Source organism: Coptis chinensis, chromosome 5 (genome assembly GCF_015680905.1).
Source record: "Coptis chinensis isolate HL-2020 chromosome 5, ASM1568090v1, whole genome shotgun sequence".
NCBI lineage: Eukaryota > Viridiplantae > Streptophyta > Magnoliopsida > Ranunculales > Ranunculaceae > Coptis > Coptis chinensis.
In genome coordinates this window covers 37,162,425-37,234,513 of record NC_141460.1, presented here as the reverse complement: position 1 = coordinate 37,234,513, position 72,089 = coordinate 37,162,425, and the positions used below count along the sequence as shown (strand labels likewise).

Here is a 72,089-nt window from a genome sequence, read left to right as displayed (position 1 = left end):
TATATAAAGGAATCTACTAATCATAAGAAACCTATAAGTATACCTAGTATTTTAAGATCAACCACTCTTGATATGAGATAATTAATCAGAGCACCGTCTTCAAATTTAGCAATATGGTAACCTCTGAAAATGCTTTTTACAGTGACTGCATCTTTTTATTGAGTTCGGCCAACTCCTTCTCCTTGCCACTCAATTTAATAGTCAAGGTAATGCCAAATTTCTTCAACACCAAAGCATTTTTTTAGTAAAAACTCGAGAAACTTAAATTCGTTTTCAGACCCTTCAAAATTTTGCATCTCAATACACTTTAGTTGATGAAGCTTGCAAGTAAATGATACTCTGCATCCCAATCTCCTCTCTCATCTTCAGGCTCGATAATTCTCTGATATAAAACAATTGGTAAAGCAGTAGTACAATTTGTGTTTCTACAATTTGTTTATTTTATTTTTCTACGGTTATTACTTTTTCCCCTTGTTCTAATAATTAGCAACATATACAAAAGAGGCAAACAGAACAGATGTAATAGGCATCCCTAGTGAGACTTATTTATTTGTTTATATTTTAAGTAGCAATGTTGGCCTGTATAATAAAACCCCAGTTAGAGTGGTTTGGAGTTATAGTTATTAAGGGGTAGTATTATTATATATAGATTTTGTAGCCTTCTTTGTCAATGGGTTATTAGAAAAAAAAATTATTATTTTTGAAAGATCATAATAGTGAATATTAAATTAAGTTGAAACCCTAGTTGTTAATTTGTTATATACTATTCCGCTGCGTTTGATGAACTTAGTAGTTGGTAACTTTAAGCTGTAACTGTATAACTACAAGATAAGAGTTGAAAAAACCTGAAATATGATATAGTAATCGATCAATACCTCGGTTCTTTCCAAGACAAGAGTTTCTAAAAGTGGGAAAACCTCTAATAGTTTTGCCAATGAATAGATGTAAGATTTGTCACACCATTCTGTAAGCTTCAGATAATTCAAACTTTGGACTGAAACTGGCACCCCTTCGAACATATTCGGCAATTCTTCTAAAGCCTGACAATGAAAAAGAGAGCAATCTAGAAACAACTACTTCACCGGTAAAATTTTGACAGTGAGGAAGTGCTTCATAAAAGGTGTTTTTCCCATATACTACAACTGAATTGTTCGAGGAGAGCATCTATATATCAACCATTTACAACCTAGCAAAGTTACAAACCATTGGAATTTGACACCATAACTTTAATCAGTAGAGGGGTATTCCTCGAATAAAGGTACCTCAGAGTATAAAGATTGTCTAAATTGGCATTTAAGTTTGTAGTCAACAAATCTGTTATGTCACCCGACATACTTATTTAAAACAGTGTTAGTTCAAATTATTGTGTTCCAAACTTCTTGACCAAAAATAAAAAATAAAAGAAACCGTAATGCACATTTGTTTTCCCAATGTTTTTTTTTACATGCAAGTAAGGAGTATATTAAAGTATAAAGATTTGTTGTAGAGAGAGTATCAAGAGATTACATTAAAACTAGCTCAACAAAACCTGTAATATGTCCTAACTGGTGATTCCAATCTAGAAATAAAATCAGGTTTTGTACTACTCCAAAGCACTTGATCCCTATCCAAAGTGGAAGCCTTCCTTGCTGCTGCATCCGCTCCAAAGTTGGCTTCTCGACTTGTGTTAGTTAGCTTCCACCGCATAAGCTTAGATGTTACTTGTTTCCATCTGGACCTTAAATTCCAAGGTGTATTGTTCCCATTAAGACTATGCACAACTGCATTTGAGTCACATTCTATCCAAATGCAGAGCCAATTGTTCTCTACTACCTTCTCCATTGTTAGTAGAACTGCCAAGTATTCCGCATCATAGTTAGTTGCAACACCAAGCCCTTGTGCCAATACTCTAACCACCTGATTTGTACTATCCCTGAATATTATTACAGCACCACTGTTGCCTGGGTTTCCAATTGATGAGCTGTCAGTGTTCGCCTTGGTCTCTTCTGCTTTAGGTAGCATCTAGTGTACCTCTTTAATGATAGGTGCTGGCCTTGGTCTACAAGTAACTCCAAGTCTATGAAGCACTAGCAAGTCCAAGACATTGTTGTGTATAATGGCTTTGCTCAACATACCAGCAACTATAATACCTTGAAGAACATATTTCTGGACGTGTACCTTGTTGTATGCTAGTCCTTCAAAGAATCTTTTATTCCTAGTTTTCCATACTTGTACCAAGACATGTATGACGACAGCATTCCAAAGATCCTTGATAATATAACTTCTAGACTTTGTTGCGATGATCAGTGCTTTGAAATTATAGCACCTAATGGTAACTTCAAAAACTGATGCAATCCAGTCCCATATCTCTTGCAATCTTGGGCATTTCCAAAGCAAGTGGTTGGTAAGTGCTCAAAAATTGCAATTTTACCCTCGATTATGCCTCTTGTTTAGCCATCTTAGTGGACTAATAGTGTTTGTAAGTTATGCTTTATGATTCTACAGGTGAAAAAGAGAGTTTTGTTGAATATTAGAGAAAAAAGGGTAAAACGGAGCAATTCGGAGCATTAAAGATCACATGGGAAGCCCGTGGACAATCATGGAGAAGGCTAAGGAATTGAAGCTATTAAAGATACGACTTGGACCTATTTTAAAGCCTATTTGGAAACCCAAGGCCAAAGAATTCGTCACTTGGACCAAAGCCCGCAAAAGAGGATAGAAGGATATAGCAAAACAGGCAAAATAGACTTCCGCGTCTGGGACGCATGGATCGTTCATCCAGACGAAATGCTCGCGTTTGAGACGCAAGGATCATTTGTCCAGACGTATGAAATGACACTTTAGCCACTTCTTTCTCAGTTTTGGAGACGAAGTTGGACTTTGAAAGAAGTTGATTTGTATTAGGAAATAAATGGCAGCTTGGAATGCTTCTAGAACTCATTGTAACCCCTATAAATAAAGGTCCTAAGTGCTTCATGTAATTTGCCAATTCACTTATACTCTTGTCTCCAAAACTTGAGGCAGAGAGAGATTAATAATAAAAGATTCGGTTTTAACTAGTCCAGTCTTAATAAATTAGTCTTTCTAGCCTTATGTTCTTCGACTCTTCTTCTTCTCGTTCTTCGTGTTCTTCCTTCTATATGGAAGGCTAATCTTCTCCTTCAAGGGAGGAGATAAAGGTGATGCCTAAGGTTTAATGATTCTTCTGGTTCATGGTGTTCTTCAATTTGGTTAGTTCTTTATGTTTTTAGTTATTAGTTCCATTGCCCACACCAGGGGATGGAAGTATAGAATAGGGTTTATGTTTTGCAATATTAATATCATGCTAGTGTTCTTTACTTTTCTTCTACTAGTATAATTCTTTAGAGTTAGGGAAGTATTCTTTGTGTTGTCTTAGAAGGGGTAGCTCAGGAGTAATCTCCTTTAAGGGAAGTATTCTTTGTGTTTGCCTTAAGTGGTGATTCATTGAATGGCCGACCTATTAGGAAGTACTCCTTGATGTTGCTCTCGGTAATACATTGAATGGATGCCCGAGCTTACATAAAAGGAAAGAAGATATTAATAGCATAAACATAGGCACAACATTAAGTAGAGTTAATTGTTAACGATGTTTCGTCCAAGAGGGCATCGGCACTCACTCGATTGCCTAATTGTAGACTACTTGTAAGAACAACCATGAAGCAGAAGGTCATATATCAAAAGTATTGGTGGATTCTAATCTCTTGAATTCCCTCTCTTATAAATTCTCAATAGTTTAATTAGTTTAGTATTAGAATCTAAAATCTCTACAATCATAGTTTTTAATCCCTCAAACCCCCTTTCCAGTCCTGTCCTTCATATAACATACACTTAAAAGTGGAATGATACCCTACTCATCCTTTACTTATTGAGGGATAATTAGGTTTTGATACGCTTCTATTTGTTCAACGACCATCATTTATCTACATCATCCACATACCATCTCATAAACATCAAAAGGAGCGAGTGTCAAATGGCGCTGCTGCCGGGGTATAATTAATTGTAGCCCTAGAAATGTGTCCAATGGCGTCGTTGCCGTTTTAAGTTGTTTATGTTTAACGTTTTCTATCAAGATTAGAAGTTTGGATCTTGAGGTAATTTTAGCCGCATCATCCATCCTTTTGAGAAAGAGAGAAGCTTGAAGGACATCTCGAAGACAAGATCTACCATCCAGGTTAGTCGAATCTTCATTCTTTTTATTTCATTCTTAGTATAGTTGCATCATAGTTTAGTTTTATTGTTTTCTAGTATAATTGCATTTAGGACCTTTTCAAGAATTGAAGTTGTAAGCCAACACAGCGAAACATCAAACTCTAGTGTTTCTTGTCTGAATCTTGACAAACGGACTATCGTCTGTGGGCCGTGATACTTAAGCAATCCAAGTGATTCACCATAACCCTAGAAGAGACAGCTTTAGACAACAGGCGAGATACTAGCTGCAAAGCCCAACCCAGTTGAAGGAAAGTAGTTTTACATTTTAGTATAATTTAGAATATTTGCATATTATTCAAGCATTATAGGATAGTTTTTCGTCATTTTCGTATAACATTTTCTAGTGTATGCCCCATCGTCCATATCATCGTCCGATAAGAACACAACAGTGGACAAGGTTTAATAACCAACTCACAAGAATATTAGATGAGATTGACACAATGGTGACACGCAATGAAGGAGGTGTTTTGGATACCAATAATCCCGAAGCTATCCCACCCATGCAAGCACAACAGAGGAAGAAGCTGAGTGATTTCTATTCACCAATTATTGGAGACCCACCAAGCAGTATTGTTTTTCCAGAGACAGAAGCTAACCCGTTTGAACTTAGAGCATCAGTAATCTCTATGCTTCCAAAGTTCAATGGTTCAGACAATATTCATCCTTATGTTCACATGAACAAATTTTTATTAGTCCTCAGAACTTTCAAGAACCAAAATATCAGGGATGAGAGTATCAAGTTAATTCTTTTTCCACTCTCACTTAAAGGTAAAGCATCTGAATGGTTAAGTGCACAGCCAATCAATTCAATCAATAACTGGGAGAAGTTGAGAACAAAGTTTATGAACAAGTTCTACCCACCCCAGAAGATAGATGCCATGCAGCAAGCCATCAGCAATTTCAAAGGGAAGGTGACTCAAGAATATCATCAAAGCTGGGAGAAATTTAATAATCTATTAGTCTCATGTCCACATCATGGTTATGATAAGAGCACACTGGCTCATTTTTTCTTTCGAGGACTTTCTACTATGAACAAGCAGATGATACAGTCAATGCATCATGGTAAGTTTACATCATTGGATGGAGAGGAAGCCTACAACTTTCTCGAGAATTTAGCTGAAGACACTCAACAATAGAGTACTAGCAACGAGGATGTAGCTAGAGTGGAAGGGGTGCCGAAGCAATTTAACAACCAAATTCAAGAAGACCCAAATCAAGCGATGTTATCAATTATGGCAAGCCTATCAACAGGACTTGAAACTCTGAACAAGAAGTATGATCAGTTCTGTATGAATCATCCAAAAGCAAACAATTTCCGAGCTAAACCTCAGCCATCCAAGCCTTGTTATGCCATTTGTGAGCTATGTTCTGATGAAGGCCACACCACTGAAGAGTGTTCGTACTATCTAGATACTAATGCAGAGGCATGTAGTATCAACTCTTTAGGAAGAAATAACCAGTTCAATCAGGGACATAATTATTGGAAGCCACAAAATACAAATTAGAGGAATTTTCCTCCAGGATTCCAAAATCAGTCAAATCATTTCCAGAATAACCAGTATCAGTCCCAAAACTGCCAGCAACCATACAAAAATCAACAGTCATACCAGAACTAGCAATACCAAGCCAACACAAATAGAAAGTTAGTACCAGATCTTATGAGTGGATATATTGCCCCTACGCCTCACTCGAGCAAAATAGTTATCCCACATCTGGAGGAAGCTATCACCACCATTGTCAATGAGCTGAAACAGACAAATCAAAGAACCTAAAAGTTGGAGAATAACTTTAGTGTCATTCAAGGCCAGATAGGGCAAATCGCTGCTGCCTTGACGAAAATATCAAAAGGAGCATTACCAAGCCAGCCGAAGCCAAATCCGGAAGGAAGAGGTGTCCTGTAGGTGGATAACCTGGAGATTACTCAGTCGAATGACTAAATTAATGATGTCACCACTCTGAGGTTAGGCAAGAAAGTTGATAATAAGATTGTCTATGAACCAGGAAAAGATTTTGTTGAACCTAAGGAAACTTATGTCCCCACCATCCCACCCAGTTCTAACATTCCAGATATATCTAGGGTTGTGCAACCTGCTGAAAAAACTGTTGCAAAAGAAGTTGAAGGAACTATTGTGGAAGTAAGTAAGAAGAAGCCATCACGAGTGACTCCACCTGTCACTCCACTATCTGTTACCAAGCCAACCGAAATCGAAAGAAGAGAATTGATATTAAAGAATCCGCCAGCACCATTTCCTTCGAAACTAGTGAATACCAGAAAGGATGACCAGTACAAGGAAATTTTCGATGTATTTTAGAATTTGCATATTAATATCCCATTTTTGACCACCATCAAGCAAGTTCCCTCGTGTGCCAAGTTCGTCGTACCTATAGAATCTAATGGTTGTGAAACTGAAAAATCATGGAAGTCCAACTGTTACATGCAGAATTGGAAATTCTTTGGAGGAGCAAGCTTTATTAGATTTGGGTGCCAGTGTGAATCTTCTACCATATTTGGTCTACGAGAAGTTAGGCTTGAAGGATCTAAAACCGCCTGATGTTAATTTATAGTTGGTAGATAGATAAGTGAAGATACCTAGAGAAATCATTGAAGACGTCATAGTCAAGATCGAAGATTTCTATTATCCGGTTGATTTCAGAGTACTCGACACATAACCTACATCTAATAGGAACCAATCATTCTAGGCAGACCATTCTTGGCCACTGCAATTGCACTCATCAATTGTTGAAATGGTAATATGATGTTATCCTTTGGTAATATGAGAGTCCAGACCAATGTTTTCCATATGTTATAGAAACCACAGGAGGTGTTGATAAGTGCTCAAAAAGTGCTGTTTAACCCTCGATTATGCCTCTTGTTTAGCCATCTTAGTGGAATAATAGTGTTTATAAGTTGTGTTTTAAGATTCTACAGGTGAAAAAGAGAGTTTTGTAGAATATTAGAGAAAATGGGGTAAAACGAAGCAATTCGGAGCATTAAGGATCACATGGGAGGCCCGTGGACAATCATGGAGAAGGCCAAGGAATTGGAGTTGTTAAAGATGGGACTTGGACCTATTTTAAAGTCTATTTGGAAGCCAAAGGCCAAAGGATTCGTTGTTTGGACCAAAGCCATAAAAAGGATAGAAGGATAGAAGCGAGAAGAGAAAAAATCGACTTATCGTGCAGGGGCGATGTATCGAAAGGCCCAGACGCATTGATTGCGTCTGGGACGCATAAATCGAGCGTCCAGACACATTGATTAAGTCTGGGACGCATGAATAATGCGTCCAGACGCATGAATCGACACTGTAGCCAATTCCTTCTCAGTTTTGAAGATGAAGTCGGACTCTGGAAGAAGTCTATTTGTATTAGGAAACAAATGACGGTTTGGAATGCTTCTAGAGCTCATTGTAACCCCTATAAATAGAGGACATAAGTGCCTCATGTAATTGGCCAATTCAATTATATTCTTGTCTCCAGAACTTGAGGCAGAGAGAGATTAATAATAAAAGATCGGTTTTAACTAGCTGAGTCTTAATAAATTAGTCTTTCTAGTCTTATGTTCTTCAACTCTTCTTCTTCTTGTTTTTCCTTCTTTATGGAAGGCTAATCTTCTCCTTCAAGGGAGAAGATGAAGCCAGTGCTTAAGGTTTAATGATTCTTCTGGTTCGTGGTGTTCTTTAATCAGGTTAGTTCTTTATGTTTTTAGTTATTAGTTCCATTGCCCACACCAGGGGATGGAAGTATAGAATAGGGTTTATGTTTTGCAATATTAATATCATGCTAGTGTTCTTTACTTTTCTTCTAGTAGTATAGTTCTTTAGAGTTAGGGAAGTATTTTTTGTGTTGCCTTAGAAGGGGTAGCTCAGGGAGTGGCTGCCTAGGGTAAGTATTCTTTGTGTTTGCCTTAAGTGGTGATTCATTGAATGGCCGCCCTATTAGGAAGTACTCCTTGATGTTGCTCTTGGTAATACATTGAATGGCTGCCCGAGCTTACATAAAAGGAAAGAAGATATTAATAGCATAAACAAAGGAACAACCTTAAGTAGAGTTAATTGTTAACGATGTTTCGTCCAAGAGGGCATCGGCACTCGCCCGATTGCCTAATTGTAGTCTACTTGTGAGAACAACCATGAAGCAGAAGGTCATAAATTAAAAGTATTGGTGGATTCTAATCTCTTGAATTCTCTCTCTTATAAATTCTCAATAGTTTAGTTAGTTTAGCTTAGTTTAGCATTAGAATCTACAATCTCTACAATATTAGTTTTTAATCCCTCAAACCCCCTTTCCAGTCCTGTCCTTCATATAAACATACACTTAAAAGTGGAAAGATACCCTACTCATCCTTTACTTATTGAGGGATAATTAAGTTTTGATACGCTTCTATTTGTTCAACGATCATCATACATCTACGTCATCCATACACATCTGCACACACAAAAAGAGGCTGGTCAATGGCGCCGCTGCTGTTTTAAGTTGTCTATGTTTAATGTTTTCTTTCAAGATTAGAATTTTGGATCTTGAGGTAATTTTAGCAGCATCATCCATCCTTTTAAGAAAGAAAGAAGCTTGAAGGACATCTCGAAGACAAGATCTACCATCCAGGTTAGTCGAATCTTCATTCTTTTTATTGCTTTCTTAGTATAGTTGCATCATAGTTTAGTTTTATTGCTTTCTAGTATAATTGCATTTAGGACCTTTTCAACAATTGAAGTTGTAAGCCAACACAGCGAAAAAATCAAACTCTAGTGTTTCTTGTCTGAATCTTGACAAACGGACTATCGTCTGCGTAGGCGGGTACTTAAGCAATCCAAGCGATTCACCATAACCCTAGAAGAGAGACGACTTTTACAACAACTTCAGGCGAGATACTAGCTGCAAAGCCCAACCCAGTTGAAGAAAAGTAGTTTTACATTCTAGTATAATTTAGAATAGTTGCATAGTTGCATAGTAGGATAGTTTATTGTTATTTTCGCATAGAATTTTCTAGTGTGTGCCCCGTCGTCCATATCATCGTCTAGTAAGAACACAACAGTGGACAAGGTTTAACAACCGACTCACAAGAATACTAGACGAGATTGATACAATGGCCGCACACAATAATAGAGGTGTTTTGGACACCAATAATCCTGAAGCTATCCCACCCATGCAAGCACAACAGAGGAAGAAGTGAGCGATTTCTATTCACCAATCATTGGAGACCCACCCAGCAGTATTGTTTTTCCAGAGACAGAAGCTAATCATTTTGAACTTAGAGCATCAGTAATCTCTATGCTTCCAAAGTTCAATGGTTCAGACAATGTTCAGCCTTATGTTCACATGAACAAATTTCTATCAGTCCTCAGAACTTTCAAGAACCAGAATATCAGGGATGAGAGTATCAAGTTAATTCTTTTTCCACTCTCACTCAAAGGTAAAGCATCCGAATGGTTAACTGCACCGACGATTAATTCAATCAACAAGCTGGGAGAAGTTAAGAAAAAGTTTATGAACAAGTTCTACCCACCCCAATATGAAGACGGATCTGTCGCAGCAAGCCATCAACAAAGGGAAAGTGGTGAAGAATATCATCAAAGTTTCGGGAAATTCAATAATCTGCTAGTCTCATGTCCACATCATTATTATAAAGAGCACACTGGCTCATTTTTCTTTTTCGAGGACTTTCTACTATGAACAAGCGATGATACTGATCAATGCATCAAGGTAAGTTTACATCATTGGATGGAGAGGAAGCCTACAACTTCCTTGAGAATTTAGCTGAAGATACTCAACAATGGAGTACTAGCAACGAGGACGTAGCTAGAGTGGAGGGGGTGCCGAAGAAATTTGGCAACCAAATTCAAGAAGACCCAAATCAAGCAATGCTATCAATTATGGCAAACCTATCAACGGGACTTGAAAATCAGAACAAGAAGTTTGATCGGGTTCTCCATGAATCCTCCAAAACAAACAATTTCCAAGCTAAACCTCACCCATCCAAGCCTTGTTATACCACTTGTGAGCTATGTTACGATGAAGGCCATACCAATCAAGAGTGTTCAGATTATCGGGATACTAATGCAGAGGCATGTAGTATCAACTCTTTAGGAAGAAATAACCAGTTCAATCGGGGACGAAAATTATTGGAAGCCACAAAATACAAATCGGAGGAATTTTCCTCCGATTTCGAGAATCGATCAAATCGGTTCGAAATAACCCGATGCTCGGTTCCAAAACCGCCCGGCAACCATACGTAAATCAACGATCATACAAGAACCAGAATACCAAGCCAACACAAACGAGAGTTAGTACCAGATCTTATGAGTGGATATATTGCCCTACGCCTCCGGTCGAAAGCAAAGCGGTTATCCCACATCCGGAAGAAGCTATCACCACCATTGTCAATTAGGGTGAAACAGACAAATCAAAGAACTTCGAAGTTGGAGAATAACTTTAGTGTCATTCAAGGACGATAGGGCAAATCGCCGCCTTAATGAGAGAGATCAAAAGGAACATTACCAAGCCCGCCGAGCCAAATCCGAAAGGAAGAGGTGTCCGCAAGTAGATAACACGGAGATTACTCATGAACAAGTTAATCTTCACCACTGGAGGTCGCAAGAAAGTTGATAACAAGATTGTCTATGAACCAGGGAAAGATTCTCGTGGAGCCTAAGGTAACTTATGTCCCCACCATCCCACCAAGTTCTAACATTCCAGATATATCTAGTGTTGTGCCACCCAGAAATGCTTGTTGAGAGAAAGGCAAGGAACTACTGTAAAAGTAAGTAAGAAGAAGCTATCACGAGTGTGACTCCACCCAATCACTCCACTATTTGTCACCAAACAACCGCCGAAAGAAAGAGAACCGATATTGAAGAATCCGCCCAAAGACCGTTTCCTTGAAACTAGTGAATACCGAAAAGGATGACCCGTCTACAAAGGAGATTTGCGATGTATTTCAGAATTTATAAATTAATATCCCATTTCGATTGCCATCAAACAAGTTCCCTCATATGCCAAGTTCCCCGAAGATCTAGTAAAGAAGAAGACCAACATTCGAAAAGAAGCTTTTATCGCCAAAGATGTTCATCGCACCTACATAATCTATCGGTTGTGAAACCGAAGATCCCGGAAGTCCAACTGTTACATGCAAATGGAGATTCTTTGGAGGAACAAGCTTTATTAGATTTGGGTGCCGGTGTGAATCTTCTACCATATTTTGTCTCACGAAGTTGGGCTTGAAGGATCTAAAACCGACTGATGTTACTTTACAGTTGGCAGATAGATCAATGAAGATACCTAGAGGACTCATTGAAGACGTCATAGTCAAGATCGAAGACTTCTATTATCTGGTTGATTTCATAGTACTAGACACAGAACCTACATCTAGTAGGCAGATACCAATCATTCTAGGCAGACCATTCTTGGCCACTGCAAATGCACTCATCAACTGTCGAAATAGTAATATGACGTTATCCTTTGGTAATATGAGAGTCGAAACCAATATTTTCCATACGTTACAGCAACCACAGGAGGTGTGTGCTGTGAACGAGGTTTGTATGATTGAAACGTTAGCACAGGATTATAAGACTCATTCATATCCTGCTGATGAAGTGTTGAAAGCTCGGACAGACTCAGATTGTGAGGAACTTAGTGTTGAGGCAATGCCTAATGGATCATATATAGAGTTTAAGAAGGAGCCGCCTAAGCTAGAATTGAAGCCTTTGCCGTCTACACTCAAGTATGTTTTCTTGGGAAATTTGGGAACCTAACCAGTAGTCATTGCATCAGATTTGGAGGAGGCGAGGAATCCGGGGTTTGTAGCACTTTTAAAGGAACACAAGTCGGCTATAGGTTGGACAATTGATGATATCAAAGGGGATCGACCCTATGATAGTTCAACATAGGATTCATTTGGAAGAGGATTCCAATACTTCTAAGAAACCACAGGAGGAGGCTTAATCCGAAGATGAAGGAAGTAATTTGAGAAGAGGGCGTCAAACTCCTTGATGCGGCATTATCTACCCTATTTCGATAGTCAATGGGTTAGTCCAATTCAAGATGTGCGAAGAAGTCCGAACCATAGTAATCGAGAATGAGAACAATGAGTTGATTCCAACCGATTCGAATTTGGATGGAGAGTTTGCATCGATTACAGGAAGTTGAATAGCGCATCGAGGAAAGATCATTTTCCATTGCCTTTCATCGATCAGATATTTGAAAGATTAGCTGGACAAGCTTCCTACCACTTTCTTGATGGTTACTCAGGATACTTTCAGATCCATATTCACCCTGAGGACCAAGAAAAGACATTCACATGTCCTTTTGAGGATTTATGCATCATCTCTCCTTAGTCCTTAAACGTTGTTCGCGATACCAACTTAGTTACGAACCGGGAAAAGTGTCACTTCATGGTAAAGGAAGGGATACTTTGGAAGGAATTCTAGTAGATCGAGCAAAAATGTCTACAGGAAGTAAGCATGTTGTCGAAAAGATCGGTTTTGAGATGGAAACCTAAGTATTCCCCACTGTTAGTTTATGGGATTTACTCCTGTTGACCTTCAAAGGAAGATTATTTGTATGGCTCGTGTAGGGTTCGGTAAAAGTCCATTTGAACATAAGAGGAGAGTCGTAAGCTAGGTTCTTTGTAAAATTGCCATTCTGAAACTTGTCCCGGTTCTGACCATTAAGAAAAAATTGTTGGTACAAGGTATACTTTTGTCAATCACATCTTTGAGAGATCGAGAAGAATTCCTACAAAGTGGAACCGAGTGGGTGGGAGTACTAGTCTTGAGGATCTGACTATAAAGGACTCAAAAGTCTTGAGGATCTGACTTTAAAAGACTCACATTATGTCTTGAGGATATGACTTTAAAAGACTCACATTACGTCTTGGGGATCTGACGTAAAAAGACCTAAAAATTTGTTTCTTGAACTAATTCTGATATTCGGCATCAATGGTAATATCCTACCTTTTTCTCATCCATTTCATTTACTTCTTTATACATTGAGGTCAATGCATGCATAAGTAGGGGGAGGGTGTACTTGAGAAATGAATTTCGAAAATTAGTTTTCAAAAACAAAAATATTTTTGTTTCTATATCGATAGCATGAGAAAAATGAATTTTAATGATGAGTCACCGATATAGATTCTATCTTTGCTTAGTGTTGAGTTTGATAAATAGTTGATATTATTGATTTCATTACCGCTTAGACTATTTATTATGCTCGGACATAGTTCTTATTGATAGAATTCTTTATCAAGGCATCACCATAATACTTGGTCAGTTTTGTGTACTTTTGGTAGAAAAGAGATTTAAACCCCTAGTAAACTAGAAGTAGATTTTTTAGACTTAGCCCGTGAGACTTGAGCTTTATACCCATTCTTTGGAGAGTTCTTACAAAAAATCCGAGTCTTAGTGACTCAACATCTTTCAATTCTTTATGTCGTTGTAATATAGTCTCATTATTCGTTGATTTGGTTAATCACGAAGTGACATCAACTGGGGAGATAGCCATTAGGTCTTGTAGTCTATTCGAAACAGAGTATCATACTGATAAGTCAAGTAGTAAACCCATTCAGCCTTTATCCCACCTAGTAGGACCATCATGTTAAACCCTTTTCGCGCCTTTACAATAAGCCATTTTTCTTTCATAAAACCCCCTACCCTTTACCCAACTCCAGACAAGGGGTATAGCCAAAATCTTTATCAGCCATACCCATATGTTTCTGAGAATACGAGGGACACAAAGAGGAAGAAAGAGCACAAAAGGAAGATTACAAGGAAATACCAGAGAGATACAATAAAGACCATCATTCTGTTCTAAGTGAAAGAAGCTATTGGAAAACAAGCATATCCAGTACTAATCAAGGATATACCACTGAGTAAAAAAAAAATAAATAAATAAAAAAAAAAAAAAGTTGAACAGAATGGATGGAAAAGTTAAGACAAAGGAAAAATTTTCTCTGCAATACAGAATTTAAAGAAATCTTCCAAAGAAAGAAGCAAAACCCTTAGTGTTTTTCAGAAACAACCTTAGAATCCTTTTTACCTTTTCTTCATAAACCAATACCCAAGCCAAGTTACAACCCATGACTTATCACTACAGTATGGTACGAAGTCTAGAATAGGTGAGAGGATGCTAAAGTGAAGGACCCGACACTTCATATGTGATTGACATTCTTTCCATGAGACTACTTTTATTCAGAAGTCTGTTTTTCAAGGTAGTATGTGGGATGTTCGAATGCATTATTCTTTTCCCCACATACATGAGGTAAAATAGTAGACCATCTTCTGAGAGATTCTTTGTTGAGAGTATGACTAGTGAGGATTGAAAGTCGAGATTATCTACCTATAGTAAACTAGGGATTCCGTTTCTTGGATAGGAGAGTATAAGAGATTGACTAAGTACACACATAAGCCTTGATTAAGAATTTTGTCAATTTTTACTATCTCCCATCATAATCTATGAGTCTTTGCAGCAATGTAGTTAGCAATGGAGACCGTTTGTTGGAGTAAGCACTAAGTGGGTAAGGAATTTCTCTCTCTGAAAAATACTATCATTCTTGAACATGCTATTGATTGATTTTGTGGGTATATCACCTGAAAACCCTCACGAGACTATAACTTCGTCCTTTTGGGGAACATAAAGGTTTAAAGCCTTGTTGCATATGGTAAATGCAATCGCTTGATGCCTGCAAAAAATGAGTTAGGATTTTATTTTTGTTATTAGGATGTGATTTTGATCACTTATCTATTTTTATCTTATTTGCTAAGAGACTAGCAAAAGGCTAGTTGGGAGTTGTGATAAATGCTCAAAAAGTTCTATTTAACCCTCGATTATGCCTCTTGTTTAGCCATCTTAGTGGACTAATAGTGTTTATAAGTTGTGTTTTAAGATTCTACAGGAAAAAAGAGTTTTGTAGAATATTAGAGAAAATGGGTAAAAGCGAAGCAATTCGAGCATTAAGGATCACATGGGAGGCCCGTGGACAATCATGGAGAAGGCCAAGGAATTGGAGCTATTAAAGATGCGACTTGGACCTATTTTAAAGTCTATTTGGAAGCCCAAGGCCAAAGGATTCGTTGTTTGGACCAAAGCCCATAAAAATAGAAGGATAGAGCGAAGAAAGAAAATCGGCTTATGCGTGCGGGGACGATGTATCGGCGATCGAAGCGATTGATTGCGTCACGGGGACGCATAAATCGAAAGCGCCCGAGACGCATTGATTGCGTCTGGGGGGCGATAAATCGATCGGCCCGTCGACGCATTGATTAAGTCTGGGACGCATGAATAATGCGTCTAGACGCATGAATCGACACTGTAGCCAATTCCTTCTAAGTTTTGAAGACGAAGTCGGACTCTGGAAGAAGTCTATTTGTATTAGGAAACAAATGACGGTTTGGAATGCTTCTAGAGCTCATTGTAACCCCTATAAATAGAGGACATAAGTGCCTCATGTAATTGGCCAATTCACTTATATTCTTGTCTCCAGAACTTGAGGCAGAGAGAGATTAATAAGAAAAGATCGGTTTTAACTAGTTGAGTCTTAATAAATTAGTCTTTCTAGTCTTATGTTCTTCAACTCTTCTTCTTCTTGTTCTTCCTTCTTTATGGAAGGCTAATTTTTCTCCTTCAAGGGAGAAGATGAAGCCGATGCTTAAGGTTTAATGATTCTTCCGGTTCATGGTGTTCTTCAATCGGGTTAGTTCTTTATGTTTTTAGTTATTAGTTCCATTGCCCACACCAGGGATGGAAGTATAGAATAGGGTTTATGTTTTGCAATATTAATATCATGCTAGTGTTCTTTACTTTTCTTCTAGTAGTATAGTTCTTTAGAGTTAGGGAAGTATTCTTTATGTTGCCTTAGAAGGGGTAGGTAGCTCGAGTGGCTGCCTTTGGGAAGTATTCTTTGTGTTTTCCTTAAGTGGTGATTCATTGAATGGCCGCCCTATTAGGAAGTACTCCTTGATGTTGCTCTTGGTAATACATTGAATGGCTGCCCGAGCTTACATAAAAGGAAAGAAGATATTAATAGCATAAACATAGGAACAACCTTAAGTAGAGTTAATTGTTAACGATGTTTTGTCCAAGAGGGCATCGGCACTCGCCCGATTGCCTAATTGTAGTCTACTTGTAAGAACAACCATGAAGCAGAAGGTCATAAATTAAAAGTATTGGTGGATTCTAATCTCTTGAATTCTCTCTCTTATAAATTCTCAATAGTTTAGTTAGTTTAGCTTAGTTTAGCATTAGAATCTACAATCTCTACAATATTAGTTTTTAATCCCTCAAAGCCCCTTTCCAGTCATGTCCTTCATATAAACATACACTTAAAAGTGGAACGATACCCTACTCATTCTTTACTTATTAAGGGATAATTAGGTTTTGATATGCTTCTATTTGTTCAATGATCATCATACATCTACATCATCCATACACATCTGCACACACAAAAAGAGGAAGTGTCAGGTGTCTACTGTGAACGAGGTATGCATGATTGAAGCGTTAGCACAGGATTATCTGACTTATTCATATCCTGCTGACGAGTTATTGAAAGCTTTAACAGACTTATACTGTGAGGAAGTTAGTGTTGAGGCAATCAATGCAATTTTGGATTCATCACCTGTCATAGATGACATCAAGTTCAAAGAAAAGTTTGAATCGCCTATGCCTGATAGACCATTTAAAGAGCTTAAGAAGGAGCCACCTAAGCTAGAATTGAAACCTTTGCCATCTACACTCAAGTATGTTTTCTTGGGAGATTTGGGAACCTACCCAAGAGTCAATGATCGATTTGGTGAGGAGCCAGAATCCAGGTTAGTAGCACTTTTAAAGGAACACAAGTCAGCTATAGGTTAGAGAATTGATGATATCAAGGGGATCAGCCCTATGATAGTTCAACATAGGATTCATTTGGAAGAGGATTCCAAGACTTCTAAGCAACCATAGAGGAGGCTTAATCTGAAGATGAAGGAAGTAGCTCGAGAAGAGGTCGTCAAACTCCTTGATGCCGACATTATCTACCCTATTTCTGATAGTCAATGGGTTAGTCCAGTTCAAGTTGTGCCGAAGAAGTCTGGAACCACAGTGATCGAGAACGAGAACAATGAGTTGATTCCAACCAGGATTCAGACTGGATGGAGAGTTTGCATCGATTACAGGAAGCTGATTAGCGCATCAAGGAAAGATCATTTTCCATTGCCATTCATCGATCAGATGTTAGAAAGATTAGCTGGACAAGTTTACTACTACTTTCTTGATGGTTACTCAGGATATTTTCAAATCCATATTCACCCTGAAGACCAAGAGAAGACCACATTCACATGTCCGTTTCGAACATTAAGCCACCGTCAGATGCCTTTTTGATTCTATACAATGCACCGACCAGTTTTCAGCGATGCATGATGAGTATTTTTTACAACATGGTGGAGAAATACATGGAAGTTTTTATGGATGATTTTTTAGTTTTTGGATCATCTTTTGAGGATTTCCTACACCATCTCTCCTTAGTCCTTAAACGTTGTTGTGATACCAACTTAGTTCTGAACTGGGAATAGTGTCACTTCATGGTAAAGGAAGGGATAGTGCTGGGTTACCAAGTTTCAAAGGAAGGAATTCTAGTAGATCGAGTGAAGATTGATATTATAAAGGATCTACCCAAAATAAGAACTGTAAAAGATATCCGTGCCTTCCTAGGTCACGTGGGATTCTACCGTCGATTCATCAAGGATTTCAACAGAATTGCAAGACCGCTGTCACATCTGTTAGGGAAAGATATTGTCTTTGATTATGATACGTCATGTGTCAAAGCTTTTATGAAGTTAAAGGAAGCACTCACTTCAGCACCAATCATTCGTGCGCCCGATTGGAGCCAGCCATTTGAGATCATGTGTGATGCATCTGATTATGCTATAGGAGCCGTTCTAGGACAAAGAGAGAAGAAAGTGCCATACACAATCTATTATGCTAGCAAGACTCTAAATGGAGTTCAGATTAATTATTCTACCACTGAGAAGGAACTCTTAGCCGTCATCTATTCTCTTGACAAATTTCGACAATATCTGATAGGTTCAAAGGTGATTGTTTATACTGACCATGCTGCCTTGCGTCATTTACTCGCTAAGCAGGATGCCAAGCCTAAGTTGATCCAATGGATACTACTTTTATAAGAATTTGATTTGGAGATACGTGATAAGAAAGGAACAGAGAATGTCATTGTTGATCACCTTTCTAGATTGCTAGTGGAGAATGTGGAAGACAACTTACCAATCTGTGAGACTTTTCTTGATGAACAATTGTTCAGTATATCAGAAGTACCATGGTATGGCCACATCACAAATTATCTTGTGACCGACAAGGTACCATCGCATTGGAGCAAGCAAGAAAAAGATGTATTCTACTCAAAGGCCAGATATTATTTTTGGGATGATCCATACTTATTCAAGAAGTGTTCGGATCAGATTATTCGAAGATGCATCCAAGAATCGAAACATGAATCCATTCTATCATTTTATCATGATCAGCCTTGCGGATGACACTTTGGCCCGTAACGTACTACAGACAAGGTATTACAAGCTGGATTCTATTGGCCTACTCTTTTTAAAGATGAAAATGTTTATTGCAAAGCATGTCCAAGATGCCAATTCTTGGGTAACACCTTGAAAAGGTTCGAGAGGCCTCAACAACCTATCCTTATCTCAGAATTCTTTAATGTATGGGGTATAGATTTCATGGGACCATTTCTGCCTTCTTTTGGTTATGCCTACATTCTACTGGCTGTGGACTATGTTTCAAAGTGGATTGAAGCAGTTCCTACAAAGACCGCCAATCATAAAGTCATCTTGGACTTTCTGAAGAAGAACATTCTACCAAGATTTGGAACACCGAGAGCCATCATCAGTGATAACGGTTCTCACTTCTGTAACCGTGTATTTGGGAATCTTATGGCAAAGTATGGAGTAATTCACAAGCTAGCTTTACCATATCATCCTCAGACTAATAGTCAAGCAGAAGTTTCAAATAGGGAAATCAAGAGTATTCTGGATAAGATAGTTAATCCTTCTAGGAATGACTGGTCTCTTAGACTCCAAGATGCACTATGGGCATACAGAACAACATTCAAAACACCCATCGCTTAGTATATGGAAAGGCGTGTCATCTACTTGTTGAGTTGGAACATAAAGCCTATTGGGTAAAATGGGGACCAAGTTTGGAGAAAACGGATGTGATATAACTTAAGTTACAATAGTGATCCTGTGTCTGCTTTTTTACCGCTTTTAGTTTAAAAAAATAGCTTGTCTTCCTAGGCTTATCTGCTAAACCCTTGTTTTCTTGCTTTTCTGGGTAAAATCCTCCACTGCATAACAGTGAGAGTTCCGGCAAGGCCAAAAGCACGATGACTTCTTCAAGTAACCCTCCCCCTCAGTCGTCAGCTACAACCACCAATGGGGAAAATAGAAACAACTCTTGGAGGGCGCTGTTTGGACGAAATGGCTCACTTGAGTCAACAGTTGCATTCAAAGAATTCACTCCTGTCATGGTGAATGGCGTAGCTCAGTTCCCCACTGAGTTATTAGAACAAGGTATCAAAGAGTGGGATGACTACCTTATAGGATACTTTCTGGACAAAAGACTCTCCTTTTTGTCTATGAAGGAACACCTACAAAAGAAATGGAAGTTAAAAGGTGCTTTTGATATCACTACTGACAAAGAATTGTTCTATATGAGTTTTACAAGCTCGGAAGATAGACAAATGGTTCTTGATGAAGGACCTATTTTCATCGCGGGTAGAGTATTTGTTCTAAAGCCGTGGACAGTGGAGGTTGATAGCTATAAGAATAAGGTAGCCTCGGTGCCTCTATGGGTAAAACTTATGGATGTACCCAAAGAGATATGGACTTTTGAAGGGTTGTCATATCTTGCAAGTTTGGTGGGAGGAAGTCCAATGTTTATGGATGATGCCACTGCAAGAAGGAAAAGGTTGTCCTTTGCCCGGTTTTGTATTGAGTTTCCCGTAAACTATGAATACAAGGAAGCCATAAATGTGAAAGTAGGAAACCGTGAGGTTACTATCCCACTAGAATATCCATGGAAGCCACTATGGGTGTACTACTACTTGTAATAAATTTGGGCATGAAGCTGGAAAGTGTGCTAGCAGAACCACTAGAGTTTGGGTGCAAAGGAGGCCAGTGCAAGGCAGAAGGGCAGAATCATCGAGAGAAACAAATGAAGGTATAGAAACAAAGTGAGAGAAGTCAACACGAAATCCTCAGGGCAGCCGGTTGGTGCAGGAAATCTTGAAACAAAGAACAACAATTACTGAGCAGCCACCGGAAATCGGGTAGTAGTAGCAACAGAAAAATGAGGTAAATGGATGGCGAAGTGGGTCTAGTATGCAGATAGTGGTATGGCAAAGAAGCCCAAGCAAGCACTAGTGAAGGGGCAAAGACAAGGAAACATAAACTTGATTGCTCCGGAAGGGTGGAATGCAGTTTTGAAATAAACAATGAGGACGAAAGGCCGATGGAAGTGTTCCAAACCCCTAACCAACGAGTAGACATAGAAATTCTGGCGTAATGTTTTTGTCTTTGAAAGGAATATCTTTGAAGAGCTTGCTGGTCTCGAAGATGATGATTTGTCGGATGCAGAACCAGAACTCTTTGGAGATTCAAACATTTCTCCGAGGAATCTACAAGTGATTACAGAGGGAACAACTGTTCAAACTAGAGCCCGGAGGAAGAAAAAACTATTGAAAGCGACAAGTAAAAAATGGGAAGAGAGGAAAGGGTCGACAAAAAGGGAGTGGTAAGCGGAAGAACCGTAAACCGACTCTCCAATGATGAAAATTTGCAATTTGGAATGTAAGGGGAATGAATGAAGGGTTAAAAAGCCAAACAGATGTGTAAGTTTATTTTGGATAACGAGATTAGGTGTATGGGGTTTTGGAAACAAAAGTGAAGATGGACAAGTACTTGAAAATTGTTGATATAGCCCTGCCTAAATTGGGAGACCGTCCCACAATTACTCGAAAGTGATGAACGAGGTAGAATTTGGCTTACTTGGGATAGTAGTTTTGTAGCTGTCCAAAAGGAAGTGGAAGGCTCCCAATTTATTCAATCGCAAAGTTACGCGTTTCTCGCAATATGGACTTTCTTTTTGCTTAACTATGGTTTATGGAAGTAATAATAGTCGGGATAGACTAATTTTGTGGGAGGAGTTAAAGACAATCAGCATAGGAACTCATGGCCCATGGTGTGTAATGGGGACTTCAACAATGTTTTGTTCAAGCATGAGAGAATAGGAGACAGAGTCGTTCATCCGAGAGAAACGCCGCCTTTGCAACATGCCTAAATGTAGCCGGACTTTTTGATCATGCAAAGAATGGGATGCTTTTATACTTGGAATGATGGAGGCGACCACATGAGGAAATGGTCAAAAATCGACAGTGTCTAGTAAACGCAGCTTGGTCCTCGTTAAGATTGGCGACAAAGGTGGAATGCTTACCTCGAGGACCATCCGATCACGCCTCTATGGTAATATCTTTCCTCAACTCTATCCGGGCCACCCACCTTTTAGATTCTGCAACTTCTGGATGCTCCATCAAGAGTTTGAGAGTTCGCTAAAAGTGTGCTGGGAAATAATAGACCATGGAAACCCTGATTACATGTTAACAAGAAAGCTAAAGAGCTTGAAGGCGCCTCGAAAGTCAAGGCAAAGAAGTACTGCAGTGACACACATAGACTGGTGGAAGAGACAAGAAAGGCACTGAAGGTAGTTCAAGAGAACTTACATAAAAATCCGCTTGATTGTGCTCTGAGTGCCCAAGAGTATGAAATAAGAGAAAAACTCTGCTTTCTGATCAGACTTGAGGAAGCTGATATGTTTCACAAAACTGGCATTGAGTGGTTATGCTTTGGTGATAAATGTAGTGGATACTTCTTCAATGCTCTAAAGGAGAGGATGACCAAAAAACTTTTTTGGGATATTACTGATGCGCAGGGGGTAAAAAGAGAAGGAAAAGAACAGGTAGCGGAGGCGTTTGTGGAATATTACTCGGAGCTTCTTGGGGTTCCTCCTCCGCTACATGTGATGCCGGATATCTTAATAGTCCGAATATGGAGGAGGTCCGATAAGAGCCCAAAAACTGTAGTTTTAACCCCTTAATAATCATATTGTTAGACCAATTATGTGAATAATAAGTAAGAGTTAATACCGATTACGTGTTTTATACATTTCAGGCTTCAAAGTCCATTATGTGCGCAGAAATGTGCCACTTTAGCGAGATAAAGGAGCAAAAAGTCAGCAGAACTTCCGAAAGTGCCATATCTTTGGACTCGGACCTCGAATTGGGCCTACCTTACGTCAACACGACCGGCTCGGAAAGAGCTTTGCAATGGTCCAAGCCTTGACCCAATCAGAGGAGCAGAAGTGGACAAAACATCTGTCGAAGCCAACTGCAGCTGAAGAGCCCATTTTGGACTAAAGAAATTGGGTTTTGGGCCCGATTTTCCGGCCCAAAACATGGCTCCAAGCCCATGCACGATTTTTGGATCTGGAAGTATAAAAACAAAAGCTTGACTCTTTGTTAATGGCAGTTAGGTTAGGAAGCTAATGTTAATGGAGTTTAGGGTTAGAAAAAGATAGATCTAGATTAGTTTTTAGATCTAGATCTAGTTTTGAATCTCCATTTTTATTAGTTTTCATTTCCCTTGTTTTAATTTAAAGTATTAAAATATTGTTATTGCTTCATTAGATAAATCAAGTAGTTTATTATTGATAAAATTCGATTTTGTCATTTATCTATTGCTTAGATCTAATTTCATTTATTGGTTGTTAGTCATTTCGTAGTTATTGATGTTAGATTTTAATTATTGTTTGTTAAATTTCATAAAGTTAGAATCTTTAGATTTAGTTGTCTTAAATTTATAATTAGTTTTAGTTTAAACACCAAACACATCACTCTCACTGTTCCTTGTGTTTGAATAATTGAATTCTATTTAAGTCTTGAGGGTTTAAGAGTGGAACGAAATCCTTACTCGTTGTATTGCATGAATATGTTTTGAGAGTAAGAAGAATTGATTTAAACGTAAGAACGGTAGGATTACGTATTAGTGTTGTTAACATGATATTAGGATTCTACTAAAATCATTGTTATCAAATGGCGCCGCTGCCATCTTAATCTCGTTCAAGACAAGAATTCAATTGTTTGAATCCAAGGGGCAATCCCCCATTCTTTACCCACCCACCCTTTTAATTTTTCATTCTTATTTCTTGAATTTTCGGAACTGTTCACTGTTTCAGGCATAGGGGCTGCGGATTCACAGAGAAAAACACTGCGGTGAAGGTATTTCTAAATTTTCGAAAATTCTGAAAATATTCATACATAATATTTAATGTGTTGTTGATTTACTAGAATATTTTCAGATTTTTCAGAGTTGGTTTACCTTGTAAAACAAATACGATCTTTACAGTACTGCATTTCAGTTTTCACACCGTATGTTCTTGAAAAACAGACAAGTAAGGTTACTTAAGGAGTTCTAAAAATTCTATAATTTTTACAGGAGTATCTATCCTAATCCAGGAGTTTGTAGTAAAAATTTGATGAGTTTTTGATTTGTTTTGACCTCCTAAATAGTAGAGTGTTTCCAGTGTGTTTCTGCAGTGTTGCAAACACTTAATATCTGGAACACCATCCAATAAAGAGAGGTTTTAGAACTCCAATTGCTCTAAAATTTTTACAGGAACAACTAGAATCTCTCAGGAGTCTCCAGTAAAAATTTGGAAATTTTTGGATTTGTTTTGATGGGTTAACCATTCGGTTGTTTGTATTGTGTCCGACAACCGTTTTGCAAACTTTGGAGGGCTGTAGAGGGACTTTCACAGCTCCGATCGATCTGAAATTTTACAGAATACTTGATAGACGTCTTAGCAAATTACTGTAAAAATTTCAGATTTTTTGGAGTACGATAAAAGGCCTAAAACTTGAAAAACTGGAGCGCGACCCGCGCCCATGTTGAGCGCGACCCGCCCTTAAACACTGTAATTTCAACTTACTTTGAGCGCGCCCGCGCCCAACCCGCGCCCTACCCGCGCCCTACAAGGAAAATTCATCCGAACAGCCCAATTTTCATAGGAAAATGCAAATTTTTATTCCTTAAAGTTATTTAGTGTTTCTAACTTGTTAAATACACTGAAATCGCGTATACAAGAAACGCTATTCAAACGCGTAGCAAGGAGGCATTCAGGTACTCCTTCTTCCACTCCTCGCCTTTTCTGTCAGAGGAGTTTTAATTCTAGTATAATCAGGCTTGTTTTTCGTAGAAATAAATATAACACGCCTATCTAGAATTTCACACACTACACCTGCATCAATGGCTAAAGAACAAGAGACTCCTCTCTCTGATTTTTATAAAGCCCTAAACGATGGCCCTAAGTCGTGCATCGTTCTTGCAGACCTAGTGGGGGATTTTCGAATCCCCCCTAATATATTTAACTTGTTACCGGTTTTCATGGTTTAGACCACGAGAAGCCTTACCAAAGACATCGTAGGATAGACCAAGTTCTCACTACATTCCATCATCCTAGCGTAAGTCCAGATCAAGTTAAACTTAGGGTGTTTCCTTTCACCCTAGCCGATAAGGCGGCGTCTTGGTTAACTGCCCAAACGCCAAACTCTATGGACTCATGGGCTCAACTTGTTCAATTGTTCATGGAACAATTTTACCCACCACTAAAGACAGATGAAATGCTTCACAAGATTCATTTCTTCAGCCAGAATCCTCATGAATCCTTTTCGAGGGCACGAATCGCTTTCACCGATCTTCTCATTGAATGCCCAAGATCATAATCTTGCGAAAGACACGCTTGTTCGTTCTTTCTTCAAGGGGCTTTCACATTATCATAAGGAGGTTCTAGATATCATGTCTGGGGGTAGTTTTCTTAGTAAAAGAGCCTTGGAGGCTTATACATTCTTAGAAGATCAATCTAAGAGGAACAACAATTGGGGAGGTAACGATTCCTCCCGCTCCTCTCCTTCTTCTCTTAAGGTTAAACATGATCCCGAGCTTAAAACTCTTATCGATGCCCTCACTAAAAAGGTAGATGCCATCTCTGTTCAACAACAACCCACTCCAGTCATGAACATTAACTCTACTCGTTGTAATGTCTGTTGTAGTCTTGAGCATTCCGACTTCTATTGTCCTCTTGTCTATGCACAAACACCACCACAACCATCACACTTCAACCAGTTAACTCAACATCAAGGACAAGGGAACTTAGGTGACCGGAATAGAGGTTTAGTACCCATAACCCAACTATCAACATCAAGACATGAACGCCAACAAGCTTTAATTCCAATACAACCATCTACAGACAAAGTAGTAGTGACCTTGTTGGAGAAACAAAATCAAATTATGCAACAAAACTCCAACTTGATGAAAGATCGGATGATCAAAACTCTAATATGATGAAACAAACGATGCAAATGATGCGGTCTTTGTGCCAAAAGGTTATTGACATGTCTTCTAACCAAAATAATAACCAAACCGGGCGTGTTTCCAAGTCAAGCAAAGGCCTAATCCTAAGTCAACAAACACCGCCTTTGAAATAAAAAGATTTACGGTAATGGTAATATAAACCAAGGGGACCTAGGTGAGCAATACTACCCTTCGCTTCGTATGCAGTAGTTGATAACCAAGTGACTATGCCTAAAGATTACACGCAAACTAAAAATGATACCATACCAAATACAATAATAGAAAGTGAAGACCCTACACCTGTAGAGGTTCCAATATGGACACCTAGTTGGAAAACGGCTAGAGATAAAGCAAAGACTAATAAAACTTTTATCCCTTCTGCTAAAAATAGCGATAAAGCACCATATCCCCAAAGACTAGTTGTGTTTAAAAAGGACGAGAATTTTGATGAGATTAGGGAAGTGTTTAAAAATTTGACTATAAACCTACCTTTTCTAGAACCTATAAAAGTCTACCCGACACGCTTAAGTTTCTAAAAGAGTTGTGCACCAAGAAGAGGAAAACCAACATACCCCATGAAGCATTCTTAACTGAACAATATCCCTCTTTATCCTGAACATAACGGAATTGTTAAGTACAAGGACCCCGGTCGCCCTATCAGTCTAATGCACCTTAGGTGATACCTTCATAACAACTCGCTTTTATTAGACACGGGGCGTGTTAACTTACTCCCTTTTTATTTATATAAACAACTGGTCTAACAATACTTCAACCAACCAAAATGACTTTGCAGTTAGCCGATCGTTCTATTAAGTATCCCAAGGGTGTAGTTGAAAATATTCTTGTTAAAGTTAAGGATTTTTACTATCCCTCGACTTTGTTATTCTCGACACGAAGTTGCTCATGATTCCATTCCCATCATCTTAGGCGTCCTTTCTTGGCAACCGCCAATGCCCAAATCAATTGTCGGGATGGCTCAATGACTCTTTCTTTTGGAAATCTTTCTGTAGAAGTTAACATGTTTAGACAAAAAACAGGGACAACTAGGTTTGCCTATAGAAGGAGAAGTGAAGTCCATTGAGAGTTTTGTACCTCACATTAGTCGCGGATGACACTTTTTAGTCCCCACACTAGTAGATACCCTCTTATGGAAGAAGACAAGGATCACAATTTCTACTCCCTAGACGTAGATAACATCGAGGAAGATTTCCTTCGATCCTTGAGTTCTCTCCTATTGACATCCATTCATCTCTTTGACGCCATGACGGAAGAAGAATTTTTAAGCCCTCTATCCCAAAGGATTCTTCTTACCCACCTATTGAGGAATGTCTTGCATATCTCAAAGCCTCTGATGATATAGACCTAAGAACACTAGTTGAACACCATTCACCCACCTCACATCCTCATGTCACTCATTCACCTTCCATCACGAATGTTCCTCGCCCTCTACCTTTTCAAAGAACCATTGAGTTTGTACTTGACCTTGGTGTTTCTCCTATGCTTCATAACTATCTAAAACCAACTAGTGAAGAAGTAACACCCAAGGACAAGCCACCGGACACTTTTTCATTTTTTCCATTTTTCCCTTCTCAAAATTATCCACATCCTACGTATCTTCCACAACCATCAATTTTCTCATGTTCATTTACTTGGCATTCCCTTCGTAGGAGGACAAAGAAGAAACTGTATGCTCGATTAGGTTTTAGATCTATAAGGCTTTACTCTCATTCCACTAAGCTACATCATAGGAAATCTTGGTGCTTAATTCTGTTTGATGGTGCATTCCATGTTAATTATTTGTGGAAAGACCCACAACTTTTTAGATTATTGATATATGGGAAACTGCATGTAAATACATATATATCACTTTAAGTCTAGGGAATCGACTTTAAAAGACCCGTTTTTAAAACAAATTTTTACAAACCTGTTTTCAAAAATTTGTTTGGGGGGTGTGTTTAGTTTTTCCATTCTTGATCACTCAAATTCCTATTCTTACCCCCACCTCACTCCCTTGAAGAGTAGTTAGATTTCTTCTTGTTTGTCGTTTTGATGTTGTTTTTTTATTATTTTTAGTAGATAGGATGTTACGTTGTTAAATTCCGTGAGTTAACTTTGAATTTGGTAGTTAAATGTTGTTTGAATTTCAATTTTAATATAATGTGGTTCTTTTCAAATTGTGCATAGATTTTATTGTTAATCCCACCTTCCCGAATTGTTTGGGGTGGTATTATTTATTCTATCATGATTTGTAGAAGATCCTCCATTTTAGAGTTTGTTTTGGAGTGAAGGTTGAGAATATTGTCGTAATTGGCATACCTATAATTAGATGTGGTGGTAGGATGAAATATAAGAGAGTTTAGAAGTTACTAGTCTAAATCCAGTATAAAAGATACTAGGGTTGTTTTAGAATCAAGAATATGAGTTGTTTCCGTTTTCGGGTTTGGAAATTTTATTGTTTCCGGAAATTGCCTTAAAACTTTTTGGCAACTTACCGATTCGTTTTAACAATTAAAAACCTATAAAACTCCTTTCTTTCTACACTAACAAACCACAATACATTCCACCATCATCCCGCACCATCCACTCCAAGTTTTACTTTCTTTTTCATCTAAACTCCGGTTTCAGCCCTATCAGAGCGCCAGCGCCCATCCGATCGCACTTCGCCCTTCACATTTTGGAAAATTTATTCAGAGCGCCGACCCCTCATAATGAAAGCGACGCCTCATCATCTCATCGACCTAGAGCGCCCTACGCTTCAAGCTGAGCTTTACTTCGCCAAACACCGGAATTTAAATACCGCAGGAGCGGACTGGCCTCGCCCTAGTTGGCCAGCGCGCCATACCGACTTCCGTCGACCAAAAATTTCAGTTTTCTACGGGTAGTTTCCAGATCATTCACAGCTATTCCAGAGCGTAGCTTTGAGATGACATCTCCTACAATAATACCAGAACAGTCTTTCAAAGATTTGTTTCAAAGCACTACTTATGGTGCTTGGTTTCGCGAGGTGATCACACACGTAGGCTGGGAACCGCTTATGGTTCTTGCTAGCATTTGTTCTTGGACTTGCCATGCCCACTGAAATACAAGACCCATGATGCTATTGGGTAGATAATATGCATGTCTACACTTATGACTTTTTGCATGAGGCTTATGGGTCCGGCATTTTCCGTGTAGAGGACCAAGGGACATATAACGTAGCCCTTGGTAGCTTGTCCCTTAATGTGATACGGTAATGTTCTTTATCATGCTAAACATATTAGGGAGTGGCATTTTTCTTCTGAATGATGCCACTTACGGTAATGTTTTCCTTTGCTTTAGCTGAGGAACGCTGCTATATGACCTTCCTAAGACCTTAATGTCTAGTTTAGCACGAGCCCATAGCATGAGGCATAAGTATCTTCTTATTCCTATATTAGTTTGCCGTATTATACTATGTTTCTTCCCTTTTTTTGTGCCCGTTTCACGGACTAGGTTGGGGTCGACATTGTGAGACCCACCAATTCTATTATTCGATCTTTCCGTGCAATGACTTGGCAAGGGTGGAGGATACAACCTCATCAGGTTGCACCTTACACCCCATCCGACCAAGTGGCGCTTAACAGGTTAGGATCCGTAGATGATAAATGGCGGCAAGCTTGGCAAATTATAATGGCATGGCAGGATGCAAAGGAACCTCACTTCTTTATAGAAGAGGAGGATGACGAGTAAACGCTGGAGTGGAGGTAATTTTTTAGTTTCAGTTAGTGTCTGCTTATGTCCCAAGCAATTTAATTCTGTTAACCCCATAATGGGTGGAACTCTTATAGAGTTGCGTCAGTTTTTTTTTATTTCCTATATTAGTATATTCTAACCTTGTTTTGCAGATGTTCCAAAATTTCACGCATTTCCATGGTATTTTTCTACCCTCTTTATTTAAATGCTTTGAGGACAAAGCATGTTTCTTGTTTGGGGGGCATAGAAACACGTGTAATTAAGGCATCTGTTAGGATATAGATATGTATAATATGCATTTGTTTTCAAGTTAAAAATTTCAAAAATATAAATAAATAAGTTTATGCTATACACTTAGGAATATTGGTATTGTTTTCTTTCTCTATGCTCTTAACAATCTAGAAGTCTCAATGTAGCTTTTGCATCGTAATAATTGTTAGAAACTTAGGTTAATATGTAGGTAATAATCTTTGCATCTATCTATAAATATATTACATGAGTATCTATGATTGTTAGTAGTAAGTTTCTGAAATCTAGGCTAGAGTACTTATTCTACAAATCCTGTGAGAATATAGCCTAAAGCCTTATATGAAATGAAATATTTGAGAAATGACACAAGGGAGAAGTAAAATCCGGATAGAGAAATCACACGTCCACTTGCTTGATCACTATGCCATATCATAAGCGAGAATTTAGGCCCTCTTTGGATCGATATAGCCAAAAATTCAAACCTATGAATTATTTTCCGCCCCTCTCCGAGCCTTTCTTTAGCCTTCCATAAACCACAATTCCTTTATCCCCGTTACAAAAACAAAACAAAATAAAAAAAATCAACTTACCTAATCTAGAATAAGTCCGAGAATAGAATGAGTGAAAGAAAAGAAGAAGAAAAAACCTGTGTAAACAAAAATTAGTTAGTTGCTTGAAAAAAGAAAAGAAGTTTCCATCCAAAGAAAAGAAAAAAAATAGAAAAATAGAAATAAATAAAAACTCCAAAAATAGAATAAAAGGGAGTCAAAAGCCAAAGAAAAGAAAAAGAAAAATATGGCTAAGGATGGAAACAAAGTATAGAAGCAAAAGAAAATAACAAGGTTTTCTCTAAGTTACATAATATGAAGACTCTATTATCTCGGACTTGTCCTTTTGTATATCCATTTCCTTCCTTCCTTAAAACCATCTCCTAATCCCCGACACCTAATAAAGACCTCTAGCTCAATTAGGAATAGGTTAGTGTGATAGTAAGTGGCAGATGTGTTTGATCGACTCCGGCTTCCTTGTGTGTCATTGAGATTGTAAGGTAAAGTGTGCCCACTGCACAATGGAGTAGCGAAACTTGAGCGAAAAAATCAGAGTGATTTTTGTCTTGACTTTTATGTGAGGACCTACTTAAGGACGCTATTCCGAAGTTTTCGAAACGACCGCTAAGCATTTCATAACATTACTCATTGTATATATGTTTATTAAGTAGATGATTGATTATTATGCATATATTAGCTTAGGTTTCGACATGATTATTCTGTATTCAATTGCTAGTGAGATGTATAGATAGTTGAGACATGAATGAGGAAACAATAGTTTTATTTCTTAGTCGTTGTAGTATAGATGAAGTTTGTGAGTACCTTCACTAGAAAACTCTCACGAGGCTATAACTCGTCCACTAGGGAATTCCTAGTGGTTTAAGGCCTTGTTGCATATGGTCAATGCAATCGCACTCAAAGTGACGAGAGTAGTTAGAACTCCATTTTTGGTCACTTATTCTAATTTCTCATCTTTGCTTGAGGACAAGCAAAATGCTGTTTGGGGGTGGTTTGATAAGAGCCCAAAACTGTAGTTTTAACCCCTTAATAATCATACTGTTAGACCAATTATGTGAATAATAAGTAAGAGTTAATACTGATTACGTGTTTTTATACATTTCAGGCTTCAAAGTCCATTATGTGCAGAAATGTGCCACTTTAGCGAGATAAAGGAGCAAAAGTCAGCAGAACTTCCGAGTGCCATATCTTTGGACTCAGACCTCGGAATTGGGCCTACCTTACGTCAAAACGACCGGCTCGGAAAGAGCTTTGCAATGGTCCAAGCCTTGACCCAATCAGAGGAGCAGAAGTGGACGAAACATCTGTCGAAGCCAACTGCAGCTGAAGAGCCCATTTTGGACTAAAGAAATTGGGTTTTGGGCCCGATTTTCCGGCCCAAAACATGGCTCCAAGCCCATGCACGATTTTTGGATCTGGAAGTATAAAAACAAAAGCTTGACTCTTTGTTAATGGCAGTTAGGTTAGGAAGCTAATGTTAATGGAGTTTAGGGTTAGAAAAAGATAGATCTAGATTAGTTTTTAGATCTAGATCTAGTTTTGAATCTCCATTTTTATTAGTTTTCATTTCCCTTGTTTTAATTTAAAGTATTAAAATATTGTTATTGCTTCATTAGATAAATCAAGTAGTTTATTATTGATTAAATTCGATTTTGTCATTTATCTATTGCTTAGATCTAATTTCATTTCTTGGTTGTTAGTCATTTCGTAGTTATTGATGTTAGATTTTAATTATTGTTTGTTAAATTTCATAAAGTTAGAATCTTTAGATTTAGTTGTCTTAAATTTATAATTAGTTTTAGTTTAAACACCAAACACATCACTCTCACTGTTCCTTGTGTTTGAATAATTGAATTCTATTTAAGTCTTGAGGGTTTAAGAGTGGAACGAAATCCTTACTCGTTGTATTGCATGAATATGTTTTGAGAGTAAGAAGAATTGATTTAAACGTAAGAACGGTAGGATTACGTATTAGTGTTCTTGTAGCATTAATATTTAGGATTCTATTGTTTTTACGGTTATCAAGGTCTCTCTTGATATGAGGCAGTTCTTGGCATCACCTATTACTGATATTGAGATCAAAGAACCCTTGTTTGGTTTGGAGGATAACAAAGCACCAGGGCCGGATGGGTTTAATGCTTATTTCTTCAAGGAAAGCTGGGCTACTGTTGGAGAAGACTTCAAAAGAGCTATCAAACACATTTTTCTCCATAAAAGGATGACAGGAGGTATAAACTCCACTTTCCTCTGTCTTATTCCTAAAGTGAAAAATGCATCGAGTGTTGCCTCTTTTAGACCCATTACATGCTGTAATACTATATACAAGTGTGTGTCTAAAGTGCTAACCAACAGAATGAAGACTTGTATCTCCTCATTGGTTTCTTGCTCTCAATCTGCATTTATTCCGGGAAGAACTATCCAAGATAATCTTCTGATAGCTCATGAGCTACTAAGGGGCTATGCGAGAAAGCAAGGCCAGAAGAGGTGTGCTATCAAGCTGGACATAAAAAAAGCCTATGATTCTATGTCGTGGCATGCTCTTGAGGCTATCTTACAAAAGTTTCAGTTCCCCCCTGTTTTCATTGAATGGCTGCTTATGTGCTCTGGATCTCGCGGGTACTCTGTTATGGTAAATGGGAACGGGAAGGGTATTTTGAAGGTAAGAGAGGGCTGCGACAGGGGGACCCAATTTCGCCTTACCTCTTTGTGCTTGTCATGGAGGTCTTAAGTGCTTCTCTAAATCTAGGGCTCCAGTCGAAAAGAATAAAAGCCCATTCAAAGTGCAAGAAGCTGGCCATTTCCCATCTCTGTTTTGCAGACGACGTCCTTCTTTTCTGCAAAGGTAACATGGAGTCTGTCATGGCTATCAATGATATCCTGAACAAGTTCTCTCAAGCAACAGGATTACATCTTAGTAATGAAAAGACTACAATTCTCACTGGAAGTATGTCTGTGGAGGAAGGACTAGAGCTAGCTAGAGCAATGCACATCTCTCTAGTAACTCCACCTGTTACCTACCTAGGGCTACCTCTTACAGCCTCGAGACTAGGTATACGGGAATGCTTGCCCCTCATAGAGAACATCACAACTCGGATTTCAAACTAGAAGAACAAAGATCTGAATAGAGCAGGCAGAGTTCAGTTGGTTAAGTCTGTCCTTTCATCTTTCCTGTCGTATTGGGCCCAAACTTTCGTCCTTCCGAAGACAGTACTAGATAGAGTGGCAAAGATGTGTAATAGATTTATTTGGGCGGGATCAAATATGGCCAAAAAGATGCATCATGCTAGTCACGGGACGATCAGACTGGATAAAGATCAAGGAGGACTGGGAATATTGGACCCAAGGATTTGGAACAAAGCTGCTTACTGTGGCTTGGTTTTCAAAATTGCAAAGAAACATGAGTGTTTGTGGGTTAGATGGTCATGGGATAATCATATAAAACAGGAAAATTTTTGGACGATGAAGACCCCTCGAGACTGCTCTTGGGTTTGGAGAGGTGTGATGGAGCATCGGGAAATTGCTTGGAGGTTCGTTTAGGTAATCAGATAGCAAAAGGAGAGGAGACTAGCTTCTGGCACGACCCATGGTGCTCGGGGCCTCTTATCAAACATGAACAGGCGAGACACCTCCTTGGCCATGTAGTACCTGACGATGCAAAGGTCGCAGAAGTGATCACTGATGGGGGTTGGGCGAGAACTATAGTTGATCTTCCAGATTGCGAAGTCAAGAAATGGATAATGGAAACTGAGATAAATTCTCACACTGAAAAAGACCAGATTACATGGAATCTAACCAGTACAGGAGCATTTACGATTTCCTCAGCATATGCAGCACTCAAAAATGTCCGAAACAAGGTAAAATGGTACAAGATTGTATGGGGGAAGTTTTCAGTACCAAAACACTCATTTACTATCTGGCTTCTGTTCTCGGGGGCTTTACCTACGCAGAATCGACTGATGAAAAAGAAGGTGATTGGAACGTCAAAGTGCTGTCTCTGTGACAGACATGAGGAAAGCTCGGGCCATCTCTTCTTTGATTGCGAGTATTCACAGCTGGTATGGAGAAACTTCAAAAGAGCTATGGGGCTGCCGGAAATGGTTAAATCTTCTCACAATGAATGGTACTACTTAATGTGGATTTGTCGTACCTCCACAGTGGCAAATGAGATCATACGGGCTATGATTTGCGCGGCAGTTCAGGCAATCTGGATAGAGAGGAACTGGAGACTAAAGAAACAGAGGTTTAGATCGGCTGATGATGTGAGTTTGAAGGTATTGAATAACATGAAAATCTATTTGGGTAAGTCGATGAAAACAGTAAAGGAAGATGAGGCAACAAAGAGGATTTTGAGATCGCTAGGAATTGGAGTAAACTACACGCCGAGGAGAGGAGACATGGGTAAAATGGAACAGAAAGCGAGGATGAGATACCAACACTGAATGCATGGATGGATCGGTGCAGTGCAGGAAGTGCTAGCTATGGGGGTCTTTGAGAGATTGTAATGGTGATGTCTTTGATGGCTATTGGTGGCGCGTTCGGCAAGACAAATCATTGTGCTTTATCGGGAGCTTCTTGGAGTGCTGAAAGGGTTGGAAGGAACTGCGGACTTAAATATTCAGCGGCTACAAGTGCAATCGGATTCTATGAGAACCATTCAGATTTTGAGCTTCAAAGAAGAGCCTCCTTGGTACTACAGAAACTTGTTTGCGCAGCTAAAAAAAGTGGTCTCAAAGTTTGTACATGTCAATTTTAAGCATGTATTTAGGGAGGGAAATCAAGTTGCCGACTATCTAGCAAAAGTAAGTAAAAATTGTGTAAATGAAACTATGTACTTTATTCCTCCTATGGATCAAAAACTTGATGAACTGATCAAGGGGGATAAAGAAGGGAAAATGTACTTGCAAGGTTGCCATTAAATAAAAGGTCGGGGTATCCTTAACCCCTAGTTAGTTCAAAAAAAAAAAAAAAAAAAAAAAAAAAAAAAAAATTGGGCAGTGAAAGAGATGAATTTCAGCCTAGATCAAGCAGGAGAAAGGAGGAAGCTTCAGATCATTGAATTAGAAGAATTGAGAAGTGATGCTTATGATAAGTCAAGGATTTATAATGATAAGACTAAAGCATTACATGACAGAAGAATCCTGAAGAGAGAATTTAAACCTGGACAGAAGGTTCTAGTCTATAACTCTCGTCTAGAAATCTTCCCTGGAAAGTTAAGATCTAGATGGACGGGACCATTTGTAGTAAGACATGTCACACCTTTTGGAGCTATTAAAGTAGAAGACATAAAGAGAAGGAATCATTTCAAAGTCAATCCTCATCAACTGAAGCCTTTTCTGGAGTTACCTACTGAAGATGTGGAGGCTGTTTTTCTCAAGGATCCGATTTATCAGACCACTGTTGAAGCGGAAAATTGTGGTAAGTTACCTACACACCTTAAAGATTACATTCTATGTCTTGCTGAACCTATTACTCTATCTAGTTTAAGTTTTTTGCATGAGGAAGCCAAGCATCATAAGCTTGACTCCTTAGGATCTCATTAGTATAAGTGCCACCGATAGCTGGGCCCTCAGATTTTCATAACTTTATCCTTTACTGAGAGGAGTTGCAAGCTCCTGAGTCAAAGTCTCATAACTCTAGTAGACCAAGTATAAAATGTCTACAGGAAGTAAGCATGTTGTTGAGAGATCAGTTTTGAGATGGAAACCTAAGTGTTCCCCACCTGTTAGTTTATGGGATTTACTCCTTGTTGACCTTCAAAGGAAGATTATTTCTATGGCTCGTGTAGGGTTCGGTAAAAGTCCATTTGCGTATAAGAGGAGAATGTGTAAGCTAGGTTGCTGTAAGAATTGCCATTCTGAAACTTGTCCTGGGTTACAGCTATTAAGAGAAAAGTGTTGGTACAAGATATAATTTTGTCAATCACCTGCTGAGAGAGATCAGAAGAATTCCTACAAAGTGAAACCTAGTGGGTGGGAATACTAGTCTTGAGGATCTTACTATAAAGGACTCAAAAGTCTTGAGAATCTGACTTTAAAATACTCACATTACGTCTTGGGGATCTGACGTAAAAAGACCTAAAAATATTTGCTTTCTTTCTTGAACTAATTCTGATATTCGGCATCAATGGTAATATACTACCTTTTTCTCATCCATTTCATTTACTTCTTTATACATTGAGGTCAATGCATGCATACGTAGGGGGAAGGTGTACTTGAGAAATGAATTTCGAAAATTAGTTTTCAAAAATTAAAATATTTTTGTTTCTATATCAGTAGCATGAGAAAAATGAATTTTAATAATGAGTCTGGGATATATATTCTATACTGCTTAGTGTTGAGTTTGATAGATAGTTGATATTATTGATTTCATTACCGTTTAGACTATTTATTATGCTCGGACATAGTTCTTGTTGATAGAATTCTTTATCAAGGCACAACCATAGTACTTGGTCAGTTTTGTGTACTTTTGCTAGAAGAGAGTTTTAAACCCCTAGTAAACTAGAAGTAGAATTTTTAGACTTAGCCCATGAGACTTGAGCTTTATACCCATTCTTTGGAGAGTTCTTACGAAAAATCCAAGTCTTAGTGACTTAACATCTTTCTGTTCTTTATGTCGTTGTAATATAGTCTCATTATTTGTTGATTTGGTTAATCACGAAGTGACATGAACTGGGGAGATAGCCATTAGGTCTTGTAGTCTATTCGAAATAGAGTATCAAACTGATAAGTCAAGTAGTGAACCCATTCAGCCTTTATCCCACCTAGTAGGACCATCATGTTAAACCTTTTTGAGCCTTACAATAAGCCATTTTCTTTCATAAAACCCTTTACCCTTTACCCAACTCCAGACAAGGAGTATAGCCAAAAACCTTTATCAGCCATACCGATATGTTTCTGAGAATACGAGGAGAACAAGGAGGAAGAAAGAGCACAAAAGGAGGATTACAAAGAAATATCAGAGAGATACAATGAAGATCATCATTCTGTTCTAAGTGAAAGAAGCTCGTGGAAAACAAGCATATCCAGTACTAATCAAGGATATACCACTGAGCTTTAAAATAAATAAAAAAAAAAAAAGTTGAATAGAATGGATGAAAAAGCTAAGACAAAGGAAGAATTTTCTCTGCAATATAGAATTTGAAGAAATCTTCCAAAGAATGAAGCAAAACCTTTAGTGTTTTTCAAAAACAACCTTTGAATCCTTTTTACCTTTCCTTCATAAACTAATACCCAAGCCAAGTTACAACCCATGACTTATCACTATGGTATGGTACGAAGTCTAGAATAGGTGAGAGGATGCTAAAGTGAAGGACCCGACACTTCATATGTGATTGACATTCTTTCCATGAGACTACTGTCATCTAGAAGTCTATTTTTCAAGGTAGTATGTGGGATGTTCGTATTCATTATTCTTTTCCCCACATACATTAGGTAAAATAGTATACCATCTTCTGAGAGATTCTTTTATGAGAGTATGACTAGTGAGGATTGAAAGTTGAGATTATATGTTTAAAGGTAAACTAGGGATTCTGTTTCTTGGATAGGAGAGTATAGGAGATTGACTAAGTACACACAAAAGCCTTGATTGAGAATTTTGTCAATTTTTACTATCTCCCATCATAATCTATGAGTCTTTACAGCAATGTAGTTAGCAATGGAGACCGTCTGTTGGAGTAAGCACTAAATGGGTAAGGAATTTCTCTCTCTGAAAAACACTATCATTCTTGAACATGCTATTGATTGATTTTGTGGGTATATCACCTGGAAACCCTTATGAGACTATAACTCGTCCTTTTTGGGGAACTTAAAGGGTTAAAGGCTTGTTGCATATGGTAAATGCAATTGCGATGCCTGCGAAAGTGAGTTAATATTTTATTTTTGTTATTAGGATGTGATTTTGATCACTTATCTATTTTTTATCTTATTTGCTAAGAGATTAGCAAAAGGCTAGTTGAGAGTTGTGATAAGTGCTTAAAAAGTGCAATTTAACCATCGATAATGCCTCTTGTTTACCCATCTTAGTTGGACTAATAGTATTTGTAAGTTATGTTTTATGATTCTATAGGTGAAAAAGAGAGTTTTGTGGAATATTAGAGAAAAAGGGGTAAAACGGAGCAATTCGGAGCATTAAAGATCACACAGGAAGCCCATGAACAATCATGGAGAAGGCCGAGGAATTGAAGCTATTAAAGATGCGACTTGGACCTATTTTAAAGACTATTTGGAAAGCCAAGGCCAAAGGAATCGTTGCTTGGACCAAAGCCCACAAAAGAGGATAGAAGGATAGAACAAAAGAGGCAAAATAAACTTCCGCATCTAGGACGCATGGATCATGCATCCAGACGCAATGCTCGCATCTGAGACGCAAGGATCGTGCATCCAGATGCATGAAACGACATTATAGCCACTTCCTTCTCAGTTTTGGAGACGAAGTTGGACTCTGAAAGAAGTTGATTTGTATTAGGAAACAAATGGTGGTTTGGAATGCTTCTAGAACTCATTGTAACCCCTATAAATAGAGGACCTAAGTGCCTCATGTAAGTTGCCAACTCACTTTTACTCTTGTCTCCAAAACTTGAGGCAGAGAGAGATTAATGATAAAAGATTCGGTTTTAACTAGTCGAGTCTTAATAAATTAGTCTTTCTAGCCTTATGTTATTCGACTCTTCTTTTTCTTGTTCTTCGTGTTCTTCCTTCTATATGGAAGGCTAATCTTCTCCTTCAAGGGAGGAGATGAAGCCGATGCTTAAGGTTTAATGATTCTTCTGGTTCATGGTGTTCTTCAATCAGGTTAGTTCTTTATGTTTTTAGTTATTAGTTCAATTGCCCACACCAGGGGATGGAAGTATAGGGTTTATGTTTTGCAATATTAATATCATGCTAGTGTTCTTTACTTTTCTTCTAGTAGTATAATTCTTTAGAGTTAGGGAAGTATTCTTTGTGTTGTCTTAGAAGGGGTAGCTCAGGGAGTGTCTGCCTAAGGGAAGTATTCTTTGTGTTTGCCTTAAGTGGTGATTCATTGAATGGCCGCCCTATTAGGAAGTACTCCTTGATGTTACTCTCAGTAATACATTGAATGGATGCTCGAGCTTACATAAAAGGAAAGAAGATATTAATAGCATAAACATAGGAACAACCTTAAGTAGAGTTAATGGTTAACGATGTTTTGTCCAAGAAGGCATCGGCACTCATTCGATTGCCTAATTGTAGTCTACTTGTAAGAACAACCATGAAGCAAAAGATCATATATCAAAAGTATTGGTGGATTCTAATCTCTTGAATTCCCTCTCTTATAAATTCTCAATAGTTTAATTAGTTTAGTATTAGAATCTAAAATCTCTACAATCATAGTTTTTAATCCCTCAAACCCCCTTTTTAGTCCTATCCTTCACATAACATATACTTAAAAGTGGAATGATACCCTACTCATCCTTTACTTATTAAGGGATAATTAGGTTTTGATACGGTTTTATTTGTTCAATGACCATCATCTATCTACATCATCCACATACCATCTCATAAACACAAAAAGAGCGAGTGTCAGTGGTCGATAGTCTCCTCATTGCATTTACATAAACAACATCTAGATGTTAGAGTGATGCCGACTTTCTTCACTCTATCATATGTAGGAACAACTCTCTAGATGAGTTTCCATGCAGTACTAGCTGCTCTAGGATGTATATGATCAGCCCATATCCATTTGTACCATCCCACCTTATTGTTCGTCTTCCTTATAGATGAGCAGAGTGCATAGTAAAGAGGCCATTTTTATCTGGCTTCCATATTCTCTGGTCGTGTTCATCTCCAGTTGGCTGCTGAAACTCCATAAGATTTATGCCCAGCCTGTTGAATACTTCTAAAACTTGTGCAGGGAAGTCACAATGGTTATTTGTAATCAAATTTTCCACCTTGGCTTTGAAACCTCTCCAATTTACATGAGGCAGGTAATCAACAATAGACTTCTTGGCCCATGGATCTCTCCATAAGTCGATGTTCTTGCCTTGGCCTACCACCCATCCCATGTTTGTTCTAATTTCGGAGAGAACCCACCTGATCCCAAGCCAAATAGAAGACATTTTGTGATAAGTGAGCCATTGCCCATCCTTCATTCTGTATTTTTGAAGCATAAATTTGCTCCAATCATTGTCCATGGTGAGAACTTGCCACACCGCCTTCATAAGGAGAGCGAGATTGATATCCTTAAGTCTTCTCAAACCCAGGCCCCCTTCTTCTTTAGGTTTGAAAACACTCTCCTATTTTAAAGTTATTTTTTTCCATGTCGAAGGGTCACCCAACCAGATTAAATTTCTAATTACTGATTCTCCTTCCTTTATACACTTGGTTGGTCATTTGTACACTGACATATTGTGTACTGGTAGGCTATTAAGAATGGATTGAGCTAGCACCACTCGACCTTGAAAGGACAACATCTTTCCAGCCCACCCAGTAGCCCTCTTTCTAATCTTGTCCACCAGTACTTGAATGTGCCGCCAAGAGACCTTGCCCCTAAACAAAGGAACTCCAAAATACTTTTAAGGCAGCTGCCCTTCTTTAATGCGAAACAATTCTTCAACTCGTCTTTTTTTTCCTATAGTCATGCTTCCCAAGAAAAGTTCACTATTGGAAGCATTAAAGAATTGCCTTGCATATCCTTGGTAGACTAGTAACATGTTTCACATTCTCCTCAATCCCCTGATGTCACCATTGGCGAAGAGAAAAATATCGTCTGCAAATAACAAATGAGATGGGCCTGGGCATCCCCCAATATATGTTATATGGTTAACATGCCCTCAGGAGTTCAACCAATTCAAACCCTTACTCAATACATCTTCAGCCAAATCAAAAAGAATAGGGGAGAGCGAGTCCCCTTGTCTGAGCCCTCGAGCTGCTTCAAAGAATCCACACGGACCTCCATTGATCATAACTGATATTTTAGCACTGCTAAGGAGAGTTTTGATCCAGTTGTACCACTTTTGATTAAACCCAAGCTTTTGCAGTACCTCAATAAGGAATTCCCAGCTTAAAGAGTCAAAAGCCTGAGCTACATCAAGCTTGAGCCCCAAGTTTCCTCCTTTTCTTTTGGTGTCCAGTTCGTTAACCATCTCGAAAGCAAGTGCCACACCTGTGATTCCTGTCCTTCCTTTGACAAAGGCTAGTTGTTCTTTACTAATCAACTTGTCAGCAATAAGTTTAATTCTCATAGAAAGAATCTTAGTAATAATTTTGAACAAGAAATTGCTTAGACAGAGAGGTCTGAATTAATTTATCACTCTTGCATTAGCTGTCTTAGGAATAAGAACTAGAAAATTGGAGTTCATACCTTGAGGCAACTTGGTATCCTTAAAGAAATAGATGATGGCTTTGCTTACATCGCCACCAATCAAGTACCAGAAAAAGTGGTAGAATGCTCCTTGGAAGCCATCAGGCCCAAGAGAGCTGTTTGCATCCATACTAAAAACAGCATCTTTCACCTCACTTGGAGAAGGAATTGAGGTCAGCTGGTCATTGTCACCATCAGTAATCAGATGAGGAATTAAGTTCATCAGGTGGTAATTCATATCCACTTCTTGGAACTTATACTTATTTTCATAAGCTTTGACCAAATATTGTTTTATCCCATGCTGGTCCTTTATAATGGTACCTTGGTCATCCCCTATTTCCACTATTTGAGACCTGTTAAGTCTACTTTTCACGAGTGCATGGAAATAAGTGGTATTTCTTTCCCCCTCAAGAGCTTTGGTGGTTCTAGCCTTCTGCTTACAAATGCTAATTTCCGTACTCTTCAGTTCTAAAACTTCCATCTCCTTTTCACTCTCTTGCTGTTACAGAATGGCATTGAAAGGGTCTTGTTTTAGGCTTCTCTATATCTGTCCTAGTTCTCCATCCATCTTCTTTAAATTTCTACTCATACTACCATAAGTTTCCCAACTCCATTTCTTCAAATCTGCTTTCAGTCTCTTGAGTTTTTTCATGACGGTTCTGATAGGAACATCAAGAAGTGGTTGCTTCCAGCTAGTTTCGACAACCTTTTTTATATTCACATGCTGCAGCCATATATTTTTAAACTGAAAAGGTATGTTTCCCGGCTTTGGAATTCTTGCATTCCACCTAATGATTGGAAAGTGGTCAAGGAATTTCCAATTTGATGCTGCATTCAACCAGTGATGGTTGACTAGAGCCCTATCAATCTTCTGAATCATTCTTTTATTACCACATCTTCTATTTGACCAGGAGTACCTATGACCGAGAGTTGTAGAGTCCACCAGCCAATTAGAGTTGATGAAGTCATTGAAGTCAAGAACAGCAATCTGACAAGGCAGTCTCCCACCCTTTCTTTCTGCATTCCTTGTGACAATGTTAAAATCCCCTATAATCATCCATGCCTCCACACTAAGGCCAACGTGAGACAGCTCATCCCATAATACTCTTCTTTGAACATAAGAGGAGCTAGCATGCACCATAAAGATAGTGAATTTCTCTATCTTAATAGATATTTGCTAACATGAAATGTCCACAATAGTGGCATTAATTCCCTCCTTAAAAAACACCCAGATATTACCTCGCTTAGAAGGTATATTATTGTGAATAAAGTTACTACTGAAGCCTAATCTACTAAGAGCAGCATGACAAAAGATAGGTGGAGCAATTAAAGGCTCTACTACACCAACAATTTCAGGCTTGTATTCATTAACTAGATCTACAAGGTAGGATAAGTACACAATGATCACTGAAGCCATTTTCACAATAGAGAAAGATGAAATAAAACATACTTGAAAGCCATGTCCCGATAGAGTAAGCGACTATGCATTAGTGATTCCTTTTTGGATGCTACTCAAACATCTACCAAATGAAATATTGAGGGTTGCCACGTAATACACATATGTCTCAATCTCAGCAGTAACTAGAGTTGAAAGATTCTCCAAGGTGTAGTCTTCGTAGGTATAGCCAATGAATTTGAGTGATGTGAGACTGGGCACCGCAGATATCTTAATCGAGGTTTTATAATTAATTCCTGGAAAAATATTCTCTAGCTGCAAGTATTTAAGTTTAGGACCAGATATTGCAAGCCTTCTAACTGCAATATGGTGACAATCAATAATAAAACTTTCCACAATTGGCGAGTCCAAAACTAAATCCCTATGACCATTTCTCGAAAGAGAGATCCCAAATAATTCCAAAGTTTTAACGCTGCCAGATAAACAAATTGTTTTTAATGACAGAATAGATACACCAAGTCTAAGCACTTGAACTCGTCGTTTTTTAGCATAAGTAACCCATCTATCAATCTGTCTGGAATCATCATATCCAGCAGAAAGGAAATACATATCGAACTTGTCTATATCAGATCCATCTCGGAGATATAAAACTGTGTCTACAAAAAGCTTAAACTTACCCTTCTTTAGTTTGACATTCACTACTAAAAAAAGGATTTATAAGCTCAGCTAAAAGGTGAGATGTTAAAGTTTTTACCTCGGTTTTCTAGGAAAAAACAACCGAGGTAAAATCCACTGAGATAATAGAGTTCTATAAAACCAAGATAATAAGCTACTAAATTATCTCAGAAGTCTGACATCTTATCTAAATATATTATCTCAGTTTTCTAAATTAAACTGATATTATATAGAATAAAACCGAGATGAATTATGTTTGAAACCAATTAGTATAGAAGGAATCTGAGATGTTTTTATTGAAACCGAGATAATATGCACAACTTTTTATCTCATCTCTTTATTTAACCGACATAGTTTGTCATTTTTTATTTTTTATTTTTCAATTGTGCTTGCATTGTTCACTTTATTATGAGAAGTTGACAACCTGAAAATACAAACCACTCCCAAAACAACCATATATCCTTTCATGTTCATAAACATTAACACCAATCAACAAAAGCAAGCCAACACAAATAAATTTCTGTGAAGAATCTGATTTTATTAAGGTAGCAATTGAATGAACAATGTCAAACACTAACAGAACTAATTGTTACATCAAGTCATAAATTAGCTAAGCTAAAAAGTGATTCACATATTTTCCAAAAAAGCTAATAGAAGCTAATAGATGTGACCTGAACTACACTTGATGAATTTGATATATCAGGCTTTTTCTTCCGCCCATCACCCTCCTGAGTTTTAAGCTAATAGATGTGGACACAATAAGAATTACAGTGTTGGAAAGATGTTTGTTAAAGATAAAACATGATATCCCAAAGAAAACAAGGAGAGCTATTGAAGACCTTAGCTGTGGTATGATGAACAAAGTTCTTCATGGTCCCATGGAACATTTAAGATCTTGACGAGAGTAACAAGAGGGCTTTTTGGCGAGATCCTCGAAAACATGCATGCACTTAACAGGATGTTTAGCCTTGAAACAGATGCCTCCATTTTGGAACAAAAGATTCGAGCCAAGATGGAACAATCCCGGAAAGAATCTTAGTGATGACTTGTTTCATACCATCATTTTCCAATAATAAGATAAGAAGCCCTAATTCAGTCTTCAAAGGGGGGGGGGGGTATTCAATTCATATTGTAGAAATTCAGTAGAATTTTTGAGGTTTTGATTGCATCTTTGTATGTAATGTAATATAGTGGCCATCAGGCTCGGTAGTAAACAAGTGAGGCGTATTGACTCGGCTTGATTTATCATATATCTAGAAATGCGTTTGTGTAAGCTGGTGGGAGGGATGTTTTGTTTGTTAGAATATATAATATGTACAAGAAGTTCTCTGACTCTCGACAAGGTCTTTAGAATAGGATGTTTTTGGTTTGTGCGTGTCATACTTTGCGCAATGGCCAAGCTGATGGTCGATATCTATATGTTGTTCCCATATCAACTTCTTTTTAAGCAGTAGGATAAATTAAGATGATAGCACGCAAATACCTGATGACTGATCTCTACATAGACATATTGTGTTAGAAGATGGTTTGAAGTCGAAGGATCACACCTTCCCAATAGCTGACCTAAGGGCTTTTCACCTATCGTGTGGGAACATTTCCAAATTTCAACATTTTATTGCACTATGAAATGAAGGTTAACTAGACATTTTATTTGTTACCAAATGATCCACCAACAAAATTAATTACTCGTGCAATGACTTCTAGTGTTTGTATGGCAAATAAACTTGCTTTTATAGTGTCGCTGTTATATTTTCATTTCTCCAACACTACGACTGTGTGATGATTTGCCAAGTAAATTAGTTGCACAAATCTAGTTTGCCAATTGTTTTTGCCATAGAAACAACACTTATAAATAATATTGGATAAAACAAATTAGTGTAAGCTGGGGTTAGGCAGACTCTATCGTTTTATTGATTTGACATGAGATATCATCCTATAGTACGAAGTACCAAGAAGATCGTGAATAATACTGCTTTGCAAGATCACTCTCTTGAGATCAAGAACTGTAGAGTATACTAGATCTCTCCAGGAGCCTGCCTTGCAAACAAAAGTCATCGTTGAAAACCATCTTTCAGAGGTAGGTGCAATGATAAGAGCCCAAAACTGTAGTTTTAACCCTGTAACAGTCATACTTTTAGACCAATTATGTGAGTAATAATTAAGAGTTAATACTGATTACGTGTTTTTATGCATTCCAGTAAAAGTCCATTATGTCTTGCGAAATGTGCCACTTTAGCGAAATAAAGGAGCAAAGGTCGGTTGCTAAGGAGTTCTGTGATTAAAGGCCAAGATTCAAGAAGACAAAGCCTCTGTAAAGCCTGGTCAAAAGATGAAGAGTCAAAGTCCACGCGGGCAGAAATAGTGCACAAGGTCAACAGAACTTCCGAAGACCATATCTTTGGACTCAGACCTCGGAATTGGGCCTACCTTATGTCAAAACGACCGGCTCAAAAGAGCTTTTCAATGGTATAAGCTTTGATCCAATCAGAGGAGTACAAGTGGACGAAAAGTCTGTTGAAGCTAACTGCAGCTGAAGAGGCCTTTTTAGGACTGAAAGTATTGGGTTTTGGGCCTGATTCTCTGGCCCAAAACATGGCTCCAAGCCCATGCACGATTTTTGGATTTGAATGTATAAAAACCAAAGCTTAGCTCTTTGTTAATGGTAGCTAGTTAGACCTAAAATCATATAGATAATTCTAGATCTAGTTTTCAGTAGATTAATTAAGTTTTAGTTCCATTTTTAATTCTTGTTTTAGATTAAGTCTTTGAATCATTGTTCTTGATTGATTAGATAAATAAAATAGTTATTTTGTCAATTTCGATTTTTGTCATCTCAATTTATAGATCTAGTTTTAATTCTTGTTGATTATCATTTCGTAGTTTAAGTAGATTGAAACATTGTTAGTTAATTTAGTTAAGTTAGAATTTTAATATGATGAGTAGTTATAATTCAATGGGAAATGATGGTTTGATGACTCAAGGCTAAAACCTCCATTAGAGGGGTTGATGAAGCCTTGATGAAAACTTAGTGGTATAGTGTAGAAGCATTGTAGAATCTATTCCACTCTAGAAGGTCGTGATTCGCCATGAGAATGGGTGGACGACCTCACATGCTAGTTAGTATTCGGTAGAAATGTCATGAACACTAGGGATTAGAACTCGAATTTCTTGCCGTAAGAACGTAAGAATCGAGATACAAGAATCTATGCTAGGTTATTAAGTTGGATTCAAGGTGGATTCAATTCCCCTCTAATCCTTTATCTAGATTCAAAAACAATTATATTTCCATAGCATTCGTAGTTAAATTCAACATAATTAATTTCATATAGGTATCGTAGTATAACACCCTTCGTAAAGCTCTCATTAGACTTAAGACCGACTAATTAGACTAGAAAACATTCCATGCTAGAGCACTAGGAGTGGAACGAATTTGTTACTCCACTCTATTTCGATATAATTGAGAGTAGAAACTTTGATAAACATATAGGCTCATAAGATAGTTTTAGTTTACTTACGTTTTGAGTTCATCGTTCATTTCATAGGTAAACTATCAATTTTATGTTTTATCAAATGGCGTCGCTGCCATCTTAGTTGCACTTTAGCATTGTTATCATAGTAGAATTAGTCATTTTTAAGTCCCATTAAACCCACCCACCCTCGTTTGATTCATACTGTGGTTATCCATTTCAGCGTTGAAAAATTCCGCGACAAAATTACACTAAGCGTGATCAAGGCCTATAAGGGCGCGCACTGCCTATAGAACCGAACACGGAACACGGAGCGACCAGCCCTAAGTTCTTGGAACACGAGCGACCCGCCCCATGTGGGGAGCCGACCACCTAAAACACTGGAATTTCAAGTTACACGAGCGATCGACCGCCTCTATGCGCGCATCAGCCACTATCTGAAAAAGCCTCCTAACCCAAATTTCCGGATTTCTACGGTGTTTGTTTCAACTTCGATTTTTAAGTTTTTCAGTGTTCTAACTTGTTATTTACACTGAACACGCATAAACAAGACGCTATTCATAAGCGAAGCAAGGACACTATCAGGTATTCCTTTCTTCCATACCTCGCATCTCCAGTTAGAGGTTCATACTAATATATCAAGATTGTTTGGATTGTTGTCATGTTTAGACTTAGACTTGCATGAGATTAAGGTCTGGTCAGAGAAAAACACCGAACGTAATTAACCGTCAACGTCAACAAACAAATATATCGAGTATACCAATCACTACACCTCTAGCTACTACTCCACCAACCACGCCGGACATAATGGCTGAAGAAAGAGAGACTCCTCTCTCCGACTTTTACAAAGCCTTGAGCTCGATAGCCCTAAATCTTGCATCGTTTTAGCAGACCCAGTGGGGGATTTTCAAATTCCCCCAAACATATTTAATTTGTTACCCGTTTTCCATGGTTTAGACCATGAAAAACCTTACCAACACATGCCTAGGATTGAACAAGTCCTTACAACATTCCATCATCCTACGGTTGGTACGGAACAAATTAAACTGAGGGTATTTCCCTTCACCTTAGCCGATAAGGCAGCGTCTTGGTTAACTGCCCAAGCGCCTAACTCTGTGGACTCGTGGGCTAAACTTGTTCAACTGTTTATGGAACATTTTTACCCACCCCTAAAGACGGATGAGATGCTTTCCAAGATTCATTTTTTCCGACAAAATCCTCATGAATCGTTTTTTTAGGCTTGGAATCGTTTCACCGATCTGCTTATTAAGTGTCCACACCATAACCTAGCAAAAGACACGTTAGTTCGTGCCTTTTTCAAAGGACTTCAACATCACCATAAAGAAGTCCTTGACATAATGAATGGGGGTAGTTTCCTAAGTAAAGGAGCCCGAGGCTTACAAATTTTTAGAAGATCAAACTAAACGTAATAACAATTGGGGGGGTAGTGATGATATCCCCCGCGCTGTTAGTTCTTCTTCAACAGTTAAGGCCGCCGGTATGTTTGAGATGAAACCTGATCTAGAACTTAAAAATTTAATCGAATCTCTAACTAAAAAGGTTGAGGCTATTTCTGTACAACAAAAGCCTACCCCCGTCATGAATGTTAACTCCAAGCCATGTAATGTCTGTTTGAGTCCTGAGCACCCTGACTCCTATTGTCCTTTCGCCTATGAACAACAACAATTAGAGCAAGATAATGTGTACTCCATTAATAACTATCCTATTCCTAATGCCCCATGGAGACAACATCCCAACTTTAGTTGGCGAAACAATCAACAAGTTTCACCTCTAGGGTCTAATAACCAAAATGTTAGGCAAGCGAACAACTATAATCAAGCTCCACCTAGGCAAGGCCAGGGACTAAGTCAGGGAAAGTGATAATACATAAAAATGATAAAGTTTACCTACGAAATGAACAATGAAACTCAAAACGTAAGTAAACTAAAACTATTTATGTGTCTATATTTATCAAAGTTTCTACTCTCAATTCTATCGAAATAGAGTGGAGTAACAAATTCGTTCCACTCCTAGTGCTCTAGCATGGAATGTTCTCTAGTCTAATTAGTCAGTCTTAAGTCTAATGAGAGTTTTACGAGGGGGAATTATACTACGATGCAATATGAAAAGCAATATGTTGAATGTCACTACGAAATATATGGAAATACTAATGTTCTTGAATCTAGATAAAGAATTAGAGGGGAATTGAATCCACCTCGAATCCAACTTAATCACCTAGAATAGACTGTTGTAATCCAATTCTTACGTTCTTACGGTAAGAATTGCTTGTTCTAATCCCTAATTAACATGGCATTTCTACCAATTATAACTAGCATGTGAGGTCGTCCACCCATTCTCATGGCGAAACACAACCTTCTAGAATGGAATAGACTCTACAACGCTTCTACACTATACAACTAAGTTTTCATCAAGGCTTCATCAACCCTTCTAATGGAGGTTTTAGCCTTGATTCATCAAACCATCATTTCCCATTGAAATTGAATACAACATATTACAAAGATTCTAACTTTATGAAATTTAACTAAACAATAATCGAAATCTAATTAATAACTAAGAATTGAATGATAACAAGAATTGAAATTAGATCTAATAAATTGTAAATGACAAAAATCAAAATTGACAAGAATAACTATTTTATTTATCTAATCAATAAAGAACAATGATTTAAAGTTTTAATCTAAAACAGGGAATGAAATTCTAAAACTGAGATCTAAAACTAATTAATGGAGGCTACTAATCTAATTTCTAATCTAGGTCTAACTATCTACCATTAACAAAGAGTGAAGCTTTGGTTTTTATACATTCAGATCCAAAAATCGTGCATGGGCTTGGAGCCATGTTTTGGGCCAGAGAATCAGGCCCAAAACCCAATTTCTTTAGTCCAAAATGGCCTCTTCAGCTGCAGTTGGCTTCAACAGACTTTTCGTCCACTTCTGCTCCTCTTATTGGGTCAAGGCTTGGACTATTGGAAAGCTCTTTCCGAGCCAGTCGTTTTGACATAAGGTAGGCCCTATTCCGAGGTCTGAGTCCAAAGATACGGCCTTCGGAAGTTCTGCTGAATCTTGAATCTTCTTGAAAGGCACATTAATCTTCTTGAACCGGGCTTTAGAAAGGCTTTATCTTCTTGAATCTTGGCCTTTAATCACGGAACTCCTTAGTAACCGACCTTTGCTCCTTTATCTCGCTAAAGTGGCACATTTATGCATATAATGGACTTTGAAGCCTGAAATGCATAAAAACACGTAATCAGTGTTAACTCTTAATTATTACTCACATAATTGGTCTAAAAGTATGATTATTAAGGGGTTAAAACTACAGTTTTGGGCTCTTATCAGAAATTATAATAATTATAACAACCAAGTGCAACCACGACAAGTTTTAGCACAAAGTCAGGGAAATTATAATAATTATAACAACCAAGCGCAACCACGACAAGGTTTAGCACAAGGTCAGGGTAATTATAATAGTTATAATACCAATAGAGGTATCGTTCCGGTTAACAATAGTAACTATCACAATCCACCCATAAATAATCAACGTGAGATAGTTCCAGTCGCACCACCTGTGACTACTACACCATCACATCCGGATCGTATAGACGCCTTTATACAGGTTACCCAACAACTTTTCCAATCAATGACTCAATCAAACCAACAGATCTTACAATCCATAAATCAAGGCATACAACAGTTAGCCCAAGAGAAAGCCAAACCAAAAGGCGTGTTTCCAGGACAAGCGATACTTAACCCTAAAACAACAAACACAGCCTTTGAGGTAAACGGTAATACTAGTACGGAAACGACAATAGTAGGTGACCTGAATGCCATCACCACTCTCCGTTCTGGAAGAGTGGTTGATAACAAAGTAACTATGCCTATAGTTACCCTATTAGTACTCCCTACACCAGATATCGAACTAGATAATCGGTAGAAAACTGAAGAGCCTACCACTGTAGAGGTACCAGTTAAACAACAAACTAAGAAACAGAAAGCCAAGGTAACACATCAAGTCGAGCCATATGCTAAATATAGAGCGAAACCACCATTCCCTCAGAAGTTAGCCATGCTAACCAGGGATACAAACTTTGAGGAGATTAAGAACGTTTTCAAGAATCTAACGATAAACCTTCCTTTTCTCGAAACTATTAAAAAGCTCCCTAACCACGCTAAGTTTCTTAAAGAGTTGTGCACTACTAGGCGTAAGACCAACATACCTAATGACGCCTTTCTAACTGAACAATTCCCAACTTTATCCGAAAATAATGGAATTGTTAAGTACAAGGACCCTGGTTGTCCTACTGTAAAATGCACCTTAGGATATTCCCACATGACGACCGCGTTATTAGACCTGGGGGCGAGTGTTAACTTACTCCCATATTATTTGTATAAACAAATAGGTCTACAGAAATGCAACCTACAAAAATAACGCGTGCAATTAGCGGACAGTCAATTAAGTATCCTAAGGGTGTAGTGGAAAACGTGCTTGTTAAGGTTCAGGATTTTTACTATCCCGCTGATTTTGTTATCCTCGATCGATACGTAAGCCAACGACTCAGATGCCGATCATCTTAGGGTTTCTTCTTGGCAACCGCCAACGACTTATAAATTGCCGCGATGGTAAGATGTCCTTATCTTTTGGCCATCTTACAGTTGAGGTAAATGTTTTTAAAATGATGAAACAATTACCAGATTCGTCTATAGATGGGGAGGTTAGCATGATTGAGAGTTTAGCTCAAGATTATTTTAACAACACGTTTCCCGAAAACAATATGTACAAATTCCTTTCTTTTGGAATTTCAGATTTTGTAAATGACTCCTACTTAGAGGAAGTCAACACCATCCTTGAGTCCACACCAATTGTAGACCCTCCGGTTGCTCCACATATTGAGTATGAAGACTTGCTACCTAAGCAAGTATTCATTACGCAAAATGAGGACCCCGACGAAACATCTATTGATTTTCCTTCCACCCCAGTGCTTAAACCTCTTCCCCCAGAGATAAAATATATTCAACTTGATCCGGATGGTAGTCATCCGGTAATTATATCTTCTCTATTATCTAAGAATGAAGAGACACGTTTAATCCGGGTGATTGGGGAACATCGGTCTGCGATTGGTTGGTCCTTAGCCGACATTAAGGGAATTGACCCTAATATTTGCACTCATCGTATCCATTTGGAGGATAATGCGAAAACTTCTCGCGAACCTCAGTGTCGCTTGAACCCAGCCATGAAAGAGGTGGTTAGGAAAGAAGTCTTATGGTTACTCGATGCGGGTATCATATACCCAATCTCTGATAGCGAATGGGTAAGCCCCATTCATGTAGTTCCTAAGAAATCGGGAGTTACCATTGTACGTAACGGAAAGGGTGACTATGTTGTCACACAAGGTCCTATGAAATGGAGGATATGTATTGATTACAGACGTTTAAATGCTATGACACGAAAGGATCACTTTCCTTTACCTTTTATAGATCAAATGCTCGAACGCCTAGCTGGTCATGTTTTTTATTGTTTTCTGGATGGCTACTCAGGCTATTTTCAGATTATTATTGATATTGATGACCAAGAAAAGACTACCTTCACATGTCCTTTTGGAACGTATGCCTATAAATGAATGCCTTTTCGCCTTTGTAATGCTCCGAACCTTCCAAATGTATGTATGCTTCATATATTTAGTGACATGGTAGAAGCTTTATGGAAGTTTTCATGGATGATTTTTCTATCTATGGAGACTCCTTCACGATCGTTTGTCTAACCTGTCTAAGGTTTTGACACGGTGTGAAGAAAAGAGTCTCGCTTTTAAACCGGGAAAAGTGTCATTTCATGGTGAAAAAGGCATAGTACTAGGTCACATTATATCTAGTGATGGCATCGAAGTAGATAAGGCCAAACTAGATAAGATAGCGACTCTACCTAAACCCACGGACCGTCGTGATATTAGAGCCTTTCTAGGCCATGCGAGGTTTTATAGGCGGTTTATTAAAGACTTCTAGAAAATAGCTATGCCTTTAACTAAACTGCTTTTGAAAGATACAATCTTTGATTTTAATTTTAACTGTATGCAGGCTTTTAAAACTTTAAAAGCCGCTCTAACCTCTGCACCAATTATACAGCCTTCCAATTGGTCTAAACCTTTCGAACTCATGTTTGATGCTAGTGACTATGCAGTTGGTGCAGTCTTGGGACAAAAACTAGATAATAAGTCCACTGTTATTTATTATGCTAGTAAAACCTTAAACGATGCTCAACGGAATTATTCAACTACAGAAAAACAATTCTTAGCTGTCATTTATGCTTTAGATAAGTTTCGTCCTTATTTGGTTGGTTCTAAAACTTTAGTTTACACGGACCATGCAGCCCTTAAGTACCTTCTTGCAAAGAAGGATGCTAAGCAGAGATTAATCCATTGGATCCTTCTCCTGCAAGAGTTCACATTAGAAATAAAGGACAAAAGAGGGGTCGAAAACGTAGTTGCCGACCACTTATTTAGACTCACAAACGACGATCAGAGTGATTTTGAGTCCATACTGGACTCTTTTCCTGATGAGCATCTGTATGCGATTTTTTCAACACCATGGTATGCTGACATTGTAAATTATTTAGCGGCTGATGTTATGCCTTATAATTGGTCAAGAAATGAACGTAAGAAGTTCTTGGCCAGAGTTAAGTTATACTACTGGGATGAGCCATACCTTTTTAAGTATTGTGCGGATCAGATTATTCGTCGTTGTATTCCCCAGTGGGAATATAATGAAGTTCTATCATTCTGCCATGACAAAGAGTGTGGTGGCCATTTTAGTGGGATAAAAACAGCCGCTAAAGTGCTTCAATGTGGATTTTATTGGCCTACCCTTTTTAAGGATGCCCAAGTGCATTGCAAGACGTGTATTCGTTGCCAACAACTTGGGCGAATCACGAAACGTAATATGATGCCATTAAATCCAATCTTAATAGTAGAAATTTTTGACGTTTGGGGCATTGATTTCATGGGTCCTTTCCCTATTTCCCACGGTTTCATTTATATTCTAGTTGCCGTGGACTACGTGTCTAAATGGATAGAGGCCCTGGCTTGCCGTAGCAATGACCATAAGGCAGGTTGTATTTTTATTAAAGAATAAATTTTCTGTCGGTTTGGCATTCCTAAAGCCATCATTAGTGATGGTGGAACACATTTTTGCAAAAGAGTTGTTGCATCCCTAGTGAAAAAGTATGGAGTTACACACAAAGTAGCAACTCCTTATCATCCACAAACTTGCGGACAAGTAGAAGTTTCTAATAGGGAAATCAAAAAGATTTTAGAAACAACTGTAAACCCTGATAGGAAAGACTGGTCAAAGCGTCTATCGGATGCCTTATGGGCGTATAAAACTGCTTTCAAAACTCATATAGGTATGTCTCCCTTTAGACTTGTATTTGGGAAACCATGTCATTTGCCCGTTGAATTAGAGCACCGTGCTCTGTGGGCTATAAAAAGCCTTAACTTCAATATTGATGAGGCAGGTGTCAAACGTAAGTTGCAATTGAATGAGCTTGAAGAAATCCATAGCGATTCTTACGATCTCGCGAAGGATTATAAAGTTAACATGAAACGTGTTCATGATAAGCAAATCTTGCGCAAAGAGTTTGTGGTCGGTCAAAAGGTCTTGCTTTACAACTCCCGTCTATATATTTTCCCAGGAAAACTAAAAACCCGTTGGTCTGGCCCTTTTCTGGTTACTGAAGTCACCCCTTACGGGGCAATCACCTTGGTAAATCCAAATGACAACAGTACCTTTCAAGTTAATGGTCAACGGTTAAAACATTTTCACAAACTTTTGTCCCCTGATGTAGAGGAAGTCCTTTTACAGGACCCTGTCTATGAGGATTGACCTTTGTCATTGGTGTACTTCCTTTCACTTCCATATAGTGGTAAGTACACCATTCAGGTAACCGAGCCCTCCCTATGGAGTGTGTGGCTGTAAGTACCAGATCCTAAGTCCACGGTTAACATAATTCACGTTTTCCACTTTTGCATGTTTTCTCGGTTTTTGAGTCATGTTCCTCTAAGGGGTGAATTATGTATTTAATGTTTTTTGTTTTTCTTATAATAAACTAATAAGTAAATAAATAAATAAATAAAATAAATAATAATAAAAAATTCTTAATCATAGAAATAGCAATCCAACAAGTCTTGGGAATCTGACTTTAAACGACCCGCATTAGAACAAATTTTGTGTTTAAAAATTTGTTTGGGGGTGGGCAATCGGTCTCTCCATCTGGATTGCTCGAACTTTCCATTTGTATTGCTTAGGCCCATTACTTGTAGTTCAATTGGGTTGACGTAATCTAAACTTAGATTTCCTTCGTTCGCATAACTTATGTCACACACGCACTTTCAGGCATTTTTCCACCCTTTTATACATCACCCATGGTTGAAATTGAGTGTTTTATGGATCATTGGATTGGAAATTCTCTACTGATCATTTCCATAACTCATTCGCCAAAATCGGGCCAGTGACGAAGCGGCAAATTGAGTTTGAAATTGCGCAAAAAATCGGAAAATTTTGGAATTCAAACTGGGCTTGGGCCCAAACCGCACGCACGTCTGTGCGTCTCCTTCCTTCCCAAAAAAAAAAAAAAACGCACGGTTTCCTTCTTTTTAGTCAATCCCACCGGTTATCAAGGTAAACAAACATTAAACACCAAAATAAAAAAAAATAGAAAGAGAGAAGAAAACCTAAATACACCCACACCAAGATAATCAAATCCAACTAAAATCTTTTTTAAACCATTACCACCACCAACCTAACTCCGAAAAACCGCCACCAATTCAAGTAACCACCACCACCACCGTTGTTTTAGTTGTTTTTCTTCAAACTCGCCTCCCCCACAGTCTACAAAACCATTAGTTGTCTCAGAAACTTCAATGGCACTACGACGAAGAATTTTGTCGGAGCACGCTTTTGCTTCTGACAGCTTCGCGCCATTTTACGACGCGGAGATGATTAGGAGGCATTGGAATGGACTGTGGTACTCGACTGAGCAGTTCTATCACTATGATTTGGTAGAATAATTTTATAAGAAGCGAGAATTGGAGGGGATAGGATTTTCATAAAGGTAGCGAGGAACGAGGAGGAAAGTAACAAGGCAGTTGTTGGGTCGAACTGTTAGGAATTACGCTTTGAAAGCAACTCGGTAGCGACAATTCAGGAATCGGTTATACTTTGGAGTTCCTGCTTTGATGAAGGATACCGTCGTGGAGGGTGAATACAATCCGACATCTCATTCGTCCGCCGATCAACCACGAGAACCAATCAACCGGGTCAGAAGCTCGGTGGATTGGTAGGAACGCCCCTGAAAGACAAAGTCGATGATATCGGCCTGCAATGTCTGCACGTTCTCTGGATTTTGCAAACAAATAAGTATAATTTCTGCATCTTCGATTTAATGTTTAATGTGATTCGAGGAGTGGGGAAGAGCTTGGCGCCTCTTCCCGTATTGATCACTAAGATCATGCTCTCCTTTAGAGCTGTCGCAAGATCTGCTCATATTAAGATCAAATTGCATTCTAATGCAAGTATCTATACGGATTGCATCCAAGAGACTTGGCCGTTGTCTAAAGAAAAAATGGTTGAGTCGGAGGATGAAAGGGAGGATATGACATGTCTGGATGACGATGCATTAGATAAATGTAGTTCTAATTTAGAACGCGTGCAAGTATTACAAACTGCCTTGCGTTAAGGTTTATGGTATTTGTGAAGATATCCAAGATAGACAGATTGTAGTTCGAAAAGAAGCAAACAAACCTTCGGCGAGACTTGAAATGTTGAAGGGGTTCGGGGCGATATCATGTCTAACATGGAGACTATCCACCAAAGATCAACAAGCCCGGATGCGATTACTCGGTTGAGATGGAAGCACGCGACTTGTTCCGAATAGAGATGCTACGACGCATGCCACCTGTGGAGGACTCTGTTTCAGCCGAGTCGGACAGGCATGAGCGTCATCGCCGAAGGATAGATGGTTCAAGCCATTCTCCATGCCAGGACCAATCTCCATCTCCGGGCCCATCTTCATCACATGGCTAGGTGTTCACCATTAGTTGTGTTCACTGTTATTCCATGGTTTTGATTGTTTTATTAGTTGGATTTTAATTAAGTAGTTAAATTTAAATATTAATGTGTTTGTTTAATGTTGTTTGGATTTAAATTTTATTTTTAATATAATTGGTTAATTTCGAAAATCTTGCTTGTTTTATCATTAATCCCACCTTCCGACTTGTTTGGGGGTGGTAATATTTATACCGAGCATAATTAGTTATATGATCATCCGGTAAAAGTAGTCTTGAAGGAAAGGTTGATAATTTGGCCGATATCGGCATATTTATGATTTGTGTGGTGGTAGCATGAAATGTAGGAGAGTTTAGAAGTTACTATTCTAAATCCATTATGAAAGATACCGGGATTTTAGAAAATCACGAAAATGGTTTGTTTCCGTTTTGGGTTTGGAATTTTTCTATTTCGAAAATTGCCTTAAAACAATTTGGGAACTTGCCGATTTGTTTTGGAAGCTCAAAACTTATTTAAACTCCCTTCATTCTACACTAACAAACCACACTACACCCCACCATCATCCCGCGACCTTTCACTCCAAGCTTTTCCTTCTTTTTTTCCTCCAAATTTCTATTTCAAAGATTTACGAAGCGCCACCTATGTACAATTTCACAAAGTTTAGTCGAGAGTACGACCAGCGCCCTCCTTGAAAAACGACTTCGCCTAAACACTATAATAGCAAAACCCACGAGCGACCCGCGCCTATCTGGCGCACCAGCATACTGCTTCTGTCAATCAACGGAAAATTCCAATTTTCGAGGGTCATTCCGTGATTTTTGGAACTGTTCAAAGAGTAGTTGAGATGACATCCCCTATAGTCATACCTGAATAGTCTTTCGAAGACGTGTTGGGCACCGAGACCTATGGACATTGGTTCCGACACAGGATCCTGCAGTTAGGATGGCGTCATCTACTGGTAAGTGATGACGATTCATATTCACCACAGCTTACTGCTTATTTCTACGACCACATTAAATTCTATTGTAATCAGGATGGAGAACAAGAATTCTCCGTCGTAGTCGATGACACGACACATCAATTCAATAAAAATGTGGTCGCTTTAGTTTCAGGATTACCAATACCTGATCCTGTTCACACATGGGCATATATGACCGATAATGCATATCTTTATGATTATACATATTTCCATGAGTATTATGGGGGAGGGGTATTCCGAGTAATGGACCAGGGGCGATATAGCATTGCCCTTGGTAGCCTTTCCCTAAACGTCGGCACCACCATGTTATTCATCCTGATGAATATTTTGGGGGAATGGCAGTTCATTTCTACAAACAGTACTGCTGGTGACATTTTCCTCGCTTTAGCTAAGGAACGTCGCCGGTATGACATTCCCTGAGTTTTAGTCGCTAGTCTTAAGAGAGCCCAAACCATGAGGCGTAAGTATCTTCTTATGCCTGTGTTGGTAAACCGCATCATGCGTAGTTGTTTACCTGTATTCTATGCACAATTCACAGATTGGAAAAGGGTTGAAGTCATGAGACCCACCAATTGGGTGGTTTAAGCTCATTCGCGAATAATGACTTGGCGGGATGGAAGGTGCGACCTCATTTGGTCGCCCCGTACATCCCATCGGACATAATAACAACACTAACAAAGTTAGCATTAGTAGATGATAAATGGCGACAAGCTTGGCAAGTTATAATGGACTGGCGGGGATCGCGAAGGAACCTCATCTCTTTAATGAGGGAGGAGGGCGTTTAAAGCGGGGAGATAAGGTAAGTTTTTAGTTTTGTTATTATGCGCTTATGTCCCAAGCATATTTAATCTGTTAACCCCATAATGGGTGGAACTCTTATAGAGTTGCGTCAGTATTTTTATTTCCTATATTAGTATGTTCTAACCTTGTTTTGTAGATGTCCCAGAATTTCATGCGTTTCCATGGTATTGTTCTACCCTCTTTATTTAAATGCTTTGAGGACAAAGCATTTTTCTTGTTTCGGGGGGGGCATAGAAACACGTGTAATTAAGGTATCTGTTAGGATATAGATATGTATAATATGCATTTGTTTTCAAGTTAAAAATTTCAAAAATATAAATAAATAAGTTTATGCTATACACTTAGGAATATTGGTATTGTTTTCCTTCTCTATGTGCTTAACAATCTAGAAGTCTCACGTAGCTTTTGCATCAGAATAATTGTTAGCAACTTAGGTTAATATGTAGGTAATAATCTTTGCATCTATCTATAAATATATTACATGAGTATCTATGATTGTTAGCGATAAAGTTTCTGAAATCTAGGCTAGAGTACTTATTCTACAAATCCTGTGAGAATATAGCCTAAAGCCTTATATGAGCTAAACATTTGAGAAATGACACAAGGGAGAAGTAAAATCCAGATAGAGAAATCACACGTCCACTTGCTTGATCACTATGCCATATCCTAAGTGAGAATTTAGGCCCTCTTTGGATCGATATAGCCAGAAATTCAAACCTATGAATTATTTTCCGCTAGTCGCCCCTCTGAGCCTTTCTTTAGCCTTCCATAAACCACAATTCCTTTACCCTGTTACAAAAACAAACAAAATAAAAAATTAAACTTACCCAATCTAGAATAAGTCTGAGAATAGAATGAGTGAAGAAAGAAGAAGAGAAAAACCTGTGTAAACAAAAATTAGTAGTTGCTTCAGAAAAAGAAAAGAAGTTTCCATCCAAGGAAAAGAAAAAATAAATAATAATAAAAAAATAGAAATAAATAAAAACTCCAAAAATATAATAAAAGGGAGTCAAAAGCCAAATAAAAGAAAAAGAAAAATATGGCTAAGGATGGAAACAAAGTATAGAAGCAAAAGAAAATAACAAGGTTTTCTCTAAGTTACATAATATAAATACTCTATTATCTCAAACGTGTCCTTTTGAATATCCATTTCCTTCCTTCTTAAACCATCTCCTAATCCCCGCAACACCTAATAAAGACCTCTAGCTCAATTAGGAATAGGTTAGTGTGATAGTAAGTGGCAGATGTGTTTGATCGACTCCGGCTTCCTTGTTGTCATTGAGATTGTAAGGTAAAGTGTGCCCACTGCACACTGGAGTAGCAAAACTTGAGCGGAAAAATCTGAGTGGTTTTCGTCTTGACAATTATGTGAGGACCTACTTAAGGATGCTATTCCGAGTTTTCAGAAACGAACTTGCTAGGCATTTCATAGTATTACTCATAGTATATATATTTGTATCATAGATGATTGATTATTATGCATATATTAGTTTAGGTTTTTAACTTGATTATTCTTATTTAGTTGCTAGTGAGATGTATAGATAGTTGGGACATGAATGAGGAAACAATAGTTTTATTTCTTAGTCGTTATAGTATAGTTGAAGTTTGTGAGTACCTTCACTGGAAAACTCTCACGAGGCTATAACTCGTCCACTAGGGAATTCCTAGTGGTTTAAGGCCTTGTTGCATATGGTCAATGCAATCGCACTCAAATAAACGAGTAGATAGAACTCCATTTTTGGTCACTTATTCTAATTTCTCATCTTTGCTTGAGGACAAGCAAAATGCTGTTTGGGGGTGGTTTGATAAGAGCCTAAAACTGTAGTTTTAACCCTGTAACAGTCATACTTTTGGACCAATTATGTGAGTAATAATTAAGAGTTAATACTGATTACGTGTTTTTATGCATTTCAGGCGTAAAAGTCCATTATGTGCAGAAATGTGCCACTTTAGTGAAATAAAGGAGCAAAGGTCGGTTGCTAAGGAGTTCTGTGATTAAAGGCCAAGATTCAAGAAGACAAAGCCTCTATAAAGCCCGGTCAAAATATGAAGAGTCAAAGTCCACGCGGGCAGAAATAGTGCACAAAGTCAACAGAACTTCCGAAGACCATATCTTTGGACTCAGACCTCGGAATTGGGCCTACCTTATGTCAAAACGACCGGATCTGAAAGAGTTTTCCAATGGTCTAAGCCTTGATCCAATCAGAGGAGAAAAGTGGACGAAAAGTCTGTTGAAGCCAACTGCAGCTGAAGAGGCCTTTTTGGACTGAAAGTATTAGGTTTTGGGCCTGATTCTCTGGCCCAAAACATGGCTCCAAGCCCATGCACGATTTTTGGATCTGAAAGTATAAAAACCAAAGCTTAGCTCTTTGTTAATGGTAGCTAGTTAGACCTAAAACCATATAGATAATTCTAGATCTAGTTTTCAATAGATTAATTAAGTTTTAGTTCCATTTTCAATTCTTGTTTTAGATTAAGTCTTTGAATCATTGTTCTTGATTGATTAGATAAATAAAATAATTATTTTGTCAATTTTGATTTTTGTCATCTCAATTTATAGATCTAGTTTTAATTCTTGTTGATTATCATTTCGTAGTTTAAGTAGATTGAAACATTGTTATTTAATTTAGTTAAGTTAGAATTTTAATATGATGAGTAGTTATAATTCAATGGAAAATGATGGTTTGATGACTCAAGGCTAAAATCTCCATTAGAGGGGTTGATGAAGCCTTGATGAAAACTTAGTGGTATAGTGTAGAAGCATTGTAGAATCTATTCTACTCTAGAAGGTCGTGATTCGCCATGAGAATGGGTGGACGACCTCACATGCTAGTTAGTATTCGGTAGAAATGCCATGAACACTAGGGATTAGAACTCGAATTTCTTGCCGTAAGAACGTAAGAATCGAGATACAAGAATCTATGCTAGGTTATTAAGTTGGATTCGAGGTGGATTCAATTCTCCTCTAATCCTTTATCTAGATTAAAAAATAATCATATTTCCATAGCATTCGTAGTTAAATTCAACATAATCAATTTCATATAGGTATCGTAGTATAACACCCTTCGTAAAGCTCTCATTAGACTTAAGACCGACTAATTAGACTAGAAAACATTCCATGCTAGAGCACTAGGAGTGAAACGAATTTGTTACTCCACTCTATTTCGATAGAATTGAGAGTAGAAACTTTAATAAACATATAGGCTCATAAGATAGTTTTAGTTTACTTACATTTTGAGTTCATCGTTCATTTCGTAGGTAAACTATTCAATTTTATGTTTTTTCATGCAACTTTTAAACTGGGCACTTAACTAGCCACTAAACATTTCTCCATAAATCTTTGAGTGCTTTTCTTCGAAGACGACAAAAAGGGCGCCTGTGTGTGTGGGTGTGTTTAGATTCTCATAAGATAGAGAATGCTATCTTGGAACTTGTGGTTGCTATATATGGTCATATGGATTCCTTGGATAACTAACATTGTAAGGGATATGCTTAGACAGCTATATCTAGAGGTACTCTTTGGAAGTTTTTGTTGTAACTTGGGGACTGTCCAGAACACAAACGAATATGAGTATATCACAGATGACGTCAGATTTTCAGCGATAGTACAGAACAATAGGAACGAGTCATCTGATTTTTGGATCAGAAGTTCCAAATCTTGGCCTTCTGATCTCTTGAAATTTGACAAACACGAGAGAACTTTCACTCCACAAGCCATTATATGAAAGTGACATAGTGTTATACCAAACAGTGGAGCCTTGTATAGAAAATTGCTAAACCCAACCAATAAAATACTATTCTGGATTCAACCTTAAGTGTGTTAAAGGATTAATTTCAGAAAATTAAAGATCACTCCTAGCTTGTCCATTTACATGTCTATAAAAACATACATACACAATTTACCAAAAACAGACAACGGATCCTATAAAGCATGAAGTATACATTATGTTCAATATAATAAATACGCAATATTTCTTAATGAAAAATCTGGAATTTGAATATGCTATGTAAATTTGTTCAAACATTCAAAATTTGAATACTGACCTTCGCCTACGCACCAAAATTTAGGCAATTGCTTCAAACTTTCTTCAATCTGAAATCTGAATTTCCAAAAATGTCTTAATTGAAGCCTAATAGCAGGTTGATAAAACGCTCTTTATACAACGTTTATTGTTTTCAGTTACTTATTTTCTTAAGTCCGAGGTCCACAGTCCAAAGTCCAAAGTCCAAAGACCCAAGTCCAAAGTCCAAAGTCCAAAGTCTAACGTCTGTATAGTCGTACATTTTAGTCAAGTTACCTTACTCACGTGGGTTTGGTAGGATAGGTCGAGTAAGGGATCATCCAAACCTTAGGGCTCGGAAAAGGTTCACAACTGGAATTACAACTTTTGGTGAGTAGGATTTTAGGTTTTTTAGTTGGTTTTAATTAAATTAACGGTAATGCAAATAATGTAAATTGCTACGGCGATTATATGTAGGTAAATAAAAATAGAGAAATAGCGAGAGAGTTAATCATACTCATCCAAGAATCATTTTTTAACAGTTTATATTACCACATCACTACATCTCTAATTCGTCTCGTGTTCGGAGACAACGTCGAGTATTGATCCCTAGCGCATGCCCACATCTCTAAGCCGCATCACACTAGCATAAGGAGTGGAACTAATATTTCATCTATGGAATATCATTTCAGCTCCTGGCTTGATTCCACATCAGCTGGACAAATTGGAGAGCTGTCTGACACCATAGAGTCGCGCGCGAGACATTTTGGGTCTCGCCCGAGACTGTTCTGGAGCATCAGCACTCCAAATTTGTACAGTCTCAGTCATTTTGGGATCGGATGTCTAATCTATGCCAAATTCCTAAGTAGCGATTCTAGAATATTAACTAGTCAATCCGGATTCTCACACGAGCAGCATAACCCTCCCCATGAGGGGGGGGGGGGATTTGCTCATGGTCATTGAAGGAATAATAAAACTTGCTGTAGACATTAAGTAAATATATGCAGGACTGGAATTAAACTAGAAAAGAAATGACTGTTATTAAGGGTAAAATGACTTACAGTATTTAAGCTGCTGGAAAGTAAATGACGGAATGTAAGTGCTGAAGTAAAACTAACTACTGCTAAGCGGAAGCTAGAGCATAAAATGCTGAAGGAAAATATATGAAGGCCACCCCCTCATATATATAGGCTGATATATGAAGGCTACCGGTGAATGATTTAATTGAGTTTTGGCCTTATGCTAATTAAAACATTCAAAACTTTGAGAATCAAAGTTTTGTTTTTATCCGTTTTAATTTTGTCTTTTACCTTATTAAGGTTTCGTCCTTTAGCTAATTTCAATTCAAACCACCTGGTTTAAATTGGTACGTGTCTTCTATATTGCGAGGTGGCACCAAATTAAAACCATCACTTGCCACTTGCCTATGCTGACTCGTCATGCCTTTTGGGCCCGCAGAGTGGGTCCACTTAGTATGTCCAATGGTGGCGCCGATTTTGGCATTTTTACAACTTTCTATCTTTGCATAGAGTTTGTCGCTCTGGTCGCTCTGGCAGTTCACTAGCCAACGTCGGCACCCCGATTTATCCGATTTGAGCTTCGAAAGTTTGCTGCTTCTTTATATGTGGACCCATTCTGTACTGGTTCTGTTCTTTTGGAAACTTCGGCTCTAGTTAGGCTCTGTTGGGCTTCACTAGGGTTGAGTGGGAAACTTCAAATATTCCAGTATTCCCGTACTTCGATGCACATTTTATCATTATATTTATTTTAAATGCGGAAACCTGCAAAAGTACGAAAATATAATTATTACATGATTATTAAACACATAATCGACCAAAATACTATGTCTCTCGGGGTTTAATATTACAGTTTTGGTTGCTTATCACACCACCCCCAAATAGCATTTTGCTTGTCCTCAAGCAAAGAAGAGACATTAAAATGATAAGTGGTCAAAAATGTGTTGTCCTAAGCTAAATCTCATTTCGCATAGTGCGGTTGCATTGACCGTATGCAACAAGGCCTTGAACCACTAGGAATTCCCTAGTGGACGAGTTATAGCCTCGTGAGAGTTTTCCAGAGAAGATACTCACAAACTTCATTTATACTACAACGACTCAGTAACAAAGGCTTGTTTCCTTTATTAATCTCAGGTATCTAGACATCTCACTTGTAGTGGAAACAAGGATTTTATTCTTTCGAAATTCAAGTTAATATACATACAATAATCGAAACATCTAAGTATGAGCATGCATGCAGTGATCTAATATTGAAATGTACGAGCAGGGCCGTTTCTGGATCCTTTGGATAGCGTCCTTAAGTAGGTTCTCACAAGTATATGTCGAAACACAATTTCTCTCTTATTTTTCCACTCAAGCTTTGCTATCTCCAGTGTGCAGTGGGCACATGTTTCCTCACATACTCAATGACAGTCAGAGGAGCCGAGGTCGAGAAGTCACAACTACTACTTATTATCACACTATCCTATTCCTAATTGAGCTAGAGGTCTTTATTAGGTGTTATGGGGCTTAGGTGGTAGTGTAGAAAAAAAAATGGAATGGAAAATTCAAAAATGATAAGTATCAGAGAATAAGGTTTTCGAGATATTTATACTAGAGAATCCTTATTTTCTTTCCTGCTTCTAACATGGGTTTCCATACTTGGATTTTTCAAGCTTTTGTATTCCCTTTTGATTTGATTTTTTGGGGGGAATTCTAACCTTGATATTTCTTTCGATTTTTGGAAACATATTTCTATTTTTTTCTTTTTCTTTTTTTCTGAAACAGGTAAATGATTTTGATTTGTGACAAGGTTTTTCTCCTATTTTTCTGCACTTCATCCTATTTCTCATACTCATCATCTAGGTAGGCTTATTTATTTGTGGTTAATAGATGGGTAATGATTTTTTAGGTGAAGTAGAAAGGATTAATGAAAGGTTCAGTGGAGCGATTAGCGGTAAATTTTTTTTTTTTTTTTCAGGTGTGAATTTTTGGCTATATCGATCCAAAGAAGGCCTAAATTCTCGCCTAGGATTTGGGTACTGATCAAGTAAGTAGACGTGTGGACTTCTCTATTCGGAAGAACTACTCATCTATGTCATTACTCATATATCACACATTTTGAGGCTTTTGGATAGATTCTTACAGGATATGGAAACTAAGTTGTCTAACCGTGGGTCCCAGAAACTTACTGCTGTATACATTTAATGATAGTCAGTGCATGAATGCTCATGAAAAGATGTAAAAATTATTGTATACGTATTAAATTAAGTTTCTAAGAACAAGTTCTAATTCTGATGCTAGGGTGAGATTTCTAAATATTTTTCATCATAGAAGGGAAACGAGAATTTGTCACTAAATACGTTTATTTAGACATTAAGTAAACTATATACAACTATGCATGCCTATTTTTTTGCAAAAGGTTCTCACCACCCCCAAACAGTCGGACACTGTGTCCTCAAAGTGTTAAGAGGAAGAAAGAGTATACCTGAGAGGCTTTGAGCAAAAATCTAGCTAACATCTTCCACAGAAATTTATTATAACACACTATATATTGTACATCATAAAAGTAGAAGCACACTGTTAGAGTAGCACACTGTTAGGTTATTTAAATATTTCACATTAAAGCGTAAAACAAATATGTACATGCATCAACTCACATTGCCCCAACCTTGAACTGGGGGATAGTCCATCCTTGCCTCGTCCCTGTAGAAATGCCATTCCCTTGCATCCCGCCAATCTATCATAGCTTTCCAGACTTCACTCCACTTCCACTTTTTTGCATTGTCTAGATGAGCTATCATTTTATCATCATCAGGGAAAGAACGAACTTTCTTTAGATACCTTACAGGGCGTCGCCATGTCCTAAATCGCAAAGAACGAATTATCTTGTTTGTTGGACACATAGAGTCGACCCTTAACCAGTCCTGAAAGGTGCCCGCAAACTGTGGGAAGTACGTCCTCACTATCCTGCATGCTGTAACTGGCAGGGTGATATAGTGCTGCCGAAAAGACCGAGCCTTCTTAAGATTCTCAATTACTAGGTCTGTAATGTCAAAGGCAGTATGTTGCTGGGCCAATGCATGGAATGTCTTACACCCTGACTTTGATGCAGTGGATACATGCCAATCCCCCATGATGTTCAGAAGAATAAATAACATGGCAGTTCCAACATTCATGGTCATATTGGCTAGTAGAATAGTGAAGTCTGGCCATCGGCCAGCTTCGGCACGTTCTCTGACGTGGGCAATGCCATCGACATACCGGGCAGCAAAATCTTCCCTAGAATAGTCATTAAAGTAATTCTCTATCATGTATTGAATTGGGAGGTCTGGCTGAAGAGGAGGACGATCTAGGGCCATAGCAACAGTTGGCTCGTAAAAAGAGTGTCTGGTGTTACCAATACGTAGTGTAAAACCATTCAAAGGGAAACCCTGGACAGCTGGTAGATCTTCCATGTGATCATAAAAATAAGTTGCCAAACCTGGGGAGTATGTCTGCTCCGGGTGTAGAATAAGAGAGTTCCAACCAACTTGAGTGATGTAGTCTCTGAAAAGATGTCCATATCTTTGGAGAATTCAAAGAACGAATGGAAAGATTGTTCGGAATCATCTTTGGAGCTTCCATTGTAGAAGATTTGAAAAAATGTGACTGTTTAGACAAGGATAAACAAATATTAGAGTATGATGAGAATAATTAAGTAAAAACAAATTACCATTAAAAAATAAAAAGAAAATGACAAATAATATAAAATTGCTAAATTTAAATGGTTTCATTGGCCCAAGTAACGGCAAGGATCCTTTTGTGGGAGGGATCCATTTATAAAATTTTCTATGCCGTCAATCCGTGCAACAGCCCGTTCCAACATTTCGCTCTCTGTCTGGTAAATCTCGGCGTGGTTCTCCATTATGAGAGTGTGATTTACCAAGAACTGGTTGTGGCTGTGCAAGAATTGTGCTTGTTCCTCTTCGTTTATTGTCCGCAGGTCCTGAAATTCAAGAAGACTGTTGATGATAATGTTTTGACATTTGAATAATGTCATCAGTCCTTGTTGCATTAAACGAAGCCTTTCCATGGGATTAAATACGTTGCATAATGCATTTTCAGTGAAGATGTTGTCAGCGGAACAATCTTCGTCGGTTTCTGCAATGACATGGTCCTTTGCAAAGTCGTGGTTCCAGAATCCGTTCCTACATACTGAGTGAATGGTAAGAATGTTAGCTGTTCGAAGAGGTGTATGAGGAGAAGTACTAGAAAAACCCCAACGTATCATGATAAGTGTCACAATGGTTGGTAAAGGAGCTGCCTTTTTCCTGGCACGTGCGATCGCGTTCAAGAGAAATTTAATAATGCAAAAATCATTGTAGTTACTCTGTAAGACCCAGAGTAGATGGAGTAGGGGTTTGGTTATTTCAGAAGTTTTAGACATGCCGAGCACATTATGAGCTACCCATTGGATCACAGATAATTGGTTCTTTTGCAAAGATCGCTGATAAACAATACGGTTCTTCCGGTTGTATTCGCTGTGAAAGATAGTTGCAAACATCAGATGCCTAATATTGTCGAAAGGTGAATCCTGAAGGTGTACTCCTTGGTTTGTAATAGGAATTTGAAGTACCTCAGAGATGATTTCCATAGTCAATTCTCGCTCGCATTCGTTAGCACGGACAAAGAATTGCCCGTTTTGGAAATAACCGCTTTTATAGAACAACAAGACCAATTCTATGGAATAAAATGCTTGCTTATGATGTAAAAGAGGGTGCCATATATCCTCGACGTGATATTTCTATGTCAAAAAAGGGATGAAAAAGACCATTTTGGAAATTTTCCATAAAATTTTGCTCGGGCACGAAACTTCGAGTGAGGGCCATTAAAGATGGAGTTGTGAAGAAAAATATTTTTGGAAAAAGGGAAGTTAGATTTTTGAGGTGTCTATCCTTGTTATAAATAGGCACCAATCCGAAATTGTAAAAGATATGGATCGAGGTGTCACAGGGTAGTTAGACCACATGTATCTTTTAAGATATGTGCAAAAGTGGATTTAGTGTGGATGAGAAGAATGGGGCATGTGACAAGGAGTGCCTTTTTTTTTTTATATAGCGTAAGATTAAGGACAAGGAAAATGTAGATATACTATCACAATAAGATGAAAGAACGTACAACGGTATGGAAACACAACATAATGATACGGGAATTGAAATACAAACCTAAATATTAGATAGAACTATATGCCACATTAACAACATTACTATAATGAAACAAACAAGCATGAAGACTTGATTAGCATATTTAATTTGCCGCTGCTCAAACTTTTCTAGTGCATCCATAAAGCTTGAAATTTGGAGCGGACTAAAAACGATTTTTTAGAATAAGAAGTGTAGAGGGAAGAATATGAAATGAGTGAATGTGGAGGAAGTGTTGAACTTATATATAGAAAGAACTTTGCCATTTTCTGACCGTTTTCTGACCGTTTTTTGTGCGTTTCATGACCGTTTTCTGACCGTTTAAGAAAACGTTTTCATGACCGTTTTTTGACCGTTTTCTGACAGAAAGCGAAATGTTGCAACAGGCTGTTGCACGGATTGACGACATAGAAAATCTTATAAATGGATCCCTCCCACAAAAGGATCGTCATCGTTACTTGAACCAATGAAACCATTTAAATTTTGCAATTTTATATTATTTGTCATTTTCTTTTTAGTTTTTAATTTTCCTATGGTAATTTGTTTTTACTTAATTATTCTCATCATACTCTAATATTTTTTTTTCCTTGTCTAAACAGGTCACGTTTTTTTCCCCACATCTTCTACAATGGAAGCTCCAAAGATGATTCCAGAACAATCTTTCCATTCGTTGCTAAATTCTCCTACATATGGACATCTTTTCAGAGACTACATCACTCAAGTTGGTTGGAACTCTCTTATTCTACACCCGGAGCAGACATACTCCCCAGGTTTGGCAACTTATTTTATGATCACATGGAAGATCTACCAACTGTCCGGGGTTTCCCATTGAATGGTTTTACACTCCGTATTGGTAACACCCGACACTCTTTTACGAGCCAATCATTGGTATGGCCCCTAGACCTTCCTCCTCTTCAGCCAGACCTCCCCATTCAATACATGATAGAGAATGACTTTAATGACTATTCTAGGGAAGATTTTGCTGCCCAGTATAGCGATGGCATTGCCCACGTTAGAGAACGTTCCGAAGCTGGTCGATGGCCAGACTTCACTATTCCACTAGCCAGTATGACCATGAATGTTAGAACTGCCATGTTATTTATTCTTCTAAACATCATGGGGGATTGGCATTTTTCCACTGCATCAAAGTCAGCGTGTAAGACATTCCATGCATTGGCCCAGCAACATACTGCCTTTGACATTACAGACCTAGTAATTGAGAATCTTAAGAAGGCTCGGTCTTTTCGGCAGCACTATATCACCCTGCCAGTTATAACATGCCGGATAGTGACGACGTACTTCCCACAGTTTGCGGCCACCTTTCAGGACTGGGTAAAGGTCGACTCAATGTGTCCAACAAACAAGATAATTCATTCTTTGCGATTTGGGACATGGCGACGCCCTGCAAGGTATCTAAAGAAAGTTTGTTCTTTCCCTAATGATGATAAAATGATAGCTCATCTAGACAATGCAAAAAAGAGGAAGAGGAGCGAAGTCTGGAAAGCTATGATAGATTGGCGAGATACAAAGGAATGGCATTTCTACATGGATGAGGCAAGGATGGACTATCCCCCAGTTCAAGGTTGGGGCAATGTGAGTTGATGCATGTACATATTCGTTTTACGTTTTGATGTGAAATAAATAAATAACCTAACAGTGTGCTACTCTAACAGTGTGCTTCTACTTTTATGATGTACAATATATAGTGTGTTACAATAAATTTCTGTGGAAGATGTCAGCTATATTTTTGCTCAAAGCCTCTCAGGTATACTCTTTCTTCCTCTTAACACTTTGAGGACACGATTGTCCATTTGTTTGGGGGTGGTGAGAACCTTTTGCAAAAATTAGGCATGCATAGTTGTATATAGTTTACTTAATGTCTAAATAAATGTATTTAGTGACAAATTCTCGTTTCCCTTTCTATGATGAAAAATATTTAAAAATCTCACCCTAGCATCAGAATTAGGACTTGTTCTTAGAAACTTAATTTAATACGTATGCAATAGTTTTTACATCTTTTCATGAGCATTCATGCACTGTCTATCATTAAATGTACACAGCAGTAAGTTTCTGGAACCCACGGTTAGACAACTTAGTTTTCATATCCTGTAAGAATCTAACCAAAAGCCTCAAAATGTGTGATATATGAGTAATGACACAGAGGAGTAGTTCTTCTGAATAGAGAAGTTCACACGTCTACTTATTTGATCACTACCTAAATCCTAGGTGAGAATTTAGGCCTTCTTTGGATCGATATAGCCAAAAATTCACACCTGTAAAAAAAATTTACTGCTAATCGCTCCACTGAACCTTTCATTAATCCTTTCTACTTCACCAAAAAAATCATTACCCATCTATTAACCACAAATAAATAAGCCTACCTAGATGATGAGTATGATAAATAGGATGAAGTGCAGAAAAATGAAGAGAAAAACCTTGTCACAAATCAAAATCAGTTACTGTTTTAAGAAAAAAGAAAAAGAAAAAAAAATAGAAATATGTTTCCAAAAATCAAAAGAAATATCAAGGTTAGAATTCCCCCCCCCCCAAAAAAAATCAAATCAAAAGGGAATACAAAAGCTTGAAAAATCCAAGTATGGAAACCCATGTTAGAAGCAGGAAAGAAAATAAGGATTCTCTAGTATAAATATATCGAATACCTTATTCTCTCATACTTATCATTTTTGAATTTTCCATTTCATTTTCTTCTACACTACCACCTAAGCCCCATAACACCTAATAAAAACCTCTAGCTCAATTAGGAGTAGGATAGTGTGATAATAAGTAGTAGTTCTGACTTCTCAACCTCGGCTCCTCTGACTATCATTGAGTATGTGAGGAAACGTGTGCCCACTGCCCACTGGAGATAGCAAAGCTTGAGTGGAAAAATAAGAGAGAAATTGTGTTTCGACACATACCTGTGAGAACCTACTTAAGGATGCTATCCAAAGGATCACGAAAACAAACACCTTTCGTACATTTTATTATTAGATCACTGCATGCATGCTCATAC

General features: G+C 38.1%; 3 protein-coding genes across 3 annotated transcripts; 1 reads left to right on the top strand and 2 right to left on the bottom strand.

The window, feature by feature from the left end:
- Window positions 1-1,518: 1,518 nt before the first annotated feature.
- LOC147497435 (uncharacterized) lies at window positions 1,519-2,001 on the bottom strand. The gene has a single exon (XM_086562889.1). It carries the CDS (start codon window positions 1,999-2,001, stop codon window positions 1,519-1,521), a length of 483 nt encoding a protein of 160 aa, XP_086419015.1.
- Window positions 2,002-19,585: 17,584 nt separating this feature from the next.
- Window positions 19,586-34,629, top strand: LOC147497434 (uncharacterized). The gene is made up of 6 exons (XM_086562888.1): window positions 19,586-20,169; window positions 20,785-20,884; window positions 21,865-22,257; window positions 32,217-32,838; window positions 33,009-33,239; window positions 33,635-34,629. The coding sequence occupies exons 1-6, from the start codon at window positions 19,586-19,588 to the stop codon at window positions 34,627-34,629; spliced, it is 2,925 nt and encodes a 974-aa protein (XP_086419014.1).
- A 6,350-nt stretch (window positions 34,630-40,979) lies between these two features.
- LOC147497433 (secreted RxLR effector protein 78-like) lies at window positions 40,980-41,390 on the bottom strand. The gene has a single exon (XM_086562887.1). It carries the CDS (start codon window positions 41,388-41,390, stop codon window positions 40,980-40,982), a length of 411 nt encoding a protein of 136 aa, XP_086419013.1.
- Window positions 41,391-72,089: the final 30,699 nt, after the last annotated feature.

Bases quoted from the DNA above. Each gene is read 5' to 3' on its own strand.
- LOC147497434 (XM_086562888.1), top strand. From the start codon at position 19,586: ATGACTTCTTCAAGTAACCCTCCCCCTCAGTCGTCAGCTACAACCACC. The intron at 20,170-20,784 runs GTTGTCCTTTGC...TGTCTTTGAAAG, and splicing joins GCCACTGCAAGAAGGAAAAG to GAATATCTTTGAAGAGCTTG. The intron at 20,885-21,864 runs GTGATTACAGAG...CATGTTAACAAG, and splicing joins TTTCTCCGAGGAATCTACAA to AAAGCTAAAGAGCTTGAAGG.
- LOC147497435 (XM_086562889.1), bottom strand. From the start codon at position 2,001: ATGCTACCTAAAGCAGAAGAGACCAAGGCGAACACTGACAGCTCATCA.
- LOC147497433 (XM_086562887.1), bottom strand. From the start codon at position 41,390: ATGAGAATTAAACTTATTGCTGACAAGTTGATTAGTAAAGAACAACTA.